At 47.5% G+C, this 65700-nt stretch overlaps 3 protein-coding genes and 1 long non-coding RNA gene across 7 annotated transcripts; 1 reads left to right on the plus strand and 3 right to left on the minus strand.

The window, feature by feature from the left end:
- Positions 1–7026: 7026 nt before the first annotated feature.
- Positions 7027–11907, minus strand: CD24 (CD24 molecule). The gene is made up of 2 exons (XM_064170027.1): positions 11750–11907; positions 7027–9129 (listed from the first exon to the last, which is right to left on the minus strand). Exons 1-2 carry the CDS (start codon positions 11822–11824, stop codon positions 8950–8952), a joined length of 255 nt encoding a protein of 84 aa, XP_064026097.1. The 5' UTR covers positions 11825–11907; the 3' UTR covers positions 7027–8949.
- A 6166-nt stretch (positions 11908–18073) lies between these two features.
- Positions 18074–24566, minus strand: LOC135189525 (uncharacterized). The gene is made up of 3 exons (XR_010308126.1): positions 23207–24566; positions 19393–19589; positions 18074–18434 (listed from the first exon to the last, which is right to left on the minus strand). It is a non-coding gene; the product is annotated as an uncharacterized LOC135189525 (long non-coding RNA).
- MTRES1 (mitochondrial transcription rescue factor 1) lies at positions 24282–29408 on the plus strand. The gene is made up of 4 exons (XM_064170026.1): positions 24282–24390; positions 26623–27052; positions 27879–27951; positions 28927–29408. The coding sequence occupies exons 2-4, from the start codon at positions 26631–26633 to the stop codon at positions 29101–29103; spliced, it is 672 nt and encodes a 223-aa protein (XP_064026096.1). The 5' UTR covers positions 24282–24390; positions 26623–26630; the 3' UTR covers positions 29104–29408.
- Positions 29409–32605: 3197 nt separating this feature from the next.
- Positions 32606–56581, minus strand: BEND3 (BEN domain containing 3). Of its 4 annotated transcripts, none has more exons than XR_010308152.1 (4): positions 56369–56581; positions 45088–45311; positions 36834–39775; positions 32606–32780 (listed from the first exon to the last, which is right to left on the minus strand). XR_010308152.1 is itself a non-coding variant. In XM_064170106.1 (4 exons), exons 2-4 carry the CDS (start codon positions 45760–45762, stop codon positions 37523–37525), a joined length of 2511 nt encoding a protein of 836 aa, XP_064026176.1. In that variant the 5' UTR covers positions 45763–45773; positions 56369–56457; the 3' UTR covers positions 35888–37522. The 4 variants fall into 4 exon arrangements, 3 of the variants coding, with proteins under 3 accessions (XP_064026176.1, XP_064026177.1, XP_064026174.1); XM_064170106.1 differs by lacking the exon at positions 32606–32780 and adding an exon at positions 45729–45773 and having other exon boundaries at positions 35888–39775; positions 56369–56457; XM_064170107.1 differs by lacking the exons at positions 32606–32780; positions 56369–56581 and adding exons at positions 45729–45773; positions 54255–55099 and having other exon boundaries at positions 35888–39775.
- Between the last annotated feature and the right edge of the window lie 9119 nt (positions 56582–65700).

Genomic DNA, 65700 nt, shown 5'->3' on the forward strand with positions numbered 1-65700 from the left:
TGGGCAGGGACACCTTACCCTGGATCAATCATAGAATGGTTTAGGTTGAAGTGACCTCAAAGATCATCCAGTTCCAACCCCCTGCCATAGGCAGGGACACCTCCCGCTGGGTGCTCAAGGCCTCACCCATTTTACTGCCCCTTTTCCTCAGAAAAAGAGTAAAGTAAGATAATGTCAGTCTGTCATGCTCTCAAACAAAAACCACTAGGACACCAAGGCTGACTCTTCCTCAGGAGCAAGTTATCCTGTGCCTTCGTCACAAGAACTCATCCGAAAGAGGGAGTCACAGCCCCAGCAACAGGCAGAGCAGTCACGCCCCAGGCGCCTGCCTGTCTGAACCAAGACATACCTGTCCTTCCTCCAACAGATGCTTTGGGGCACCAATTGGTGACCACAGTAGGTGCCTGGGACGTTTTGAAGTGAAGTATTTAAGCTCTTTGCAGAGCAAGCAGCAGACAGACTTGGTTATGGTCTGAGCCTCAGGCTTTGGGCAGCTAAGTCTTGACTTAAGCAGGCTGGATCCTGCACAGAGAACTTATTAAGTGCTCATGTTCCTTTTCCAGGCCTTTCATAACTCCTCATCATCAGCTCTCCTCCCTTAAGTTCCTTTCCTCCTAGCGCAGTGCACCAAAAACACAGACCTGATTAGAACACCTTCAAAGTGGCAGTTAGTCAAACATCTCCCTGCAGCAAAGATGAAACATGTCAGAGGGACATCAGCATCTCAGCAGAGTTTCTCCTGTGACCAACATGAAACCCCCCCAACAGGTCTTTGATCTCAAACCAGGCACTCCAACACAGCTTCCTCTCACAAAGACATCTGCAAGGGCCTGCTTTCTATTTTGTGTCTACAAACGATACAGAGAGACTTTCAAACCCTTGAGGCATTCCCATGAGATGGAATTGCTGTCCTCTATCCAGCTCTCTCCTAACACCTCGCAGGAGAGGTGCTCAGGTAGGTGTGTTCCTGTCAGCCACGGTGGGCATTCAAGAACAGAGAGAGTGGAAGTAGGATGCAGGTTCTTCTCCTTGCTTTCCTTCCAAAAAATTGCAATAAAATAAGTCAAGAATTCACTGAACATTTTGCCTAATTCTCCTGAAATTCTCTTGAAATATTCTCCTGATAAAAATTGCAATAAAATAAGTCAAGAATTCACTGAACATTTTGCCTAATTCTCCTGAAATTCTCTTGAAATATTCTCCTGATAAAAATTGCAATAAAATAAGTCAAGAATTCACTGAACATTTTGCCTAATTCTCCTGAAAAGCCAAAATATTAAGAAAAAAAAAAAAGAGAAGAAGAAATTCACTGCATTAAAACATATTCCATAATTGCAAAGTCTCCAGGAACCTCTTGTATCAGTTTCTCTTCTTACACATGTCCAATTAGTCTTAAAATAGTTTACTTCAAGCTGTTATGTAAGGAATTGTCTGGCTTGGCTTATGTCTTTTTAAAAGACACTTAGTAGACATTTTGTGCAAGTAATTACTGAGGTTGGGTAGAAGATTGCATAAAAAAGGGCATCTTCTAACTCCATTACTGTACATTAATTTATCTCTTCTGACATTTACCTTCAGGACTCAGTTTTACTTAGGCTCAAGCTACTTTGCACAATTTCGTCCCTTACCAGATGAGAACTTTTCAGACTATGAGACTGTTACTGCCATTCTGCCAGGCTGAGGGCTGGGCAGGAAGAAATGGAATGAAATTCATCAAGGGCAAGGGTAGAGTCTGGCACCTGGGAAAGAACAACTCCAGCCATCAGGATAGGTTGGGGACTGACCTGTTGGAAGGCAGCGAAGGGGAAAAGGATCTACGAGTCCTGGTGGATGGGAGGGGGACCATGAGCCAGCAATGTGCTCAGGAAAAAGAAAGAAGAGAGAGGAGCAACTCTTCTTTCCCTGAAAAATAAGCAGTGTTCTCACTATGCTGGCAAACCAATTTTGGGTGGGAGGCAGCAAGACTACAGCCCTCAAGGATACTGATTTCAATAGGAATTAGAAGTCAGGCACCAAATTACCTTTGAAGACTTGGGCTTTGATTATTGCTGTTCCACAAAACCACCTAAAACCTGCTGGCAAGCAGCTGATGCCTAGGAGGAGGCACTCAGCAGTGATTGCCTCTGCTCAACACCTGATATAAGACTGAAGGTTAAAAAAAAGAGTGAAGCAGAAGTTGAAGAGTGTCAGCCTGAATTGCTGAGTAACAACAGACCTGAGAAATGCAAACACATTGAAGTCACAGACCCCCCTCAGCTATCTAACCAGATCTATATACCACTAGCATAGCAGATCACACATTTGAGGTTCAAAGCTGACACCTACACTACAGGCTGGGGACAGAGTGGCTGAGAGCAGCCAGGCACCCAGCAACAGAACAAGGGGACACAGTCTCAAGCTGTGCCAGGGCAGATCTAGGCTGGATGTGAGGAGGAAGTTGTTGGCAGAGAGAGTGGTTGGCATTGGAATGGGCTGCCCAGGGAGGTGGTGGAGTCGCTGTGCCTGGAGGTGTTCAAGCCAAGCCTGGCTGGGGCACTTAGTGCCATGGTCTGGTTGATTGTGTAGGGCTGGGTGCTAGGTTGGACTGGATGAGCTTGGAGGTCTCTTCCAGCCTGGTTCATTCTATGATTCCAACCTCAGGTCACAGGAATTTGTGTAGATGGCTTTTACCTCCCATCCATTTTCTCCACCACATCAGCAATGTGCTTTTGCTCAGCATGAAGCTGTGGCAGAAGGCTTAGCTCAGTGCCAGGCTAGCAGGGCTAAATCAGCTCCGTGTTTGCAATGCAGCCTGAAAATGCCTGAGTGCTGTTTTGATATTTTCACTTCAGTAAAAACACAGACTGGTAGGGGGGAAAAAAAGCCAACTCTGTCATCCCAGTGGTGCTTCACATTGGCTCACTGGCTGGTAGCACTTTGCAAGAGGGCACGACTTAGAGAAGCCTGTGAATTTCAGAATGGAGGCAATGACTAATTCCAAGGGGAACCAATCTGCTGGGTTGCATGTGGGGTTTGGTTAGTTTCCTGAGCCAGGGAAGATGACAAAATCAGAGTAGTGAGAACAGCCTTTTTTAAAAAGGGATTTGAAGAAGCTTATAAAAAGAAACTAAATTCCAGGGAGGCTTTAAAAACGTAGACAAAAAATAGTAGCTAAATACATGACAAGAGATATCTCTCTTCATCAGCAGATATGTATCTCTTGATGATACAGGAGACACATGACAGCAAATGTCATCAGCATGTCTCAGGATAATAAAGCTGTCACAGCTTTGCATTATTCTCACAGTCCTGCCAAAGGATTTTTCTTGCTCATTACTCAAAAACTTCTTTATGCTTCAGCATTAGACCTCTGAAACTGCCACATTTCAGCCAAGACTCCATTGAGTCTCTTTTCATGCCATTAACATGTCCCAGACTAGCTTCTGGGAAGGTAATCTTGCAGAGGAAATTCTCCCTCGCTCCTAAAGACAATTAAAGTCTTCACAACATGGTTCTGTACATTAAAAATGTGGGGGTGTGTGGATCCTGTGAATGCTATAATTAGCTGCATGTACCAAATCAGCTTTGAATCCTATTGAATTAATCAGATGCACATTTCTAGTGGGAGGTGCCCCTGCCTGTAGCAGGGGGTTGGAACTGGATAATCTTTGAAGTCCCTTCCAACCTAAACCATTCTATGATTTGTTGTAGTCTAGTGTATCTATATCTCCACCCTCCAAGCTCAGTTTTGCCCCTCAAACAATATTTGCTTTTTATATAATTCAGTAGAAGAAAATATAGAGAGGTTTTGTCACATCAAATTCCCACATTTCAGTATAATGAGCCCAGACTTTGAGTCCAAATTCTGTACTCTAAGTGATCTGGGGAAAAAAAATAAAATATCCATGCTGTGTTTTCAATGAGACCTGTTGGCAAAAGGGAAACAGAACAATTGCCTTACAGAGGCGTTGCTTCCTTCAGCAATTTGTGCCACATCAGGGATACTTTTCCCACTAGGCCACTCAAGAGAGCTTTTGGTGATCACTCCGTTTCTGCAGCAAAGCCTAAGCTGCCACGATTCAGCTCTGCTGCCTGCTTTGTTTTGGTGCCGTACACCCATCAGGTGTTAAAGCACAGCTGGAAACAGAAAAGAAAGAGCCTCTGGTCGGTTCTGAAAAGCTTGGAAGTGTTTCATTCATGTCTTTGTAGTAGGGGTACGGCTGGATTCGAGAGAGAACTGAATGCCCCTTTGCAGGCTTTGTTAGCTCAGGGGCTTGTGCTGCGTAAAATTCATCACGTTGTGTTCTTCGGCTGCAGGTCATTCATTCTGGACCTTTTGATGAAGACTAAACCAGAGAAATTATGCATTCATGAGGAGGATGCTGAGGGCTTCACTTGGAAAACGGAAGGCTGATAACCAAGGTGAGGATCGAGTATCTTTCCCAAGGCTACTGCATAATGATGACAGCACCACGATTTAAAGCAGGTTGCAGAAAGCCTGGTCCTGCTCTTTAGACTGCTGCAGGTAAATGGATGGATTTGAAGTAAGAGCCAACCCACCTGCTGGGGAGGGTAAACCCGGGCAGGGCACAAAATGTAAGGTGTGCTCTGTAATGAAGAGCTTTGTGCTGCTAACAGGCAGAGCTGACAGATCCTATTTCAAAGTTATCTTTAATGCAAAACCAAGAAACGTTCCCAACTGTATCCATTACAGGTAAGTTGCTGGATGATAAAGCTGCCACCTAAATAATTGCAGTCGTGTATGGGAACTCAAATCCCAGTGATGCCTGAATGCACACAAAATGCAAATGGCCCTGAGCTGCCTCTGATACTTCCCTGTACACATCCTGCCTTTCGGATAGAAGGTGTCACTGTGAGCGCTGCTCTGGAGCCCGCTGTAACCTGAGCGCAGGGAAACGCTGACTTGGAGAGATAGGTGATAAAAGAGCCCAGCCTTGCAAGTGTTCGTTCTCATGAGCCCTTCCACTCGTCACGGGGCTGTGTAAGAACAACTCTCAAGAGGAACGACTCCGAGTGAAACGCTGCGCTAATGACATCAGGGAGTCCCTACCGACTTCAGCCGCCTTGAGAGTGTCTAATCCAAAGCGCTTGGGGGCTTCGGCTAAAAGCTGGCCGTGGTTTGCCAAAATAGTCCTAAGCTCATCTGAAAAGTCGTTTATTGCCGTGAATAATGTCAGCTCCCCACAGGCAGCAAGGCTATCCTCAGCACAAGGCAGCAGCACCATGCTCTCTGCTTTTCACACCCTTCCCTCTTGCTGAAAACAAGGAAGCCACTGGCAGAAGCTGATGGATATAACAGCGCTGGATCTGGCCCAAGCTACTTCACCTCCCAGAGATTTTTGCTGAATGGAGCAGCGTTCTAAACCAGCTGAAAAGTGCAATTTGTGGGGGGAGGGGGAAATAAATGGGGAAAAAAAAAAAAAAGTAAGGGCTATTCAGAACGTGAAGTTGTGAGGCAAGGAACAGTGGGCTGCACACAAACTCTAAGTGCTCATTTTAGGTTATTCCATTCAAAGAACACCACTGTGGTTTATTCAGGGCATGTGTGGCTAGCAGGGTGTTTACAGTGCAAGCAATGCCATGCATCAGACAGAAGCAGAATTGTTTCTGAGTCCTTGCAACATACATTATCCAGACACACTCCAGCTGGACAAGCCCACGAAAGCCAGAGGCAGAGGTGAGAGCCGTTCCAGTCATTCTAAGTGTCATTAAAAAAATTAAGTAGTGGTGAAGTGTGTAGGCTCCATCCCCCTCCCTCCTTCCCATCTCCTTGAAGAAATCCATCACGTCCTCCTTCCCTGGGTGGATTTCTTCATCACTGATTCCATTGTTCTGTGATGCAATGGCATAGAACAAAGGTTACCAGATCCCTTTTCTAAATCTAGTCGAGTTGCAAACTCCAAACTCAAGAGCCTGAAGATGCTTGGGTGTTATTTAAAAGCAACCTTAAATAAAAGGAGGAAGAAAAAAAACCCACTACAGCAAAACAGCACATGCCTGATGAAGGCAAACAGCTCATCTCATCTGCCTATTTAGCAAAGAATGAGCTTCATTTGCTTTACTGGTACACCATAGAATGAAGGGGCCCAATTCTTGCAGCCCTTCTTGTTCTCTTTGGAGAGAGTTTGTTTTCAGTTCTCTGCCTTTTCCAGCCACACAGCCAGGTAATGGTTGGTGTATTTCAGCTCCACACTTTTCTGCCGGAGCATTCAGAGAGCAGCTGAACAAGGGAACAATGTGCTCCCATACTCCCTGCGGATTCCACGATTGAGTCAATTGATGAGCTTTGATAAACTCATCCCGCTCCTTGGGTTTGTTGAGCCTACTGGAAGCAGCAAAGGAACGGCATCAAAGGCTTGCCGTGCTGCGCTCCCTCCGGAGCCCTCTGCGGGGGCCTCTTTCCTGCTGAAAACCAGAGCAACAAGCTAAGCAGCCAGGCGCTTGCAAATGCCTCTCCCCGCGTCCAGGCAGTGAAGAGAATCACTCAGAATATCTGTGGCCCTCGAAGAACTGTTAGAAAGGAGAGTGCCTGCAACAAGGATTGGATGATCTTAGAGGGCTCTTCCAAGCTGGTTGAGTTCTAAGGAAGGCACAACCTGGGAATAGTTATGTGCTTTGAATTCTCACACAGTTAAATCTTCTGCTTATTGCTGAAATTCCTACCTCGTTCACCTTCTGTCCTTCAGCAAGCATGGTGAAACTTGTTTTGTTAGGATATTATCATATTAACATAGTCTGTGGGAGTCAGAAACCTGAAGCATTCTTGATAACCAGAAGCTGAAAAGCAGCTTTAGCTGTTGTAAGGAAAGTAACCCACAGCCAGAGCTAAGCAACAAAGGGAAACTCTGTTCAAGCACTGCTTGAAATGGAAGCACAACAGCACTTGCAGAGGGAAGAGGCTGTAAAAGGACAGAAAACTTAGTACAGTTGCTAAAGATGTTGAGCAGCTCTCACTGATTTGAGTGGAATCCAAACCCCCAGTGCCACTACACCTTCCACAGAAAGAAAACCGATTACACTTGAGCATTTCTAGGCCTTGAGGTTTTTAATCACATACACTGTCTCGCTTAACAGTTCATTCACTTTATGCAGGCAAGTTACAAGTTGTCTGGAGAAGTGGCTGGAAGTGCATCTAAAATGCATTGCCTGTCCACTGCTTTATTTACAGGTCAGTTGTTTCTCTTCTCTTCCAATGAAAATCAGTAGCTAACAAATCAAAGCATAATTACACCAAACACAAAAATACAATCATTAACATTTCGACTGGATACAAATCAGAAGCAGAAAGGAAACGTCCATGTACACCCACTGACAGCAGTTTGTTAGTTTGCTAGTAAGGATACTCTGGATTGGTGGTAATGGAACTGAAAGTCAGATGTGGACCTTAAAAAAAAAAAGAGTAATTAGAGAGCCACTCATGTTTGACATTTATACTCACAGGTGATCATATTAACATTAATTAGTCTTGGTTGTGGGGTTTGGGTTTTGTTCTGGTTTGGGTTTGTTTTTTTTTTGGACAAGGTATTATCATCAAGGTGGTTAAACCTCCTCAAAGCTTGCGTTGATCAAGTACCAGATACTATTTACCTAAAATATTTGGATGATACAGAAACAAATCTGTGCAAGTGCAGCAATTTTGATTCAAAAAAGAACCCCCAAAAAAGGAAAAAAAATTGTAAAACGGAGTATTTACAAAGGTAACTTAAATTGAGTGATTCTATCAAGACCCCAGGTTTCAGATTTCAAACTTGTCTCTTAATTTTTTTGGCTTTTTTTGCTCTCCTCTCCCCCATTTCTTCTCCCCACCACAAACAGTAGCTCATATTTAAGCTGCCAATTAAAACTCTTCAAAATAAAACAAAGAATTTCATGCAAAAAGGAAGTTTTCACTTTGTGCCAATAAAAGAAAACAAAACAGGGAAAGAAAAAAAACAGCACTAGAACAGTACTCAAAAGATTCCATAAATCCTTCATACTTAAGCAAAGTTCCAGGAGCTAAAAAACAACTTGAGAGGGGAACTAGGGGAAAGAGGAGACATCCACTGACTTTATTTTCCTTCTGATTTTTAGGCTGAACTTTATTTACAAGAAGCTCCTGGTACTTTTCCCAATGTTTCCACACCTCCTTTTTCTCTGGCACATGTGGCTTAATAAACAAACAACTCCAATAAAACCTCAAATTCAAATTCCCACCATAAATAATTCAAACTGGTGGGGATTAGCCATTTGGAAAAAAAAAAAAAAGAATATCAGCCCTGCCCAGATAGCCCAGTTGGTTAGGACTCAGAAATTAAGTAAGAGGAGTCTTACAAAAATTTTGGGGATTCTAGTTGAGCCTTGGAACAATTTCATACAAAGGAAATCTAGAAGCAACTTTTCACTTGTAGATTTGTTTCTTTCACATACATCCTACTACCCATAGGTTATAATCATATATGCTGTGCAAGAAACAGAACCATTTGAGCTCTTTCTTTTCCTAGTGGTTCTATGAGCCTGCTGACTTTAATGAATTTAAATGGAAAAGCTCTTCAAGTCCTTATTTTAAAGGGTAGATAAACCCTCTAGCCTTTTTTTTCCCCTCAGTGGAGTGTTATTATCCATATTACAAGATACTGCATTTCTTCTCAGCATTAAATCAGGGGTTCTCAATAACGTCTCTTTTCTTCTCACTTCCATCTTGTTTTTCAAACTCCAGCTCACTTGGTGAAAGAGCTCATTGAGTAACCTCCTTGCTGAAGTTGGTCTTTTCACACTGGTCAGCTTTGGGAAGTCAGAATACTAAGTGCTTCTCTAGGTCAAACTGGTACTAATTTGAGTATGGAGTGAAACCAAGCTGGTTTGATGCAGAGCTTGGACTGGTTTCTTTTCATGCTGGGTCAGAGATCTAGCCATCTCGGATGGTTCAGGAAACTGGGTGGGTAGTGGTAGCCATTTCCATGCCAGAGTCTCTTAACAGCACAAATACAGAAGAGAAACTGAAAGAATGAAAAGAAGACTTGTGGTCGAGTGAAGGGAATTTCCATGTCCCTGAGTGGTGGTATTGTTCAGTGAATTTGTGACAGCTGACAGAGAAGTGGAACTTGAATTGTTTGAAGGTGTTGGACTTGTTCCATTGGAATCGCAGTAGATCTAGAACACAGAGGGGGGAGAGAAAGGTAACAAAGAGCCTTCTTTTGTTGGGCTGTTGGTTTGGTGGTTTTCAAGTGGTGTTTTGTTTAAGTCAGAAGTCAAATTAAGCGCGCAGTGTGTAGCACCACTCGGTCACAGCACTCAGCTACGCCACGCACAACTGCTCGCGCCTCTCCTCAAGCAGTTAAGGACAAAGAGATTTTGAACTGCCTGCACTGGATTTGTTAAAGAAATAAAGCTCACTTCCCCCCCCCCCCCCCCCCCGCCGTGTGTTTTCCTGCCGTTACAAACATATCTCTTCATCAAAACCTTGCACTAAGCCAAAAGACTGAGAAGCAGAGTTTGAAGGAAAAGGACGCTAAAAAAAGACAGTGCAAATGTAAAGCTGCACAAAGACAAATCTTGGGGTGTGTGTGTGTGTGTATATGTATATAAGCTTCTGCACAACTGCATCACAGAATCATCCAGGTTGGAAAAGACCCTCAGGATCACCATGTCCAGCCTGTATCAATTAGCTTCCTTTGCAGACAAAGCCATGAACAAAAATATGAACAAGCAACTGAGATGCATCTGTTGATACTGTTTCTGGGGCTGCTTTGAAGATTCCTTTCAAGCAATGTTGGAGATTGTAAGAGTGGATTGAATATTTCAGCCCCTCTCATCTCCTCTGTTTTGCAGCGGTAGTAAAGGACTGCAAAACTCAACAGAACTAATGCCGATTAAATCATTAACTGCCAGCATGCCAGAGCATACAAATAGAAAGCATAGTGGAAGGGCCATCTAATAGTAGCAAATATTAAAAACGCTGAAAAAAAATAATACATATGAATTTTCCTCCCCCTAACTTAGCATTCTAGGAGCAGAACATAAAATCTTGCACCCTAGATAACTTCAGTATCAGGCTGAATTCCTATGAGCTCCTATGCATGCACAGGAAAGCAAAAAGCTAAACACATTCTTTCGTTCCAGTGAAAGAAAAAGGCTCTAGGATGAAGGAAAAAAAAAAAGTCAGATAACTGCTCCCCCAAAACGAGCAGAGAGCAGCAAGCTCGGCTTCAGCTCTGTAGAGCAGCAAACTTGTATTATACCAGAGCCTCCTGGTAAGCTGTGGCAGTTAAAGCTGCAGTAAAACCATACATCTTCTTTTAAACAAGAGCAGTGAGCTTAATAAATAATACTCTTTCTAAACGGTGTCCTTCTTGTCTCATGTTTCTAGTACTGGTGAGAAAGTTTCCTTTAGCAAAAAAAAAAATCATAGTCCCTCAATGCCATGAAGTCAGGGTTAAATTGACTAGAAAAATATATGAGTATTTGCTTTGTTCAGTATTTTCTACTGGAAAAAAACACCCCACAACCCTCCAGCATACAATGGAAAAGTATCAGGATGGTGTAAAGCTCCTGGCATTTCGGGGCGTTGGCAGCCAGAAACGTACTGGAAGCGATTTAAGGGCAGCAGAATAAAAATCGGTGTGTGAAAGTTTCTGTTGAAGCCAGTCTGAAGGTGATCACTAATGAATTGCAGAGTTAATAACCTGCAAGCAGGATACAAGCCAAGTCCTAACCTGCCCTTGAATTTTTTTCAGTCTTCACACAAAGTCTTTGCTGCTGTTTCGCACTCGGTTACATAGTTAAGTTTTCTTAAACAGAAAGCCTACTTTCTGGATTATTTTTAAGTGTGTGTGGAAGAGAAAGGGCTTAGGGCCAAATTCCACAACCTCAGGGTAGATGGGACCCCAGAAAGATCTTAATGAGCATGTGACAAGGAGCCGCAACCAAAGGCTCCGATCCTGCTCCACCGCCGCGCTGAGCGCAATGGAGAAGGAATAGGATGCCCCTCCTTGAGAACAAAGAGGTAGGGAAGGAGAATCAATAAGACAGTATTTAAAACAGTCCCCAGCAACCTCTTTGCTGCTTATTTTCACGCTGGTGTTATTGCTCCTTCTCAAAAGGGGGGGTCTCTAGAGTGGGTCCGGCACCTGAGAGCCCCTCTGGGCGCAGCTGTTACAGGATCCCTGCTGCATTCGGTGCCTTTGCGCCAAGGGTGAGGCTCGGCCAGCACAGCAGCGAGAGCACACAGCACATCTCTGCTTCTCGCTCAGAGCTGCCACTCCTGCCGTGCCCCGAGCTCCGGGGACGGACCCACAGCCCCACTGGCTCCGGGGAGAGTCTCGCTGCCCCTCCAGCCACGACACTGCTGCCTTCCCGGCGCTGTCTCGGCTTTGGAGGGATTGTTCCCCCTCTTTGCAGCGCGGAACGAAGGCTCCGCCGCCGCTCTCTCTCGGGGACCACAGGAGAACAAAAGCGCCGTACTCCTCCCATCCTGCTTTTAACGGGAGCAGGGTGACCCACGGCGCCGCCATCCCGGGGTCCGGCCCCCTGCCTGCCCCCCATTCCTCGTCCCCGGGAGGGCTGCGGGCTGAGCCCACCGGCATGCTGCGCGGCCCCTCCCCAGCTGAGGCTGCCCGGGGAGGCTTCACGGAGAGCTCCCGAGTGGCGGCAGCCACGCTAAGGGCCCTGAGACGAGTGGCAGGGAGGCTGAGGGAGGTCTCGGCGAGGCTGCTCTCCCGTCCCTCCCACTTGGGCCGGCGGCGGAGAAGCGCCGAGCCGCTCCGGGGCTCACCTGCGTGGGTAGGAGGAGGGCCAGGAGCAGGAGCCCCAGGCCGAGCCGCGCCGCGAGCGCCGTCCCCATGCCCATCTGCTGCTGCTGCTGTCCCGCCGCGGTCCGCGCTGCTCCGCCTGCTCCTGCCGCTGGGACTGCGGACGACAGGGATACGCCGTGCAGCCGCGCCCGGCCTTTTATACGGCAGCGCGGGCTCCGACACGCCCTGCCGCCGCCTTCCCCCTCCTCCTCCTCCTCCTCCTCCTCTTCCCCACACCTCTGCTCCCGCCCTCCCGTGCCCGCCGCCCCGCAAAGTCACCGCCTCTCTGCCCCTCGCCCGCGGCCCGCGCAGGGCTCCGCTGCTCTCCTTGGGGCAGCTCCTGCGCGCCCCGGGCCTTCTGGACCTCTCCTCAGCAGCTCCGTTCCCCTTCGTGCAGGTCCTACACGTGGGGAGGTTTGTGCAGTGCCTGCGTCGCGCCCTGGTACGGAGGGACTTGCACGGGGCTGCTAGGGGTGAGCTGCAGTTACCCTAGAGCAACGCCTGTGTGTGCATGGCGACTGACGTGTGTACAACAACGGCAGGCTTTGCTATTAAATACAAATGCAAATCAAATTATCAGAGGAGAAAGGGTAACGAAGGCTGTGTTTTCAAACGGCGGCAACACAGGCTGAGGAGTTAAAACCCCATCCTGTGCAGAGCCCTCTGTTTGTTCGTGCTCAGGCATCAGACCACAGGTTGCAATTTCAAGCACTCTTGGGACCTATTTCATTAATACCATTATTTCTTAAGTAGTAGGAAACCTGTGTAATAAGTGGAACAGATGGTTCTTCCAGCTGCAGCCTGTACATAAGGTTCTGGCTTCTGGCACAGTAAATACTGTAGTTGTTATATCTCCTCCTGTAATAGACTTGAAGAGAGATCGTGCCAGTGGCTCGCCGAAGCAGCCAGCTGTCTCAGTGCACAGCCAACCTAGCAAAAATAATCTCTGTCCACTACATAAACTACAAAGAGACACTGCTGTGGTGGTTTTGTTCTGAAAAGTGAGTTACTTCTATCTGCAAGAAGAGGAGGATGTCCTGTGAGCTCAGAGGCGATTTTTAAACTGCAGGCATTCACGCTTCCCTCAAACAAAGCATGAGGAGATAGCCACGGTCAGCACTACGTAACTCATTTACCATCCCCAGGGGCAGAACTGCTCCTTAGGAGTTTCTGAAGCCACTGCTAGAAGTCAGTCCTGAAGCTCAGGAGATGTGGAGGTGTGCTGCAGAGCTGGCTGCAGGGTCTTGTTTTAGGTGAAATACAGAATTGTGGCCCCCATCTCACCCTAATTGCTTCAGAATGTCTGGCAAAGCTATAGCTGTTTTCTTTTCCCACAAATGCCACCAAGACCCCAGTCCTTACTCTATACGAAGATCTAAGAGGTACAGTAAGCCTGAGGCACCCATGAAGTAACATTTCCCTACTTCTTATGCACCCCTGATCACAGCCAGAGTCCAGTTCCTGAGTATTAGAGGTGTAGTCTGTCTGTAAAGTAGCAATGGGAATGGTCTCGAACTGAGGGTCTTATATCTCTGAATATTCACTGTTGGTTTGCTGAAAGGTGGTGACCAGAAGATGGGGTTTGGTTATCACAGAGATAGGAGACACAAAAGAAACTGGCCATCTTACTGACAAAGCTGAGAAGTTTCCTGCTACTACTTTTCTTTTGCTTTAGTTGTCACAGTTAAATGAAATCACAGACGAGAAGGAAGGTCACCTTTTTCACTCACTAGACAGTGAAATTCCCTGTGAGAGAAGTCATAGGAATCACAGCACTAAAGGGAGGGCTCTCACTGTCCTGATGGCAGATCCTCTGGAGGAGATGCAAAAGGAAGAGAATCCAGTTTCTGGCTATCTCTGATAGCCCAAGTGAAGAAAACTGGTGTAAAGCTGACAGAGTTATCTGTTAGAATCTCTCTCACCTTCTTTGGGAGAAAAGGAAGTGATACAGCTGTTGGTGCGATAATGTCCAGATCAGAAATGGTAGTTGCAAGCTAAAAGAGCAGCTGAGACACTGATGTCAAAGCTTGGCCAGAGAAGAACGAGGGGATAACTACCGGAGGGTCTTTCCCATTCTTTCTACCCACTGCACCTCAGTTGACACGTGGAACTTCATCTGTGAAAAATGAGGATGATGCATGGTTCTTGTAAGGTAACATGGACCAGTGCCAGCATTACACAGCTGCTAATTGTTGTTACAGCATGCAGTGCCCTGCTGGCATTTTAACAAGCTTCAGTCAAAACAGAGATCTTTCTTTTTGCTAAAAATATTAGCAACTCCATTCCTTTAAGAATAAAGACAAATCCAGAGCTTGCAAAACATTTGTCAGAAGTGAGGAATTGCTGAAATAATAAAACAACATTAAGTTTACATTCTGAGGCAAAAAACTTCCTGAAACAGTCCTGCAATACTAACGCAGGTAAGGGAATGTGCTGGCAGCAAGGGAGAAGCACTAAAAATATCCTGAGCCCAAGGTGTGCGTTGAAACTTTCGTCATTGGAAACTGCAATGCCTGTGCTCCATTAGATTTCTTCAACCACATCTCTCCATTCAGCAGAGCTGTACCGTCCTTGATTCATCCTGCAAACATAAATCACTTGTGCTCCTTAATTCTAAAACCTTCATTTCTTTTTCATCTGAAGTCTATCGTGAAGTCTTGATAAAGATATACCTGAGCAAGAGACCAGGACTCGATGTATGGATTTTCCTAGGAGGCAAGAAACACTGCCATCGAGTCGAGAACGGTACAAAGTGAAGCACTGCTATCTGGTGGCCAAAAGGCACTTGTGGTTTTTTTTTTTGCTGTCAGAACACACAATATACTTTCAGCCAAACGTCCTTTGATAACAGTGAGCTCCAAGAGCTTTCACGATGCTGAGATAGAGCGTCCAATGTTGTTATTAAATCCCCATTGTTCTGCTTCTTTTATTTTTTTTCTAGGTCAGGATAGCACTCAGCACCTCACCCAGTTAAGTACATAATAGCTGATGAGAAAGCTTAACAAAGAGACAGGAGAAAACTGCTTTGATCTCCTGGGTTAAATATAAAATCATCTGTATATTCCACCATAATCAACTTAAGTTGATTGAATTTTGCAACAGGCATAACTTTCAGTCCAGTGATCAGAAGCAGAGCTTTTGCTGCTTTGTATCATGCCATAGCAAACAAGATCAGCTAAAATGAGTGGCAGAGAAAAATAATTTGGTTGGCTATTAAAGGAAGCAGAGGAATAGTCTCTGGGGTGAAGAAGTAATGTATTTGAATGTGATAGGCATTAGCAAACTAAGTGTAGCCAGAGCATTGAGTGGGATTCACAGTACTTTTACTTATCCATTCATTTACTCTTGCCTTTTAGCTGCCAGTGTTGATCCATCTAAACTTAAATAGTTCAGAGCATCAGTTTCCAGTGAGAATCACTGGATCCTGTGCTCCTATCTAGCTCTTCACTTTCCTTGGCTGTGCATAGATTAGAGCTCACTGTGCCTCATCTCAGGGTGTTCATCAGTTCTGAGCTCATGTTAGCATGCACTGCAGCTCTCAGTACTCACCTGCATCGTGATATGGGTTGTTTTAGCTAACCTGTGAACATGTTATGCATTTATGCATTAGAATCTGATCTCTTTTTTTTCAAAGGACAACTTTGAAGAGAGAAATCCAGCTTTGCAGGGTATTTCAACTAGCCTGTATACTCTGATCTGTGCTGGCATCGTTTGGTGATAACATTCTTTGATGTCCATCTCTGCCATATGGGTTTTGCCTTGAGGAACTCACAGGTCAGTGTTTTCTATATATAGGGACAGTATTTTTTCATGAGCTAGGCTGGCCCTTCTTTTGCTACCTTGTTAGCAGCATCATCAAAGCTCCAGCCACATAATTAACATTTGCCAGCTTGTTTGAAGCATCTTTCCTTACAGATGCACATTCAGTGTTACTGTAGAATAAGACTGGAATGCCAGTGGGAGCTAACTGGTCAAAACTGACTTCAGACAGCTGGACAAAGCATTTGGCACGTGTCTTGGGTAAGAATTTGGGGTATATATTGAGCACTGCATTCCCTCTTCCAGTGGAGGGTTTATATTAAATTTAGCCAACAGGGCTTTTAATGGAAGGCATGGTTGGTGCTACTGTAAATCTCCACTTGGTAGTAAGTGTTGATTGGATTAAACTACATATGTCCTCTGATATGGGTCATGCTGCCATGATCTAGACCCTTGTTACACCAGGATTCCAGCAGTGCCACTGTTACCCTTCTGAGGCAAAAAAGGCTGATTAATTAAACAAAGCCAAGATTTCCAACCCCAGAATCATAAGCTTGGAGGTTTGAGCAGAAATGAAATTGTGATTCCAGAAATAGACTCAAGAAGAAGTGCTTAAGAGCACTGTCACCCTAACAACCATGGATCTTTTGACTTCTGGGCAGACTTCAAGGGATGGTGTCAGCTTACACAATTAGGCGTGGTTTTAAGTCAAACTCTTGGGTGACATCAGTACAAACAAATTAAACCATAGCAGAGCCTGTTCTTTGGCCTTGAGGGCAACTGACATGTTTAGCCACATCCATACTATTAATCTCTTCTAGCCTCCAGAGAGTGGAGGCTGAACCTAAACTGCCTATTGGTAGGTAGTTGTTCCTGGCCTGAGCCAACCCCTGAATCACGCTGAGGAGTTGTTTGGGGTCCTGCTGCTTGGTATGAGACAAAACCAATACAAGGCTTTCCTTCAGCTCCTGAGGTATAGGGTCAGACAGCAGTTCTGCAGATATGAAGAAGCAAAATTGAACAAAAGTCATTTTCTCCATCCTCTGATTTGAGGCAGGTTTAAAGTGTCACAGCCCACACAGGCCTCCTGCTTCTTTGCCCAGCTGCCCTTTGAGAGTATGTCCCTTGCTACAAAGTCTTCTTTGCTGCTAGTTTAAAGTAATGATTTATTACAGCACCACAGCAAAGCTACCGATAGTGATGGCCAGATTTGTAACAAATCAGTGTTTACCAGCTGAAATCATGGCAAGTTCCCCCTTGAAAGGAGGAAGGAGTGGTTGTGTGGGAGCAGCCATCTACAGCTGAGTGTCCCTGGAAACCCTTGATAGATGATGAAGGGAAACAAGTTTTGCTGTGATGTAATTCATCTCATTTCAACATGGACACTTGAAACAGATGAATCACATCCTGGAGAACCTTCTGAAGAAATGTAGGCATAACACAGACATTTGCCACTCTATTTTCTCTTGAGGAACAGGTTCAGTTCCTTCAATGCTTCTTCACAGAATTTCTGTGCATTTTAGTCACTTTCCTTCGCTCTTTTCCAAATCTGTCTTCCTGAGACCAGGTTGTCCACAGCAGCACATTCTACTCAAGCTGAGAGTTCAGCACTTAACAACTCTGTGGCTGCAGCTTAGAAGGACATCTGTCTTTTTGCAGCAGCAGCTCCCTAATGATTGTTGTCTGATGCAACTTTGACGTCTTGTATGACAGTGCAATGCCAGCATTTTTACCAGCTCCATCTGTGATAAGATTTATTACTAATTGCAGTTAGTGCAACCAAGTTCTTCTCACCATTAGCTTGAGCACTAGCTCTGCAAGTCTCTGATTTCTCCCACTGGAGTTAACATTGTGCTTTACCTCTCCTGCCAGTAAATGAAAATTATCCTGATGCTAGGCTACCTCGTTCTGCTTCTTTCCAAACAAATGAAGAAGTGTTCATTAAAAGTCTCTGTATCCTTATTAACCATTTTAACTATCACCACTTGTTTATGACTGTTGGAATTTCTTCTGTTCTAGTGGGAGGTGTCCCTGCCTATGGTGGGGGGCTGGAAGTAGATGATCTTTGAGTTCACTTCCAACCTAAACCATTCTATGATTCTATGACAGATTTCAAAATCTATGTTTTTAGCCCCTGCCTACCAAACTTTTTTTCTTATAACACTGGGAGTCTTTATCTTCTCTTGAGAAGTGTTCAGAGTCCATATCTTGTCACTTGAACCCAGCATTCTCCCATTTCCTCTTTTTTATTTGTTATTGTTTGTTTATTTTTTAATCTTTACTTACTGCCTTCTCTCTGCTGTTAGGTAGAGAAGACTTTTACCTGCAGTTATCACTGTCTATCTCAAATGGGAGCTGCCTTACAGAGTGCCCAGTTTCAGAATTCATTCCTAGTTATGACTGTGACAAAGCATCCTCACTGGCTTCTTCTTTTGTAAGTTTTTTTCTGAGTCATTTCTGCTTTGAGAATGGGACAGGCAGAGATAACAAGGTAATGAGAACGAACTGTGGAGCAATCTCATAAACAGGAAGAGAGAAAGCTGGAACTGTTTATTTTAGAAGACAAAGTAAGAACAGACATGACTAAAAGGTGTGTAAATGGACCAGCTCTGGAAGGTAGATCAACTCTTCTTTCCATTTGATAATAAAAATAGGGACCAGCCTAGGATTTGAAAAGATAGACACATATCATGTGTCACTAAGGAGGTTGAAGATTCATGTATCTTTCAGATGGTGAACTCTTTGTCACAGGGTATTATTAGGCAAGGCGCAGAGAAGGAGTGGTCACACAGTGATGAGAACATCCAGAGTTTGAAGAGCAAGTGTTGCAAGGACACACTTTCCTGGGGGACAGATCATTCCAGATCTTCTTACTAAGTGACTTACACACCTCGTGCAGCTCTTGAGCTGGGCACAATGAAAAGATGAGACATGAAGCAATATGATTATTCTGACATTCTGTCCCCTCCCTGTTGCACTTTAGATTATTTCTTTTATATCAAGGGTGTATTGAAACCCACAGATAAATTTTCTTTCCTAAAGCAGGAATGTTTGATACTGTTAATCAAGGCACTTTTGTCCCTTAGCCACAATGGCAGCTGAAGTACTTTGCACATCCCTTTTTCTTCTCTGTCTTTAAAAGCACACCTTACACAAAAGACAATAATGAAACCCAAACCCAAACCAAGCAAACAAAATCCTCAAACCAAAACAAGCCAAACTTTAATTATACACAGATGGAGAAACAATCTAAATTTCCTCATTGGAAACTAATTATGCTAGACTTGCATGCATTATCTTGAATTAGTTGCCATTAATTAGAGAAGAGGACATTATATTCTAACTAGTAAAGCCATTAATCTGAGGAGAATAGAGAGGAAACACAGAGGTAAACAAATAATTCAAACTAATTAACATTTGCTCATGGAATGTGTAGTTTTATGGCTAACAAGTAAGCTTCAAATAACAAATGCTTAATTGATTGCTTTTCCTTTTTATTGCATTTGCCACCCACTGTTAGTAGTAGCTAGACAAATCCTAGAGCAGCAACTAATCTCAGCAGGACCTGAACTTGTTCATTACAGAATGAATGAAAGGCTGAAAACCTGTCTTAGAAACATCAACATCTCCCACCAAAAAAACCCAATTTATCGTGTTTTAGACAATTAACAAACATGAAAGGGGAGGGGGAACAACCAACAAAACAAACAACAGCAAAACACCACAATCCAAAACCCAATCAACCAAATCTCATTGGAAACCTCTCACCAAATTGAGGCACTGAAGAATTAGCAGTGAAACTGCAGAGCCTTTAATCTCTGAGCAGCTGGATGGGATATGAGGGTGACTGAAGCAAGTTACTCACTGTTTTCCTCCCACTTGCTTGGCCACTGATGTAACACTGATTTTCTCTGGCAAGGCAGATATGTATTTCTAGTTTAGGTGGGTCTCCATGCTCTGACTTGTTAGGGTGGCTTCTATTAGCTTCTCCAGCACTGGCCAGAGCAGTCTGCACTGCCCACCTCTATTTCCTTTTGCATTATGGCTCAATGTGGCCTTCTACTGTAAATGAGAATAGGCAAAGAAAAGCCAAATCAGCCAGGTAGTGAAAAGGATGAGGGGGAGAAAATTATTTTAGCATGTGCCTGTATGTCCATTACTTAAAGAAATCTAAAGCAATGCCTCAAATTCATCCACTTTACTGTACTCAGCTAATTGTCTGTAATGTCTAGGATGAGTTTCCAAGGAATCAGGAGTTTGCAAGCAAAGGTGCTTGGTAAGAGCTCACTCATTTCTGGAAAGGCATTCTCTGTGCAGGATGCAGCAAAAAGCAGACAGAAGTTTTACATGCAGTTGTTATTGCAAGAAATGAAATGGCAGCAGCAGGAGCTGGTAAGCAGAGTGAGACAGAGACAAGTTTTGGTGTATCTGGTGGCTGGAGACATTAAAGACATCCTAAAGAGAATAAAACCAATGTTGTATAGTAAAAATGGCACAGTTGTTGATATGAATCAATGTGTGGAAAAGGGAAATCAGTTTAGAGCAGCATGCTGAGTGAAAAGGCAGCACTCAATGGGCCAGAGAAAAGAGCTTCTGCTGCATGAAAGATTAGTTTTCAGAGACAAGATTTAGAGAAAGAGAGGGTAGAATTATTTGCTCCAGTAACAAGCTATAGGAACTGCCTCCAGACTAGGGACTGAGAAAAAAGAACTTCTAATCAGTTACAACACTGCAAGAGGTGAATTAGCATTCAGGGAGCTTTAGCTCATTATTCAAATGAATATGGACAGACCTACAGGTGATGCTCACAAGGGGACATGGTGTTTTCCCAGGCTGCATAAATATGCATAGAACACTTTGCCCGGTCATCTTCTCAGCACACCTTGAAATAAGCAGTGTAATTGAGAAGGCACACGGTTCCAACAAGGAATGCCAAAGCTAAATCTGCAGTGACAAGTAATCTGGTGAGATGTGTATTGCAGAATGTTAGTCAGAGCTGCTTACAAGACTAGAACAGCAACATGGTGCTCTTGGCTTTATTCTGAGATGTAGCATGTGTCAGCACGTCTACTGCTGTCATTTGACTGGCCTTGCAGAAAAACAAAGGTAACAAACCATCTAGGTTGTGGGGAGGGAATTCCCAGTTATGAATTCCAACATACACCTCAGAAGATATGAAGAATTTTCTCCCTAAGCTATCGAAACTAAAAGACTGATCTGCCTGTGAGTGGATATATTGAAAGACACACAATGAAAATTGCAATGAAGAGAAGAATTACTCTTTCTAGACAAGATATGACTCCATGAAAGGAAAAGAAGAAAAGGGAAAGGAGGGAAAGGGGAAGAGGGAAAAAGGAAAAAAAGAAAAAGAGAAAAAAATTAAAAAGGCAATTCTATGAGAACAGCTATTGGAAGAAGGATACCTCTGAGACTAATTTCTCACCCAAACTTCAAGACCACTGCAAAAGCCCTGCCAGAGACGAATGATCTCTGTTAGCAAAGTCGAAGCTTTCAACTGCATGTTGCTGAAGTGTCATAGGGTTAAAAAAATCAAACCCAAACCAACAAAAGTTCAAAGCACCAGAAAGCAGCTTAAAGCACCTCCTGGTCCAGCCTGCGTTTGCGCAGCACCTCTTGAGAGCGCAGCCTGAGCTTCGCCGGAGCTGCTTACTGCCATCTAGTGGCAAACTGGAAGAAGATCAAAGCCGCACTCCAGTCTTCACCCTGTCAGAGCTTTTGGGTTGTAATTACAGTCTGATAGCATTATAGCAGAAGAAATAAATATTAATTGCATTTTTGCCCTTTTTTTTGGCCACTAAAAGACGCCTTTAATGACCCAGGGGCAGTTAATATTAACTTAATTTTTGCTTTTTTATTTGTCACTAAAATATGCACTTAATGACTCAGAAGCAATGAATATTAGCTTCCTTTTTGTCTTCCTTTGGCCATTAAAACACGCACTTAACGACCCAGGCTGGGAGTTGCCCAGACCTCACACAACTGGTGTACAGGCCTCAAAAACGAGGGCTGTCCTGGGCCTTCTTACTCTGTGGTGTGGAAGGAATCTGATAACAAGGAGAGATGTGTGACACTGAAGCTCCTCTCCAGTCCAGGGCTGAATGAATCTGGACAAAACTCTTGGTAAGGCTTTGCTTTTGTGACTGAGATGTGATGTACTTTCTAAGTAGCACAACAAGAACAGTCACTTCAAGGGTGATGTCTCAGGGCTTGCTCCAAGATGAGCTAAATCAGATGCATGATGGCTCTGTGGCTGTGGAAGGACCTGTGTGAGTGCCACAGTATTAACTTTCTGCAGACTGTAAGGTCTGCCAGGAAAGGATAACAAATGGTAAGCTGATAAACTTCTGCTTTTGTAAGATGCCACTGAATCACCATATTTGAAGAATACAGAAGGCAGAGTGACTTTAGACACATCCTTTACCTTGCCTCTCGCCTTCAAGATGCAGTGAAAATGCATAATGCCAGACTAATGTAGTAGAGCACTAATACTTACCAACTTTCTAAGTTGGTAACTTACTTAACTTACTAGGAGTAAGTTCATAGAATCATAGAATCAACCAGGTTGGAAGAGACCTCCAAGCTCAGCCAGTCCAATCTAGCACCCAGCCCTAGACAATCAACCAGACCATGGCACTAAGTGCCCCAGCCAGGCTTGGCTTCAACACCTCCAGGCACAGAGACTGCACCACCTCCCTGGGCAGCCCATTTCAATGCCAATCACTCTCTCTGACAACAACTTCCTCCTAACATCCAGCCTAGACCTGCCCTGCCACAGCTTGAGACTGTGTCCCCTTGTTCTGTTGCTGCTTGCCTGGCAGCAGAGCCCAACCCCACCTGGCTACAGCCTCCCTGCAGGGAGCTGCAGGCAGCAATGAGCTCTGCCCTGAGCCTCCTCTGCTGCAGGCTGCACACCCCCAGCTCCCTCAGCCTCTCCTCACAGGGCTGTGCTCCAGGCCCCTCACAGCTTTGGCGCCCTCCTGTGGACATGTTCAGTACTGCAACATCTCTCTTGAATTGAGCAGCCCAGAACTGAACACAGCACTCAAGGTGTGGCCTGAGCAGCTCTGAGCACAGGGGCAGAAGAACCTCCCTTGTGCTGCTGCCCACACTCTTCCTGATACAAAGTAATTTATCTTCACCCTTAGCAAAGTCAGAGCATGACTTTAATCCCGTTTAAGACAAATCAAATTCAAAGAGCCCTGAAAATAATGGGGTGCATAAAAAGCTATGTTTAGGGGGGGTCCTGCTGGCTTTTAGGTGACGTTTTCCCCCATTAAGGAGGTATCATTTCTGCTCAGGGAATCCCCACTCTTCAGACATTCAATTCTGTTCTGACTCACAAGTGCCACTAGGAAGGCAAGAAAGTCACTCTCACCAACTCTTTTTTTTCTTCAGTAAGGATGTATGTGTGTTTTGAGACACAGGGGTTGTGAAAAGCTAACAGCTATATTCCCAACTGGAACTGGACAAAATCTCGCTGAACTGGGCACAGGAACATTCAGAATACATCAAGATGTTAGCAGCTTCCTTCCCATTGAGGTCTCTAAGCAGCTTTGCCAAGGAGTTGCTCCATTACAAAATATCCCTGGCATAAACCCCTCTCACCCAAGTGTTTTATGTTCACGTTTACACAGGTGTAAAATTAAGCAATCACTTACCATGCTCCACGCTAACTGCACAGCTGCCATGCAATAGAAGCTCCCTGGTTAGATCTCTTGCTGTATTTGCTGATAACACTCCAAGGAAGGATTGGTCTGTGTCAGGTGAGGTGAGGAGCAGAACTTTAAAGCTGAGGAGCTCTTCTGACTGCCAGAATTACCCTGAGCCTTGTACAGATTTAGATCAGGGCAAGATGCTGCCAATCTGGTGGGGTTGCGTTTTGTACAGAGGTGTGTTCAGAAGCACCCCCAGGGGCATGGTTGGTGCACTGCAGAACGCAAGCAGGGAGAAGGCAGAAGGAAGGGTGGAATTCCCTTAGTTTCTGAGCTCCAAAGAGAAGCCGTTAGGGATTACCACCAGCAGTGGAGACGTAGAGCAAAAGGGAGACGTAATGTGAAGGGAAGTAAGAAAGATAAGGACAAGGGAAACCCAGACCACAATGGGATTTGGATTAGACTGTCTTGGTGGTCAAGCTTTCGAGTTAATCTGCGGTCAGGAAGCTTCGCTGATCTGCTGCGCCCATACCCCAGGGAGCCTGTTTCCTGCCTTGGCCGTGTGGGCAGAGCCTGAGCAGCCCTCGGCACCGAGGTCTGAGACTGGCTCGCAGAGGCAAAATACCTCAGCGAGTGTTGCAAAGGTAGTGTCAGAGGTGTCTAAAATCGTAAGGGGATGAGCAGTAGGAACGCACTGACTCCCGAGCTCTTCCACCCCGGGACCTGGAGGGCAGCATGGGTGGTGAGGGAGGCAAACACCTGCCCAGCGGTGCTCATGGTTGGACTCGATGATCTTAGAAGGTCTTTTCCAAACGAAACGATTCTGTGACTCGATAACGGAAAACAAACACCACGGACAAACCCGAGGTGGGGGCGGCAGGATAGATCTGTTCGCTGTGGAGGGGGCAGAGGTCGGTGCCGAGGCGCAGGCGGCTCCAGCAGGGCACCCGCACCAGCCTGCCGCCTGTCCCTCCGTCCGCCGTCCCGGCCCTGACGGGCACGGGGTGAAGGGCAAAGGCAGCTCCGCTTCCCGCCCGCTGCAGCCCTCCTCCCGCAGCCGCTCCGCTGGGCCCCGGCCCCGGCAGAGGGCGCCGAGACCGGGCTGAGGCGGCTCCGCCTACGGCCTACAAGCGGCGGCGCGGCGGTGGCGGCAGCGGCAGGCCCGGGCCCGAGGCGCCGGCAGGACGCAGGTAACCGCAGCTCGGCCGCGGCCCGCTGCACCCCGAGCCCTGCCTGGACTCCGCTCCGGCAGCGGCGGCTCCGCCGTGGCCTCAGGGTCACGGGCCAGGAACCCGCAGGAGCCAGCGTGGCCCCCCGGCGGCCAGGCCTGCTCGCCGCGGCCTCTGCTGGAGCAGCGGCCAGGGGAGCCGAGGCTGCCCGGCCCCGCAGCTCGCCCCGGCGGCCCCAGCCGCGGCTCAGGCACCGGCCCCGCGGCGCGGCCGTGCCAGCGGGCGCCCAGCGCTCGCCGCAGGGGCTGGCTTTGCCTTGCCTGCCTGCGTTTGGGACGGGCTGCGAGCCTTCGGCATCGGCCTGGGGTTTCCCCGAGTGGGCGGGCGGCGGTGGGTAGGTGTCGCCTGCCCGCCCGCCCGGAGCTCGCACTTGGGGTCTGCGGCGGGAGTGTGCCTTAGCAGCGACGGTGCGAGCGGGAGGCTCACTGTGACCGAGCACTAAAGCAGTAGTAACTGTTTACACCTTCAACTAAGTGCTTTGGGAATTCATGTCATCATAGAATCATTTCATTAGCAAAAGGCCTTCATCAGTGCCAACCCTTCTCTGACTCCATGCTAAACCATGGCCCTCAGCACCACATCCCCTGCAGGCATGGGGACTGAACTGGTCCCCACGCTGAGGAGAGCTGCAAGCTTACCGTGCGGATTGCACACCCTGCAGTTCAAGCTCTTGAGTCATACATTTCAACGTTCGCACGTTTAAATAGAGAAAACCTTGGGAGGTGTGGCTGGTTTTATTTGGCCTCGTTTAATTGCCCTCACTGGTCAGGGCTTTTTCCCAACCACAAAAATACCTTGCTCAGATTTGGGCAGAGTTCACTGGGATGTGGGGAAAACACACTCCAGTCTCATGAAGAAACATGTTTCTGCACAAAGCCATAACACAAACCTGTGCTCCACCCAGCCAGGAAGGACCTAAAATCAATTCTAAGAGTGCTGAAAGACAATTGAGGGGGTTAGGGATGTTTACACTTACTTGTCCCAGGCTAGAGGTGGCTGCAGAAAGGAGCAGTGCTGGGAAGCTTGCACACCAGGCTCTTCTTGTTGGTGTCAGTCCTGTTGCACTTCCTGAACTCAGCCATGATGCTAATTCCCATCTGGAGAAATGAGGGAACATTGTGCAGCATTCTGCCATGTAGGAGTGTTGTGATCCAAACAGAAAATGAAGTTAGGCAGCTGTGGAGGGGTTTCTTTGCTTGCAGGATTGAACAAGTTGTGCCAGGGGAGGCTGGATGTTAGGAGGAAGTTGTTGGCAGAGAGAGTGATTGGCATTGGAATGGGCTGCCCAGGGAGGTGCTGGAGTCACCATCCCTGGAGGTGTTGAAGAAAAGCCTGGCTGAGGCACTTAGTGCCATGGTCTGGTTGATTGTCTAGGGCTGGGTGCTAGGTTGACCTGGCTGAGCTTGGAGGTCTCTTCCGACCTGCTTGATTCTATGATTCGAAGATGTCTTTATTGAGAGTGAGTCATGATAGCTGTAGGTCTTGCGCTCGATGACCCTAAGAGGTCTTTTCCAGCCTGGTTGATTCTGTGGTGCTGGTCTCTTGTCACAGGTACTTAGTGATAGAACAAGAGGGAATGGCCTCAAGCTGCTACTAGGTAGGTTTAGACTGGATATTAGGAAAATACTTTTCCCAGCAAGAGTGGTCAGGCACTGGAATGGGCTGCTCAGAGAGGTGAAGTGATGAACCCTGCTTGTGTTTAAAATTGGTTTGGGTGTGGTGCATAAGGATATGGTTTAGGGTGAACCTTACAGAGATATTAGTTGGACTTAGTGATCCTGAGTGGCTTTTCCAACCTGAATCTTTCTGTGATTCTGTCTCCCCATGCTTTTTATGACACGGTTAACTTCATTTCTGTTTCTTATGTGGATTGTATTTCAGAGGTAGGGAGGAAAATGCTACAGATGTGTTTGGACAGTGTATATTAAACACCAGAAAAGGAATTATAAACAAGAGTATTCCACTGGGGGATTTAGTATTTGTTTTTCATCTGGTGTTTTAGTTCTTTGTGGTGGCCAGGGTAGGAGAAAGGCAACTCATAAAGCTAGTGTAGGCTTCAGCTTTTACATGCTGCATTACTCCATGGGGAACAAGATAATGATGTTTTTGTAGTAACTATGAGGCAGTACTCGAAGAAACCCTTCCAGTAATCAAAGCAGTTGGTCATTTTTACATATAAATGTTTTGTTCTAGGCTATGCTATGACTGGCTTCAGACTCCCCATCACTGCTTTCAGAAAACTAAATATCTGGTTTGGATTGTGGGAGAAATTCCCCTCTAATAAACTGTATCCCTCTTGGAGGAGAAGTTTATTCTGTGGCTGCCAAGCAAGCACAGTAAACTACAGAAGATGTTTCAGCTTTTCCCCAGTAAAACTCTCTGCACTAAGACTCTTTCCAGAGCACATCTCAGTACTTCCTCTGCGGAATAAAAGCAACAAGAGCTGTAAAAGGAGCAGGCAAAGTGTACAAGAAGAGGAAGAAGAGGATGAAGAGGAAGATGATTTGGAAGAAGAAATTGAAGATGACCCCAATGTAGTAAAAGATTACAAGGATCTTGAAAAAGTAGTGCAGTCGCTTCGCTATGATGTGATCATGAAGGCTGGGCTAGACGTTGCAAGAAAGTAAGTATGGAAGAAACAACCTGCTGGGGAGAAAGATGTCAGGGTTTGAGGTTTGATACCCTCTTAGTGCTGGAATAACTCAAGATTTAGGAAGTTGGTTTGTTGTGGGTTTTGCTTGGTTGTTTTTTTTTTTATGTAGCTGTGTAAAAATACATCTTGTATGTTCTTGTTTCACTTTACCTCCCTTCAAACAGCCTGTCCTCTGCTTTTCACTGCCTGCACTATTCCTAAGATAGCTAAGGAGGCATTTTCTATGAGTTGCCTTTATTTAAAGTGAAGAAAATGCAAAATACTGTGCCAAGTAAGACAGAAAGATCTAATTTGAGCTCGAGGGAGCAATATAATGCACTGCAGAAATGAGTGATGTTAAGTATGAACCTAATGTAGCAGCTCGACCAGGTGAATGTGCAGTCTGTAAATGCAGCACAATGTTTGATCTAATGCAACCTGCTGAAGCTTTATATTGCAGTGTTGTCAGAGGATTTGTGTAGCTTAATCACTTTCAAATCACTAAACTGGCTGGTGCAGGAAAGGGGAGGTTGATTTGTTGGATATTCAGGAGAGGGGGGTCTTTAGAAACAGCTTTTTATGGCTTGCAGCTGTGGCACAGAGCAGCTGCACTTTGTTATTTTGTTTAGTATCTGTAAAAGACTTTTTCTTCCAGTTGAAGTCTGTCCTGACCTTACATAAAGGTGTCCTTTATGTGCAAATGAGAGTGGTGGAAATGTGCGTGGACATGAATGGTGTTCTTGTGTGTCTGCAAAGAAACAATTGCCATGTGGTCTGCTGCACACTGTAAATGCAATAAACCCTTGTTTTCCTTCAGTAAAGTAGAAGATGCATTCTACAATAATGAACTCAGGCTGAATGGAGAAAAGCTGTGGAAGAAAAGCAGAGCTGTAAGACTCTTTACAATTTAAATCTTTTCATACCATGCAAGAAAATAAGGTGTGACCCTCTGCTCCCTCTAAACTGCCCTGCAAAGGTGCATTGCTAACACCACTTCCAGCTCTGTGTGGCTGTGATTCCCTGGCTAAGGCATTGTTCTCCAGGCAGAGAGGAGACTCGGGCTGTTGGAAAGTAAAATCTAAGGATGAAAGTTAGAAGACAGAGGGCAGCACTTTGTAAGCTGCTGAAGGAAGTGATGACAGATGCAAGACTGATGGAGCAGGAATGACTAGAGCCAATATACTGGTGGAGAAGGCACATGATTAAAGAGAGTTTGATGATAGAAAGGGATTGAGGCTGAGGTAGCTCAGGAGAGGCTCCTGTGTCTGCAGTACAGAACACGGGACACAGCTGGGAGAAGAGGCAGAAGCTTGCAGGCTTTTTCAACAGGACTCATCAAAATGGTGACAACATACTTCTATCTGGTGGTTACTGTCACCAGAGGGCAATAAGAAGAGAAGGTTTAAGCTCCGATCCCCTAAAGTTAAGGGTAGTTTTTGAGAGGCATACTGTTTGTGTGACCTCTGAAAGGAGCACAGTTGAGCAACACTCTGCTCCTCAGAACACTTTCAGCTGTTTTAAAGCAGGAGGGGAACCTTGCCTTTTGCTGTTCTGTCTGGGTTGATAGATTGGCAGGAAACACCCTCAGGACAAAAACAAAGCAAACCACATGACACCTTTTGCAGAGGTAGGTGCCAGTTGTGAAACAGGAAGGGCAAAGCTCTTGGCAAGAGAATGTGGTGAGATATTTGTTGCCAGGGCTTTCCTAGAAGTTGGTATCTGGAAGTTCTATAATGGGTCTACTATTGCCTGCCCTCCTCACTTAAACGGAAGGACAGGAACAGAAATTAACATTAGAGATAAACTGTGGGGATTTGTTTTCCCCAGGGAATGTTTAGTCACTCGTGTTCTCTTTTTGTTTCCAGGTGAAAGCTGGGGACACGCTGGATCTCCTAATAGGTGAAGATAAAGAAACAGGAACTGCTGTAGTGATGAGGGTAGTCTTAAAAAAAGTATCTAACAAATCTGAAAGTGACAAATACAAAATAATTGTGAGGCGCTGGAAAAACTTAAAGGTGCCCAAGCAGGATGTACTGAAGTAACAGGGGGGTTGCATGTGGCAGCAGATTGATTCTTGCTGGGAACTGGACTTGTTACATGGGAATTTTGGTTAAACAAAACTACAGTACCCTTTTTTTTAAGGGCTCCTGTCAGAGTGTTACCTCCTTCTGCTGTGTACATCAATATCCACGCCATAAGCCTGTCACCTTTATGGGGTTTTTTTTGCTGTTGGTTTTGTTTCATGGTACTGTGGCTACAGAAGATGCAACCCCTTACATTTCCTGGCAGTTTCCTTACAGGTGTAATAAATAACAAGCCAATAAAGACTCCTTGGATCACTGTTTAACTGCTATCTAATTCTGTTGATCAGAAAGGTTCTGTTACAACTGACACCACAACAGCAGAACTGCTTGCTTGGGTTTATCTCTAGATTGGAGAAATAGTTAAGGGTAATAGGGATAACCCCCCCCCAATTATGTGAAATTGTTGCCATTTTCATGATTGGTTTGACCTCGGTTACCAGTCCCAGCTCCTTGCTTATCTACCCTGCTGCTGTACCTGCAGAAGGATATTGATTGCAGCTGCCTGTTTCAGGGCAGGAAACCTCTCAGTGACAGAGGGAATCACTGCAGCCATGCTCTGCTCTCAGGAGGAAGGCAGAGCCCTGAGGGGAGGGTGTGCAGCACTGCTCAGGTAACTCTGCAAAGGAAAAGGAGATCTCAGTTTGCCACATTCATTTCAGCGTGGCATTTAAGAGAATATTCAGTACTTGGGTGGTGTGAAGAGATGAGCAAAGGTCAGCCCACACTGGGTGAAAAGTACTTGTCTGTGCTGCTGCAGAATACTGGGATGCACCTCAGGAACAACTACTCACACTTATACCTTTGAGCATATAGCTACTCTCAACACAGGCAACTTGTTGACTGCACTGTGGTGCAGACAGGAGTTTTACTGTGTTTATGGAGTTTGTTTCCTGGAAAAGGGAGCAAGAGACAAGGGACAGCAGCACAGAACATAAAGCTGACCTCCTAGCATGTGACCCTGAACTAGGTTTCACAGACAGGATCAAATCTCAACTGCAGGATGCGATCCCACTGAGCAACTGCTCCCAGCTATCTTGAGGTTTTCTTTGCACAGGGAAGATTTCTGGCCCTTGCTAACATTTCCTTAGGAGCTAACCAAAGTGGTACTACAACGGAATGACAGAATGGTTTGGGCTGAAAGGGACCTTTAAAGGTCATCTAGTCAAACCTCCCCTGCAAGGAGCAGGGCCATCTGCAGCTAGATCAGGTTGCTCAGAGCCCAAAACAAGCTGACCTGAAATAGTTCCAGGAATGGGGTTTCTACCAATTAAAGGAACATTTTTGCCTCCCAAAGAAGTGAACACTAACACATGAGAGCACAGAATGCCTCTGGGAACAGTGACAAACAGTTGTTCTGCCATAACAAGATTTGTGAAGGTAAATGGGATGCTTAACCAGCTGATCTTCCTCCGATCTTCAGGAATCACAATTTGTTTCCATTTATTAACACAATTTTTAGTGTGATTGGACATGCAAACCAATGCAAACCAGGTTCATTCTATTCTGGTTTGTCTTTGGAGGAGGAGGAGGAAGAGGAGAAGTGAGCAGATGCTGTGTTCTCCAGAAGAGCTTCATTTCCCTGCCATTGCACTCTCCCGTGAGAATGAAAACTTCTCTCTGAATGGTTAATGAAAGAAAAATGCTCAGTGGAGACCACAGCCCCATCATGGAACAGACCAGGAGATGGAGTGAGCAGCTGAGCGGCCCATGCCACAGGCCTTTGTGGCCACTGACTAGAGAAGTCAGCATCTAGAAAATGACAAATACTAAGAGGAATATGCTGGGCACAAATACTAGAGTGCAAGGGCTCCTCTCCTGCAAGTCAGATGGGTAGAAGGAAAATGTGAAGATGATGGAGGCTTGATTTTGAGTTGTCTGCTTCCACTGCTGGGACTCGTCAACCCAGGGCAGCTCCTTCATCCAGCACACTGCTGGCAGCAGTCACAGCCTCTCAGGGCAGGATTTCTGTGAGCAGTGGCATAGCTAAGCATGAGTATTATGTATCCTGTGATCAAATTTCTGTAAGAAATTAAGATGATCACTACCAGTGAGGAGCTGAGATGGCCAACATCTAACAGAAGGCTGAAAGAGGATTTTGACAGCAGTTACTGCTAGAAATGTATCTAATTATTTACTAGGACAAGAAGATAGGAAAGACTGAAGACAAACAAATGCAGATTTCTTCCCTTTTCTTCCTCAGCAAAGACAATGGCCAGAGAGAATTAATAGAGGGAACTAAGCCATCACTCCTATTCGTTTTACATAACTTCAAGCACATTTGAAAAGCTGTTCCTGAGGGAAAACTCAAAACTGCTGGTGCTGAGTTGCAGTAACAATGGGAAAGCTTGGGCTGAGAAGTGAAGAAATGCTGGCAGTGACAGTGCAGGAGCTTGCTTCATTTACTCAAAAAATCATAGCCTGGAACCAGCTGTTCTTATTCTCCCCAAAACTTGAAGTGCAATTGACTCAACTGTGCATGGTTGAGGCACAGCACTTGTCAATTCCTGCCCCATCCTCAGTACAGGCAAGGTTAAGACCTCGACTTTTCAAGCTGCTTCACATCCCTTTAATGAGTGAACAAAACCTGAATACAGATAAATTATGAATAAACCCTGCAGATTATTTCCTGTGCTCCTTGGGGCTGTAGAATTCACATTAACCTCTTCCAGCATGAAATCAGACCTGGTGTACCTTTGTAGAGTGTCAAGGATACATTGTCTGATTCTTGCTGCTGTAACAGAAGTATCAGACAATGACTGAAAAGAGATATACGAGGAATTTAAATACACTTACCTAGAAATAAATCGAAGAGGAGGAAAACCAGTCACAAACAGTTCCTGGAGCATGAAAGGCTTTGGTGGCTGTAATACATCAGCATAACAAAGTGGCCGACTTCAAGTAAAAGTCTCTCCCTTTTGTCATTTTGTTGTTGAGTCTGCCAGCTGAACACAGTAAGGATCCATCTCCCTTTTGATCTGCTGGTTTACATCTCCAGCAGCTTCTGAAGGAGTTTTTAGTAAGCTTTAAGTTTTAAGAGAGTTTTAAGACACAGAGATAGTTGGGACATGTTTCTTTCAGACGACTGCTGGAAAGGGCTATTCAATGCTCCTCCAAGCTGATCTATTTCAGTTGCAAACAGAGAGAGGAACTTGATATTCACCTTAGCAGAGTTGAGCAGGTAGAAAGTAATGCTCCTCCCCAGAAAAGTCAGTGTTCCATGTAACAATTTCCCAGCTAGCAATCTTCCTATCCTAGCAAATGACAAGTTTATCCTTTTAAATAACAAAAGAAGACTGAAAGACAGGGGCAAAGCCCCTTAATGGAGGGCTGCAGCCAAGCAGGCTATCTTCATTCATTCATGCGCTGCTCAAGCTAGTGAAGGTTAGCTCAGACCTCAGTAACAGACTTCACAGCAAAAGGAACCCCTGCTCATGCTCAAGCAATCACCAGACAACATTCCTCTTGTATGAAAATAGTAGACCTTTAATTTATTTACAAGACTGACCAACTGGGTGAAGTGGCTGTGCTTCGGATGCACTGCCAGAGCTCTCATCAGTGAACTGTGTCACCAGTCCTACGTCTGCATTGCCTCCGTGTCAGTTCTCCAACATACAATCAAACGCATCGCCAAAGGGCTGTGAAGAGCGAGATAAAAGGAATGTATGCAGCAATTAGGCAGGAGACAAAACCCAATGAAAACCTTTCTATACCCACTGTCAGAAAAAAAAAGAGTTTTAGAAGGTGAAATTTGTTTCTTTCGCTCCTTGGTTAAGCATCAGGAGCACAAAGTAAGTTTTGGACTGTCAGCATCTGCAGTATGCCTCAAATCTGCATGCTAGCTAGCTACAACATCTGTCAGGTGCAGAGAAGTTCATCACAGACCAGATTCTGCTGGGAACTTGAATGTCACCAAGTGGTTAACCGTGCATGGCTGCAAGATAAGAAAACAGAACTGCACTTCTTACCTTCTGGCCAGCCACTCACAGCAACCAGCAGCTGTTAACATTTCTCTGTCGCTTATCTCCCGTAAAAGTGCATGGTAAAAAGAAAAAAGTCAATCACAGAAGTGCCAGGTGGCAAGAGAAAGTTTCTGATACATTCAATTTGCTAACTTGATGCCCTGGAATGAAGATGCAGCCATTGTGGTATCAGGGTTAGAGTTGTGTTTTCTCCTCTTTGGTAAAACGTTTGTTTTGTTTTACTACAGGCAGATTTGCTTTGATAGTCCATCTTTGTGCACGGCCTGCTACTATTTAAACCAACAGGAAAACATTTAAGTGGATATAAAACAGTTCTCAGTGTGTTCTTTAGTACATTCATTCCTTTCTTCATACATTCTTTGAGGATGTTGCTAGCAGGTGGGGAGGGATAATGAGCAAATGCTACCATCTATGACGAGTTACTCCCAATTTAACCTAATACTTTTACTAGTTCTTGCCATCAGGAAAAAAAAACAAAACAAAAGAGGCTTTGCTTTCAAAAGGATCAACAGGACTCTAAGAATAAATTCTAAACATCTGCAGTAAAAATATCTCAAGTATTTCATCATTTCTTACAAATGCTAAAATAGAAAATGACACTGGAACCGACTTCAAATTTGATGCTATGACCCAGCTAAGTAAACAACGACCACGAAAAAGAAAGGACCACAGAGAAAGAACATCAGCAACTGCTCCAAGGTGTTCCAGTGAAGGTCAGTAAGTGACCTTTCACTGTCCTAAAAATCCATGTTTGACTCTTTCTCACCGTTTCCATCAGTATCACAAGTTTTAAAGCAGCACTCTCCAGTGACGAGTCAGACAGCAAATTCACATTGGCTTCTGGGTGGGCTTTGTTACACTCAACCATGATGCAAGCTTGACTGTATGAACCTAAGTTACACACACACAGAGTTATGCCTCCAGATAGCTACTAATTACACTAAATCAATTTGGCAAAGGGAGGGAGGAGTTCTTATCCCTGCACCCAAAACATCCAGCTGCTGCTGCATTCACACAAAGAATGGGTGATGTTAGCACAGCTCAGCCACGGGGACCCTGGAACACTCAGCTCCAGCAGGAGCTCAGTCTTTGCACACACTTTTTGTCTACAAGACTCAAAGTGCACACTGGAAACCTTTGGAATCATCATTTTCATCAAGAGTAGTTTTATTATGAGTTCTGGTTTTAGGTCTTCCTTGTTGTCATTGTTAGTTCTAGAAATGAGCAGCCAGCAAGTGATGGCAAAGCACTCCAAGGGGGTAGGGTCTGTCCTGCTGGCTTTACTCTGCCATCCTGACAGGGGAGCAAATGTGACACCTATCTACAAGAAAGGAAGGAGGATCCAGGAACTACAGATGGGCCAGTGTGCCCTCAGTGCCAGGGAAGGCAATGGAGCAGAGCATCTCAAGGACTATTCCATGCCATATGGAGAACAACCAGGGGAGCAGGCCCAGTTAGCAGGGGTTCATGAAGGGCAGGTCCTGCCTGACCAACCTGATCTCCTTCTATGACAAGATGACCCAGCTGCTGGGTGAGGGAACAGCTGTGGGTATTGCCTGCCTAGACATCCAAAAAGACTTTGACACTGCTCCCCACAGAATTCTTGGGGCCAAACTCATGGCTTGGACAGGCACAGCTCTGCTGGATAAAGCACTGCTGGACAAAAGGGCCCAAAGGGTGGTGAGTGGAGTTAAATCCAGCTGGTGGCCAGGCACAAGCGGTGTCCCCCAGGGCTCAGCGTTGGGACCACTTCTGATTAACATCTTTATTGATGACCTTGATGAAGACACAAAGTGTTTGCAGATGGCACCAAGTTGGGTGGCAGTGCTGATCTGCAGGAGGGTAGGGAGGCTCTAAAGAGGGACTTGGATAGGTTGGATCCATGGCCAATGTCAATGGCATGAGCTTCAATAAGGCCAAATGCCAGGTCCTGCACTTGGGTCACAACAACCCCAAGCAATGCTACAGGCCTGGGGCAGTGTGACCAGAGAGCTGACTGGCAGAAATGGACCTGGGGGTTGTAACTCAATATGAGCAAGCAGTGTGCCCAGGTGGCAAAGAAAGCCAATGGCATCCTGGCTGGGATCAGAAATGCTGTGTCCAGCAGGGACAGGGAGGTGATTGTCCTCTTGTACTCTGCTCTGGTGAGGCCACATCTCCAGTGCTGTGTTCATTCTGGGGCACCTCAGTACAGGAGGGACACTGAGGTGCTGGAGCAGGTCCAGATGAGGGCAAGGCAGCTGGAGAAGGGCCTGGAGAATGAATCTTACAAGGGAGCTGGGGCTGGTTAGTTTGAAAAAGAGAAGGCTGAGGGGAGACCTCATGGCTGCCTACAGCTACATGAAGGGACACTGAGCAGAGGCTGCTGCTGGTCTCTTCTCACAGGTGAGTAGTGACAGAAGAAGAGGCAATGGCCTCAAGCTGAGACTGGGCAGGAGGATTTTTTTTCCAAGCAAGGGTGGTCAGGCACTGGAAGGAGCTGCTCAGGGAGGTGGTGGAGTCACCCACCCTGGATGTGTTTGGATGTGGTGCTTGGGGATGTGGTTTAAGGTTGATCTTTGTAGAACAGGGATCTCGGTTGGACCTGGTGATCCTGAGGGGCTTTTCCAACCAGAATGTTTCTCTGATTCTGTGACCCTCAGGCACAGCAGCAGCAACACTGGACAAAGAAAAAGAGAACCCAGAGGGGCAGAAGGAGGCTTGTGAGGCCAGTAAGGAAAATAAAAACCCAAACTAACCAAAAACCAAACATTCACAGTGTCTATGTTCACATCTCAATTCTTCAACAGTTAATTCTGGGGGGTTAAAATAAACCCAGGGTAACAGTCAACAATGCCAACGACCCCATTCAGCCCCCATCCTTGCCACAGTGTTGTTATTTTCAGTACCTCAACATCATCAACGACAAAACAAACGTTGAAGCTGCAGGGAACTGCAAAAGTCAAGGCTGGCATTCCAAGGATTTCCAATGTACATGGCACTTTCAAACAGAAGTCAAGTTTAAATCTCAAGCTCCAAATTAACTAACAAGATTGCTCCTAAGGGTCTAACACAGAACTGACCCTGAAGAGCACAATGATTTAAAAAACCCCACACTTCTTCATTAGAAAGGGATAAAAAAGGGAAGCTGCAGAAAGAGGGAGCTGAGGAAGAGAGTTTCAGCACTGGTGTTTGCACCAGCGACAACCCTGCTCAGAGCCACTGACAGCTCCATCGCTGCTGGCTTCAGCACTTCCACACTTTCTGGGTTTGTGTGGTGGGGATTTGATAGAGAGGGAAGGGCTACAGAGGTGGCTCCTGTCATCTTCTAGAAGCTTCTTCAGCTCCAAGTCAGGCTGGCCTCTGGCCGAGGACAAGCCCATCAGTGCATCTGCAGTAACATATCTAAAGGGGCAAAAAGCCTGGTGGGCAAAGTTTTTGAGAGAGCTGAGGAAAGGAGTGGGGTGTGAGAGGAACAACTATGCCTACAGCAGTGTCAGTGAAGGACAGGGAGAAGGGCCTGTGGAGAGATGGCTGCAGCCCAGGGAGGTTAACGCGGCAGCAGATGCATGCCTGCAGCCCACGGAGGATCCCAGGCCGGGGGCAGGTGACTGCACCCAAAGGACATGACTCTGAGGGAAGCCCATCCTGGAGCAGTCCATCACTGGGAGGACTGCAGCCCACAGAAGGGACCCAAGGTGGAGCTGCAGTCCCGTGGGAAGTACTCACATTGGAGAAGGTTGTGGAGGACTGTCTCCTGTGAGAGGGACCCACACTGGAGCAGGGGAAGAGCATGAGGAGTCCTCTTCCTGAGGAAGAAGTAGAGTCAGAGATAATGTGTGACAAACTGACCACAACCTCATTCCCTGTCCCCTTGTGCCACTGTGCGGGGAGGAGGTAGAGACGTGTGGGGTGAAGCTGAGCCTGGGAGAAGGCAGGAGCAGGGGAAAGCTGTTTTTTTCAGATCTGGGGTTATTTCTCACCATCCTGCTCAGATCTGCTGGGTAAACTGGTGGCAGCAATACTATTTCAATGAAATTGATGCTGCTTCCCTCAGCTGAATCTGCTTTTTGCCCACCACCGTAACTGCTGAGTGTGCCCTCCCTGTCCTTGCCTCCACCCTCCAGCCTTTTCTTGCCTCTTCTCCTCCCAGTCTCATTCGGGTCGGGAGGAGCGAGCTGCTGCCTGGCACTTTGCTGGCCCAAACCAGGACACCACGTCCAAAAGCAGCAAAGCCACTTCCCACTGCTGTGGTGCCCACACGGATGCAACAGACACATTAAACCACGACAAACTCGGCGCCTGACCGTCCCAGGCGCTCAACAGCCTCAGCTCTCAACAGGCTCTTCGGCCTAACCCAAAGCACAATCCTGACAATAACTTAGTGGTCAAAGTCTCTCGGGGACTGGAGGAGCCTGTCACTTTTTGGCTTTCTTTGCCTTTTTCAGTATGTCACACTTTTTCCTGTTGGGCCGCCGGCACCTCTCGTCGATGCTGGGGATACATTCGTAATGCCACACTTCCTCCATCTTCTCCACAGGGTAAACCGCCTCCACGTAGTGACGGATCAGTCTCAGCCTGATGGGGTCCAGCTGTTTTTTGTTACAAGCACCTGAATGGTTGTACTGCAGCCTGAGGTTCTCCGGAGTGAAGAGCTCGGGGAAGAGTCTGACCAGGAGCCTGGCGGCGAAGTTGCCGACCGACAGGCTCTGCTGCACTATCTCTCTTACCTCCTTATCAGACAGCAAATACAGCGAAGGCACAGGGAAGTCTGGATTGGGCACGACGAGCTCGTCCAGCGGGATCTTGCAGAAGTCCTTGCTGCTCCTCTCCGGCGGCAGCGGCGGGCCCTCGAACTCCTCTCGGAACCGCTCCGGGTTGATGACGTAGCTGAGGAACTCCCTGCGCTCCGGCCCCGGCACGTGGATCTTGCGCTGCTGCTGGTACGAGCGCCGCTGCTCCGTGTCCCTTCGCCGGCACCGCTCGTCCAGCTTCCCAACGAACTCCAACGTCCACACCCTGTCGTTTTTTGCCCTGGGGTACAGTATCTGCACGTAATGGCGAATTAACTTAATCCTAGTGGGGTCGAGCTGCTTCTTGCCCAAAGAGCCGCTACAGTTGTACTGCTTCCGCAAGTTCTCGTGAGTGAACAGTTCGGGAAACAAGAGAACCAGCAGTCGAGAGGCAAAGTTGCCTATGGACAGGCTGCTTTCATAGATACTTTTGATCTGTTCTTTGTTCAACAGGTAGTCTGGGACAGGGACATCAAAATCAGGAGGGGGAAAGTCGAGTTTGTCAAAGTCTATGGGCACCAGCCAAATTTTTTTTGAGCGCCTGCCGGGTTTTTCATATTCAAAGCTGTCTTCCACTTTGATGATAGATACATCATCTGGAAGGCTGGAGGAGTCGTAGCAGTCATCTCTCATCTGGTCACATTCACTTCCATCCATGTAGGCGTTTTCCAGCTCGTCGTTTATCCTCTGGACGCACTGCTGCAACCAAGCTTCTTCCTCCTGCACGTCCGGGAAGTAAATCTCAGTGTACCTGCGGATTATTTGCAGCCGATGCGGATCCAGCAGCTGCCTCCCCGAGTCTCCGAAGCAGCTGTACCTTTCAGCTAACTTCCTGTGGTCAAAGAGTTCTGGAAACAACTTGTGTAACAAAAATACACAGAACTCCCCCGGAGTGGTAGCTTCGTCTAAGAATTCATTGAGATCCTGAGCATCCAGCATGTAATCCGAGGCGATGGCGCTGCTCCTGTCCAGGGACAAAGCTTCCTCCTGCTCTTTGTCCTCCATGAAATGAGAGGACTCGACCTGCTCGGTCTCGTAGAAACTGGACGACTGCATGTTCTGCTGACTGTTTTCCATCTCCCTCTGAGCCCAAAACCTGTTGAAAAAATCGTTGACTTGAGGCAAACACTCCACCTGCCACACCGCCGTGTTCTTCACGGAAGGGTAGCAAACTTCCACGTAGTTCCGGATGAGCTGCAGGTGAAGAGACTCCAGCTTCCTTTTGCTGAGGAAGCCGCAGGCGCTGCAGCTTCTGCTGAACTCGTCGTCGCTGAAGAGCTCCGGGAAGAGCTGCACCAGCAAGCGGCAAGCCAAGTCCCCTCCCGACGTGCTCTGATCCATGATTTGTTTGAGCTCCGTGGACGTCAGCTGGTACTCCGGGGGAGGCTTGAAGTCTGCAACTGACTCCACTGGACTGATTTGCTTCTTAATTCTGCTAACCTCCAGAGACAAGAGGTCGACTTTACTGTGCAGCTGGGTCATGTTGGTGTTGAGGGTGTTGAGCGTGTAGAACATCTTCTGGATCAAAGAGTAGATGTTGGGGTCAGAATCCGCGGCGGCCGCTGTTAGGGCGATGGCTGCCGCCGAGTCCCTTTTGCGTTGGTCGTTCAAAGTGCGGAGAGGTGAGGGACTGCTGGGGTTGACTTTTTCAAACAGCTCGTAAGAAGCAAACTGCTCAGCTCCTGCTGGGTTCTTCTTCTCTGTGATTTTGTGCGAGATGCCATAGAGAGGCTTTTTGTAGGATGGAGTGGTGACGTCGCTGAAGGGTTCTTCTTCCAAGAGCCAGGCGGCGTTGGGGTTCTTGTTCTTGCCTGCCTGCTCGCCGTTTCCCTGAGTGGGTGAGCCAGCGTCTCTGTTCTTCATGTTTGAAAGGGGGCCCTTGGAATGAATAAATACTGCATTAGTAAGGCTGCCTTAAAAACATCAGCTCTAAGGATGTGCCCCTCAAGCAGGCATCGGCACATAAATATGCAGAGGCAAATCTGCTCCAGAGGACTTTGGTATGCTAAGTACATCAAAATTAATAAATTCCCTAGGAATAAAGGAATTAAAATGCAGTAAAGTATCATTTAAGATTTGATTTCCACCACCCCCCCCCCATTTTCTGCATGGGAATAGAAATTCAATCATAATCCTTAGTACTCTTTACCCACAGGGTTCACTCTCCCAGATTAAGTATCGTTATGCTGCACCTTGCACACGAGGACTGTGGGCTGTGGAGAATTTGGGTGGCAACAAGTCAGCGACAGAGCCAAGAATAGAACCTAAGTTTTCTGACTCCTAGTCCTGTGACCTTGCCACTGCTTCCAGCAGCGTTCCAATGCTCTTTTCGGTTAGCTTCCGAGAGCACCACAAAGGCTGTAAGGCACCAAAATCCTGCTTAGTTTCTCCTTTCTGATGTGAGAGGTTTCCACAGGGGTTGCTTCATATCGGTGTACAACTCCTGCATGAAATCCCAAGGACGGCTGCAACTTCTCAGAAGCATTCTATTTAAATGATACAAACTTCCAAGCAAACTGCAGGGTAGCTTAGGGTTGTCTTTTTCCAAAGAGAAGCCTCAGACTTCTTCATTTCTGGGAGGCAGGGAAGCTCAGACTCATGGCTTTCTAATTGTCTAAATCATTGGTATAAAAAGGCAGTAATGAGCTCTTAAGGAATTAATGTTCTCGGTAATTTCTAACTGTTCCTCACTGCTTGAAACTGGAAGCGAAGCATTTTCATTAACTCACAGCACAGATTCAGGGCTTGGGTGGGCTGGGGGTTGTTTTTTTTCCAATTCCATGGGTATTGCAAACGATTCTTTGCAAGTAGATGCAACAGGATCAGAATCCAACCCAGAGAATCCAAACATGAGGAAACATGGAGAGATTTGAGGCGAGCAGAGTTTGCTTGGCTTGTTCCACAGAACGTTCATTAGATAAAACCCATGGAATTTGCATTGAATCATTAAAGCAAATGGAGCAGAGACTTGAAGTCTGAGCTGAGAGTTTGAACTCTAGCAAAGCCCTCACTGTGTCCTGCAGTGAGGAATTTGGATTAAGGTTCCTCTCTGAAATAAAAGCCAAACCAGAACTGCCCCACTTGTGAAACTAATCTGGTCCCAACGTGTACTCACGCTTGGCATCAGCTTACTGCCGTGACAAAATGAATCTAATTACTTTTCAATTTCTAATGTAATATATATTCAACTCAAAAAAAGGCTCAGAAAGAATAAGTTGGTTCCCACTCCAACTTTGGAAGGAAGCAGACTTAATGAAACTGAAGCTGTGTTTCCAAGTTCTGCTCTTATTCGCACCATACGACCCTGCAGATGTAACTTTGTGTTTTCCCATCCAAAGATGTGCAGATGAAGAGATGATAAAATGAAAGCTGAAGGCAAAGGCAACACATTTTTCAGTCTGCAGAGTCCCTAACTGTGGTGGTGCCCAGGACACCTCTCTCCCAGGTCTCATCTAGAGGACTGCCCCTCTGGTGCCAATTACATTAAAGCACGTTTGCTATGAGGACAGCAAGGAAGCAGAGTCCAGTAACACCATCAGCTGTTACAGGGTGACTTTTACCCCAGCGAGCGGCACGATTAAATCATACCAAATCAGCTAACCCTAACTGAATCAGCTCTTTGTGACCTGTGAAACGTCAGAACAAAAGAGACCAAACTGCGAGCAGACCAAGAGCCACATTGTTCCCACCTAGCTGTAGGGACTGGAGTTGTCACACACCACCTAAAATTGCCAGTGGAGGAGCAGGGGAGCTCTCCTAAATAGACATGACCTGAAAACAGGTCATGAAAAGCTCCCCTGACAATAAATGCAGCTCTGCTCTCCAGGCAGAGACCCAGACTGAATCACGAATTTCTGTCACCAGGTTAGACGAGGAGAACAGAGCACAGGTGCAATTCTGGACAATCCACTTCCTAGGCATACAAGGATACCTGCTAAGGGAAGCACCCAGCTCCTCGCTAACACTCAGCGCAGAGAACAGCCCAGATAGTCCTTCCTGTGCAGACTTCAATTCCTGCTCTGCTAAACAGCTTGCCGTGGGCCACCAGTCATCTGTCAGCTCCTGCCAGAGCTCCTGCTGGACCTTTGCCCTAATTAACTGTATAATCAACCCTGGCAATGTTGAGGGGGTGGAACTTCTATTAGTGCACACCTCCCACGCAGAGCCAGGGCAGAGCACTTTGTGTATTAAAGCAGCATCAGTTCATTGTCAGTAAGCCCTGTGAAAGTTTGCATGCTCAGTCTCGGAGGCAGTGTCTGGAGGAGAAGCCTTTGCCTCAGGAGCTGCAGCAGACCTCTGCTGTGATGGCAGCAGAAGTTCTGCTCTCTCACAGGGCTTGGTCTGGTTGTAGGATACATTCAGTCACCTGCATTTCAGAAACACCACAGTGAGTGCTCAGCTAAGGGATGACAATCCTTGGGGGCCGATATTTAAGGGTTTTCTGTTTCAGATGTGTTCTCCTTGTCTTACCTCCTGCTTTTAATTACCTCTTCTTTGCACAGTTTCCATCTGGGAACAGCACCAACACATGGCTTTCCATAAATTCTCCAACTAAACTAGTATTTAATCTCTTTTAACAGCTTTCCTGCACCACTGAATCTCTGACCACCAAAGCACTGTAGGTAACACCACCCCCATTTATGATGCTCAGTTTTAATGCACCATCCAAAACCAAGCCAAAATGTTGTTCTGGGAGACTCAGCGTAGCCTCAGGCTTTACACTACCTTTGCACAGCAGCTTTTCCTGCCACCTGCATCCTTGCAAAATGCTCTATTTTGGTAAACATCCACCAACAGAAGGAATTGTGTAATAGTCTCTCACTTTATCTCCTGGAGTTCGAAGCCAACTTTTAAAAGCTGTTTAGTTATTGCTCTGTTCAGGGCTGAAGTCCACCTAATTTAACAGGCTGGATGTTAGGAGGAAGTTCTTCACAGAGAGAGTGATTTGCCACTGGAATTGACTGTCCAGGGAGGTGGTGGAGTCACCATCCCTGGGGGTGTTCAAGAAAAGCCTGGATGAGGCACTTGGTGCCACAGTCTAGTTGACTGGATAGGGCTGGGTGCTAGGTCGGCCTGGATGATCTTGGAGGTCTCTTCCAACCTGGTTAATTCTATGATTCTGCTTAATAAACAAGGACTAAATATCTGTCAGAATACAGAGCATAATGTTCTGGCATAGGAGTAAAGAAGGATAAATATATGAGCAAAAAGCATTTAAAACTACTTTCTACATCTACAATCTACATTTTGGGTATCTGGGTGGAGTTTTTTTTAAGACTACTAGGGGAAATGGATTTCTGGTTATGAAGTGAATTAAAAGGGAAAGAAAATAGAAAGAGAACTATTTTCTGATAGGAATTAACTTAGTAATACAATCACCAGCCCAAGAGTTAGATTAAAAGTACAGTTCTGCTTAGACCTATGGGATGTGCAGTAAAAATACACTTAGAAGGACAATGTTCTCAGAAGTGAATTAATGCAAGTGTGTCCCCCTGTTTAAACAGAGTTAGTGAAGCCATCGACTAAAACAAAATATTGGTGCTAGGAAAAGTAATTAACTTCCCAAAAATGTTGTTAGGATTGAGGACTATTTCTGGCTGGATATTTAACTAACCACACTGGCTCACTGGAGTCAGCCAGCAATGAATTTTCATCATTGTTACTGGGCCACCTCTGATAGTCTCAGTCCAAAGTTGTTATTTATTTCAATTTAAATTGAAGAAATCATTCAATGGCAAAGAGTAAAACCCAAAGCAAGCACACTTCAGAGACAGTTATGAAGCTCTTTTAAGAACTTGAATGCAAATAAAACAACTGTTAAAAAAGAGAAAAAGCAAAGGAGTGGAAATAAACTGTGTCATAAGATTGAAATCTACCTACTGCAGGCAATCAGGTCCAAAAAAGCAGCCTGGAGAAGTCAGAGAACTGACAGGCGAGGAAAAGAAGTGTGAAGAAAGCTATGACTTGGAAGGAGAAATGAAATGCACAAACACAACGTGGAGTAACTGGCTAGGTAGCAGAAGAGCAGAAAAGGATATGTGTGTTAGAGTAGGTCATAAACTAAATATAACCCAGGGTCTGAAGTTATTCAAAAGAGGATGAATTTGAATCTAGGTTATTTTAATAAAGTGCTGAGTGAGAAAAACAGGAGGTCATTATACTGCTCCAGAGGGGGTCAGAAGAGATGGGACTATCCAGCACTGAACACTACCCTCTCAGGAATCTGAAACCAAAACCAAGGTGACTCCTGAAAAAGAGCAAGGAAAAGAGAGGTTCAGTCTTGGAAAGGAAGGGCTGAGGGTGGACAACATCACACCAATTTTCCTGTGTGCAGAAGAGGAGGCAATGCTCACTGCTCTCCCTGCTGCAAAGAACAAAGGCAAAAAGAAGCTTGCTCAGTTTCAGCAATGACTCATTAAAAATCTCCAGCTGCTACAGAGGTGAAACACTTCTCTAACAAGGCAACAGAAGAGACTGGGCTGGGCAAACATCTGGATTGTTAAAAGTGGGATGCAGCTGCAGAAGCTGTAATAGGTTCTGCTCTATATGCTTAAGACTCCTGCATCCTCAGTTTTCTCTTTCAAACAATGCAGAATTTTTTTCTCTGTCTCACTGACATCAAAATCTGTGCCACAGAACTACAGCCCTGGTTCTAGCACTGAGGATCCAGCTGAAGGACTGCATGACCTAAAAGGGACTGTAGCCAGAGCCATACTCAGTATATCATAGAATGGTTTAGGTTGGAAGACACCTCAAAGCTCACCCCATTCCAACACCCTGCCATAGGCAGGGACACCTCCCACTAGAACAGGTTGCTCAAGGCCTCATCCAACCTGGCCTTGAACATCTCCAAGGAAGGAGCATCCACAACCTCCCTGGGCAGCCTGTTCCAGTGTCTCACCACCTTCACTGTCAAGAACTCCTTCCTAACATCTAGATCCAAACCACTCCCTGCTCTTACACTCTCTGACAAAGCCCAAACCCAGGCTTCACCTACAGCTGCATTTCACATCTATGATTGCTCCCCTGTTGTGTAAAGACAAGTAATGCCTACAAACTGGGTTCAGAATAGCTGTGTTTGCCTCAAAACTCGTTGCTACTGCAAACCTAGTCGAAGGACTTGCACTTTGCTTGCAGCAGCCTGCGAAACACCGACAGCCAAACCCCAGAGTCAGGCGTAGAGGAGTCACCTCTTGTGCAAAGCGTCTTTTCTTCACGCTGGGTAAGACATCTTGCTGGCTCCCTGAGCCATCACAGCCAAGAGAGGTCTGTTTCCTTTTGCTGGAATCCTGTAGGCAAGTCACTGTGCCATCCAGTGAGTGCTTCTCAGCAGATCTGGATGTCACTGAGCAGTCCAGGGCTTCATCTTCATTTTCCGTTTCTACTTTCACAGTAGTTTTCGTAGTGGATTTTACTGGGAAAAGAGAAGGTTGAGAAGGATCAAGCACTCTCTCCAGCAAACCATGACACCCTTCAAGCACATCTTTTGTGGTTTAATTAGCTCCATGACAATGCGTTTCAAAGAACACAGTTGGAGGTTTTATGACTTGTATGCTAACTGGGTGCTGATGCCACCCCAAAGTCAAGTTTTCACAACGCTAGAACCATTCAGTAAATGAGAGCTGCTCCCCCAAACAAGAGCCTAAAGTGAAACAATTACAGTAGGAGGATTTTTTTTTTGACAGGGAGGAAGGATGTAGAGCAGGAACTATAATGAATAACAAAGATAATGGTGTATTTTAGATAGCTGTTTAAAAACCATCCATGGAACTTGACTTGATTCTGTATCAGGTTACAAAGGCTTTCATTCAACAAAGTATAACATCTTTACCTTCATCATCATCAGTGATTTCAGCTGAATTCATCTTCTATCTCACTAAGGAACAAAAGAAAACCACAAAAGTAAGTATCAGTGTGTTCTGGAATCAGGAAATACCTACATCTGCTTTTATAATTACTTCTTATCTAGAGCCAGTGGGCACTAAAAGCTCACAGATAATTTCCACTCTGAACACTTGGCAATATTTAGCTTTTTCCAGTACACTTCATGGCCATCTACAGACCTGGCAACATGCAAACTCTACTGCAGACAAATACAGGACAGCTAGACAGGTGTTTGGAGCTCTGAGTCTTTTTCTGGTATGGAGAAGAGTAAAATTTATTCTAAACTTGCATCTTGGAAATGTTAAACTCTCCATCCTCTACCAAGTCACTCATTCTTGTTAGTGACAAATGTTTTTCTCTTGTCACTGGGGGGGACCTGAAGCCACCACAGAAGAAAAACCAATCATGATGCACAATACACATGCTGGAGTCAGCTTTGATTTGAAAATCCTTGCTCTTTTGATATCAAGCAGCAATCTGCTTGATCTTTTGATATCAGAGCAATCTGCAGACGGACAGAAAGTGCTTTTTCTGCCAGTGTCTGAAGAATGCAGGACTACTTTTCTGGAAAGAACCCCAAATCTATGCATTATTCTAGCAGGACTTTAGTTAGCATCACTTCTCCAGCAAAAAGGCTCAGCTGTGTTTCTGTTTCCTTGCAAACTAAATTTGCAGGTTACTTGTGGGCAGGAGCAAGTGAGCAAAACCAATTATTTGATGATGTACCTACAGCCCAGGAGCAGGAACTGTAATGAAAACGAAGAGAGATGAGGAGAGAAAGAGACAGAGATTGTGTTTTGGAGGAAAACATAAGTCTCTACCTCTCTTCTGCATAATGTTAAATAGTCTTGTAATTTTTTTTATCCCAAAATACTCTTAAAAACCTCCAAACATTTGGATGTTGTGTAGCTATGAAGTTTTCTTCACCAGCAACTAATAGCTGTTGATGTCAAACCTGAGATCCCACTCTGGGCGGGATGCTGTATGATTACACTGGAATTGGTAGCACACAAGGACCAAAAAATGCTTGGAGTTATAAAAGCAGCTCATTCTGGGCCTCTCCAGCAGCCAAAATACCCTTCCCCTGGACAGTCTTAAGGCTCAGCTTGACAGAGTGCTGGGCCAAGCTCGTTTCAACTACGCTATCACCTACAAAGGTTGGTCCAGATGATCCTTGGGGTCCCTGCCAAGCTGGCAACCTGTGCTTCTGTGTGATCTTCAGCATGCCCCCCTATGCACAGCCTTATAATGGGCATCTTCAGGAGGATAATGTGAGATTGTCTTAAGCACCGTGTCACCAGAAGAAGCCTCTCTCAGCTGCTCAGGAGCTGCTACAAACCCTCAGCTATCTACTCCTTCTACCCGTCATAATTCCCTGTTTCAAGACGTGCACCTGTGAGCTGACCCATATACAGACAATGCCAGTTTAGCAGTACTCTCATCACTTAAACTTCCACCAACTCTGCAGGGAAATAACAGCATGAAACTAAGTGGCCCACAGCAGCTTCCAAACCAGCTGATGAGCACTGGTGAGGGTGACTACTACACCTTCCTAACCCAACAGCAATTATGGATGCAGGCACAGTCACTACAGCTCTTCAGCAAAAATCCTAGGACAGAGTACTCCATGCAGCATCCTCACAAAGCTCCCTTGGGGCTTAACAAACACAGCCAGTACTAAATGCTGGTGTTTTGCCCTCACTATCCCAGAGACACTGAAGATCTTTCTTACACTACACCACACTTAGGGATGTGGTGCAAGGTCAATGTATGCCAGTGCTCAAGAAAGGTGCCACAGAGGCTTCGTCTGTTTGCTTGAGGTGACAGCAGGAAAATCGACCAATGTCACAACAGAATGTTCTGTAATGGGAATCAAAGTGGTTTTCCAGAAAATCCCAGACTGCTCCATCACAGCACAACACAGTGTGGCCAGCAGCACAAGGGAAGTTATTCTGCCCCTGTACTCAGCACTGCTCAGGCCACACCTTGAGTGCTGTGTCCAGTTCTGGGCTCCTCAATTCAAGAGAGATGTTGAGATGCTGGAAGGTGTCCACAGGAGGGCGCCAAAGCTGGGGAGGGGCCTGGAGCACAGCCCTGTGAGGAGAGGCTGAGGGAGCTGGAGGTGTGCAGCCTGCAGCAGAGGAGGCTCAGGGCAGACCTCATTGCTGTCTGCAGCTACCTGAAGGGAGGTTGTAGCCAGGTGGGGTTGGTCTCTTCTGCCAGGCACCCAGCAGCAGCAGAAGGGGACAGAGGCTCAAGCTGTGCCAGGGCAGGTCTAGGGTGGATGTGAGGAGGAAGTTCCTGGCAGAGAGAGTGATTGGCATTGGAATGGGCTGCCCAGGGAGGTGGTGGAGTGGCCATGCCTGGAGGTGCTGAAGCCAAGCCTGGCTGGGGCACTTAGTGCCATGGTCTGGTTGATTGGCCAGGGCTGGGTGCTAGGTTGGACTGGATGATCTTGGAGGTCTCTTCCAACCTGGTTAATTCTATGATTGTATGAACACTAAAAGATGCTAAACAAAGAGCCAGAAAGGTCTATAAAGGTGGCACAAAATACTTGAGGAGGGATACAGGGAGATATATTCTCTTTCTAGCTCTTGCTGTTCCTGCTATTCCAATAGGAAAAATGCCTTAGGAGAATTCCTCTGACAGAAGAGAAGCACACTGGAAGGAGAAGATAAATGAGGATCTGAACAGCCACACTTTAAAACTGGGGGTGGGAAAACAAGTGAAGAATAGAGCAAAGCACATGCCCTGGTTGACAATTAATTTCCTAAAGGAGGTAACACCAGGAACACCAAAGCTATGCCAAACTCAGGTCAAACAACATTAAAATCTACACTCATCACAGACCTGAAACAAAATGTTACCATTTGGATTATTTTTAAGCTGCCAGAATACAATTAAAATCAAAGAGTCCAACCCAGCATGGGAACCAAGGAGGCCATGGAAGAGTGGGTTTCACATCTGAATTCTCTGGTGGCCAACAAAGCATGAGCTTCAAGCTTTTCCTTTTTGGGAGCTCCAGTAAGCTGTCTCCTTATCTGGTTTTGTCTTTGTGAGATGTGTAAGAACTGAGGTACTAAGTGAGCCTGAAGCAGCTACAACAGCTCTTGTCTGTAGACAGGATTTGACTGTCCCTCTGATTTCTTGCCTCCTAGTCCCACCTGCTCCCCCAGTCAAGCATGGGTGCCCACCTTACCCTTCAGTGAGCTTCTCCAGCTTGCTAAGCTGACAGAAAACAATTCACTTCTTTCTTTGCTGGGTTACTTTCCCTCTAATTCAGTGGCACAAAGGGCAAGGCATGCAACTGTGCCCAGCTCTGCAGCACACACAAGGTTTGAGGTGGGAAGGAGGAATTAAAATCTCTCTCTCACACCAGCAAGACATTTCCTTGGTTCAACCAGTGCATGGAATTTATCATTGACCATCCTGCTCTGAGACTGAGTAGCAGTGGACTCAAAAGCAAGCAGTGAGCAGACACAGCACAGTTTTATCATTGCTTCCATAGGAAATCAGGGGCTATAGGAAGGGGGAAAGGCTGTGTGGGTGAGCATGTCCTTGCATGCTGATGCAAGGTTAACTGTCAGGGGCTTCTTTTGTTCAAAGTCTGCTATAGATCAACCATTTCAGGTTCTTTAAAATGCTGCTTTCAGTATATCAGTACTTAGGGAATAACAATCGTTGCCCCTGCAGAAGAGGCAGCAGAGCCCAAATCTGGTTTGAGGGAGCATTCTGGCCCAGATTGTGAGAGCAAACAAAGCTGGAGTGAAAAAAAAAACCACCTGGAAGAACTTGGGATGAAACAGTGCAAAAAGCAACTGAGCAAGAAATGCATTCAGTAAAGCACACAACTTGGCAGTTGTTCCTCTTCATGCTGAGCACACAAACACATTCAATTCCTACCTTACAGGCCTGCTTCCAAACACAAGATACATACATTTATCACCCTCAGCCCAACACCGAGGCAATGCTATCTATAGGACAGCATTTGGCTAGTTCTAGGAAGGAGTGAACACCCTGTGCTGGAGCTGGGAGCCCAGGGCTGCCGGCGTGACTGGCAGAGCCACCAGCCTTGGCAGACCTGCCCTGCTGGGCTACAGGTGGACACGGCAGTAAATGATATTTTCTGGCAAAGAGGAGATCTGCATGGAGGATCCCAAACTGCACCAACCACCTACAACAGCAGCTATGAGCAAGGGCCAGATCCTGATCCTAACTGATTTGATTGAGGCTGTAGCCTAAGCACCTGGAGGTCTGCATTTTACCTGAAACATTTTGTATTTCCACCTGGACTGGCATACTAATAATAGTAATAACAAGAATAGTAGTAGTAATAATATCAATAGCAATAATAGCTATATCAATAACAGAATACTAAATATAACTAATTAATTATCATCAGTGGGGACTGGAGCACTGCCTGATGAGGAGAGGCTGAGGGACCTGGGGCTGCTTAGTCTGGACAGGAGAAGACTGAGAGGGGATTGAATCAATGTTTATAAACATCTGAGGGCTGGGGGTCAGGAGGGGGGGACAGGCTCTGCTCACTGCTGCCTGAGGAGCAATGGATGGAAGCTGCAGCACAGGAGGTTCCACCTCAACACAAGGGGAGACTTCTTTACTGTAAGAGTCCCAGAGCACTGGCACAGGCTCTCCAGGGAGGTTGTGGAGCCTCCTTCCCTGGAGCTTTTCAAGGCCTGTCTGGATGTGTTCCTGTGTGACCTGAGCTAGATTCTATGGTCCTGCTGTGGCAGGGGGGCTGGACTGGATGATCTCTGGATCCCCTCTAAACCCTGACATCCTGTGATCAATATCAACAATAACAACATTAATAATATCAATAATAACAACAATAACACTCTACAAAAATACAAATAGAAACAAACTGTTGTTTTGCTGCTCAAAAGTTAAAAAAACCCTCTTGTTTTGTCGTTCATCACTAAAAAATCAGCTCTTTACTCTTCTAACTCTCTATGTTCCAACAACTGAAGGAAAACAATCACCTGAAAACCATGTAGAAAAGTATAAGTGTATGCATGCTGGATGTGGAAATCCACACTGATTTCATAATGCTAATGATAATTATGCCTGTAAATGAATCATTATCTCAACTAATATCCTCTCATACAATACGAATGCCTGATAGCAGTTATAGAGAGGTTTGCTACTTCTAATTTAATTGCTTGCACAACACTGCACTGCTCAGGTCATGAATGGATGCTAAATACATAGATGCTGCTTCTCGAATGCACATCAGCCCAACAGATGTTTTAGCACCTTCTTGAACACTGGAAGGAGACTTCACAGTATCTCAATATCAGAGTATCACCAAGTTTGGAAGAGACCTCACAGATCATCAAGTCCAACCCTTTACCACAGACCTCAAGGCCAGACCATGGCACCAAGTGCCACGTCCAATCCTGCCTTGAACAGCTCCAGGGACGGCAACTCCACCACCTCCCCAGGCAGCCCATTCCAGTGTCCAATGACTCTCTCAGTGAAGAACTTTCTCCTGACCTCCAGCCTAAATTTCCCCTGGCGTAGCTTGAGGCTGTGTCCTCTCATTCTGGTGCTGGCTACCTGAGAGAAGAAAGCAACCTCCTCCTGGCCACAACCACCCCTCAGGTAGTTGTAGACAGCAGACTTCTCCTTCTCTGGAGCCTTTCAAGGCCTGTCTGGATGTGTTCCTCTGTGACCTGTGTTAGATAGGATTGTCCTGCTCTGGCAGGGAGGTTGGACTCAATGGTCTCCTTGGGTCCCTCCCAACCTCTAACATCCTGTGAGCCTGTGAGGGAATGTCCCCAGTCGCCCAGTACTGACTCTAAGAACATGAAAAACACAGAAGGTAGACACTGTGGATTAAATGGATTCCTTCTGAAGCCTCAGGATGATACATTGCTTCATACACAAAACTCTGAGGCTTCGAGGAGAAGGATTCTGCTCAAGTGCTGTTGGCTTCTGAAGAATTGATCTGTGCTTTACATTTTGGTCAAAAATATGACACCTGTTTGCTGGGAACATTAAATATGTTTAACAGGTGTGGAATAAACTGGTCAATTCCCTTGCCTTCAGTGGAAGATACAGCACTGCTCTTAGAGCACTGGTAACCCAATAAAGCCAAATAAATAAGGCAACCTAATGCAGTCAAATAAGTAAGGGGCATACCTAAAAAGATGATGTTCTAATGAGAGCAAAGTGGCTCAATCTGACAAGATTCATCCCTTGAGCTGCTGTTGAACAGCTGAAAGCAGCACCTCCTCTCACACATGCCTTCATGCAACAGGACTTGTGCACACAACTTCAGTCCATTATGCCACAGACCTAGCGTGGACTACCCCGAGCCAGCCAAAACTGCTGTGTGTCTGCTCACCCTCAGCAAGTGATGTGATTAATCAGTCCAGTGGTTAAGACACTCCCCAGACAGTCCAGTGTCTGGCGCCCTGCTCCCCGTTCCTGGGTCTCTATTTCCTTAGAAACACAGAGTGGATAAACACAGCAAGCAGCAGATGCTTCCCAAGGGATGCCCATGTCCTAAAAGCAGGTGTGGGTGGAAGCAGTCCTGTCACGCAGTGCTTTAACTGCCCACCGATGGCACAAAATACCGTCCCTCATCATGCTTTAGAAAAACAATTCCTGCATAATGCTTCACAAGAGGGAGAGCAAACAGCCGTTCTGCAGTCCCGGGAGGAGACAGGGCTGGAAGCAGGCTCAGGCTGCCCGGGAGCCGCCTCCTACTCAGGGTGCAATGCTGCTTCCCAAGCGCTCTCCTGCTGGGCTGCAGAAGCCAGCCCTGAGAACTCCGAGTTCTGGGCTCCGCTCTAGGAGCCAAGGAATCTGCAGCTTTTCCTCCCTAGCCGTGGCACTGGGTTCAATAATCCCAGTATTGCAATTATCCTCAGGGCACATTTGATTCCTTCAATTTGTAAGAAAACAATGCAACTCCAATTCAGTTCGACTGAACTGCACACAAGCCCCACTCCCAAAACCGAGCCTTGAAATGTATTCCTTACAGGCAACGTCTGCCCTCTGCTCAGCTCCATGGGCCACTGATCTGACTCGAAATACTACACAGTTTTAACAAGGCTGCCTCAATAAAACAAATTAATCCATGCCTCCCCCCCCCCCCCCCGTTTCTGTTTGGTTTGGGTTTTTTTTACATTAATATTTTTACTTTCTACTTATGTATCCCTCTACTGCTGACAAACTCATCACCACGCTCATTGCTACGACGTTCAGAGCAAGAAGTAACTCAAAAGCATCACTGTCAGGATGCTGCCTGAAACAGTAATTACTAATGGTAGAGATACACCTGGAAGAGACAGAAAGTGGGGAGGGAGGGGGGAAATTTGTGCTGTGGGGGTGGCCTCTTCTCCCAGGCAACCAGCAATAGAACAAGGGGACATAGTCTCAAGTTGTGCTGGGGAAAGTATAGGCTGGATGTTAGGAGGAAGTCTTCACAGTGATTTCCCATTGGAATGGGCTGCCTGGGGAGGTGGTGGAGTCACCATCCCTGGAGGTCTTCAAGAAAAGACTGGATGAGGCACTTGGTGCCATGGTCTGGTTGACTGGATAGGGCTGGGGGATAGGTTGGACTGGATGAGCTTGGAGGTGTCTTCCAACCTGGTTGATTCTATGATTCTATGATTTGATCTGTGCACCTGCCTAGTTTGGACATCTTCACTCAAGTTTCCTTCCAACTTGTGAGTTCCACGAGGAGAATTTTGAAGAGGCTTGGGAAGTAACTCAAAAAAGCAGCAGGTTGGGGAAGTCTGATAACTGAAAGCACCTAAATTGAAAGACCCAAAGATAACTGACCTCATATTGACTCTCCCCATCTTAAAGCAACTGTGAAAGAAGAATTTTGCCCCAGTTAACCAAACATTATAAAGACTACTAAAAGCAGATGCTTTCTGTTCTACCAGTTTTGCAAGCAGACTGCTGCTGCTGCCAGCAACACGAGTGGAGTTTGGGAGTCAAATTTATTCCTGACATGCAACGCTGACATTTGAAACATTAAATACCTCAGAAAACAGTACTCCAAGGTTACAATCATGTTCCAACTATAAATGCATGTTAAACAAGTTCTAAAATGATGACAGGGGGAAGAGAAGTCTTTTTAAAAGCACCAGCAGATGTAGTTGGAAGCATTGCCCTTTATGGACAATAAAATCCCTATACTTAACATAGTTTGAAAACCTCCTTTGCTGCCATGTGGAGGAGGACAGGAAGCCTCAAGCCTTCACTGTAGAGAGCCTGCAAAGAAGGCATGTTGCCAATAGGACTTTTTCAGGGCATGTTCTCAATTTGGGTCCTTCTTTTCATTTCATTTTAGTTACATCTGCAGATGCAGTTTCAGTTGTAAAAAAAACCTAACTAAATAAAATCACTCTTCTCAGTTTTCCCACAAGTTGCTGAACTTTTCTAAAGCTACCTCTCCCCCCAGTCCATCTGAAGCAGTCGGTAAAATACTAACCCAGTTTATTGCCAGCATTAATGTGTCAATTCCGTTTTGCTTCAGTTAGGTGTCTTCCCCTGGTCCATTAGGAACACTTTGCCTTCCTCAATGCTTCCTTCTCTCTCTCCTCATTCTTTTGAAATGAGGAAACGGACAATTAAAAACCTCCTCCAAACTGCAATCGACTCCCCTTCATTTTTATCCTCTGGGCTCACCTAAGCTAGGAAAACACTTAGCAAAAATACAAAGTGACATTGGTCCAGGGCTGGGTTCGATTTAAAGGGAGAGAAAAGGAAAACGCACCAACGTATATTGGCAACTCTTTGTTTTACACAGCTGCAGTCAGCCACATAAACTCATCATCTGATGACTAGGTATCAGCCAGACGCAGAGAAAAGGTTGTTCTTTCCCTGCTTAAATGTCTCTGCCCTAGGGGCTGGGCATACCCTGGTTTTTAATAGGTGGCAGCAACAAACTCTACCTCCCAACTTCAATCCAAAAAGCTCCGGGACTGCGTCAAGGCTCTGTGGAAGCTGTCACATGGCTGCTGGCCCGCCGCCGGCTCGCATTCTGCTGGTTCAGAGTTTGTTCCCTTCTATTTACAAAAGGTTGTGTGGACACAGCGCAGGGAAAAGTAGGGTAGAGGCAGCGGGCAAACCGGGCACAGGCAGCGGGCAAACCGGGCACGGGCAGCGGGCGAGCTGGGCAGAGGGCAGCGGGCAAACCAGGCGGAGGGTGAACTGGGCAGAGGCGGTGGGTGGATTGGGCAGAGGACGAGCTGGGCAGAGGCAGAAGGCAAAATGAGAGGAGGCAGTGGGTGAACTGGGCAGAGGCAGTGGTTGAACTGAGAGGAGGCAGTGGGTGAACTGAGAGGAGGCGGTGGGTGAACTGTGCAGAGGCAGAACAGCGCAGAAGGCGAACTGAGAGGAGGCAGTGGGTGAACTGTGCAGAGGCAGAACAGCGCAGAAGGCAAACAGAGAGGAGGCAGTGGGCAAACCAGGCGGAGGGTGAACTGGGCAGAGGCGGTGGGTGGATTGGGCAGAGGACGAGCTGGGCAGAGGCAGAAGGCAAAATGAGAGGAGGCAGTGGGTGAACTGGGCAGAGGCAGAACAGCGCAGAAGGCAAACAGAGAGGAGGCAGTGGGCAAACCGGGCAGAGGCGGCCGTCCCCCCGTGCTGGTCTTCTCCAGTCCCCTCAGCACACGACCCCTCCAGAACCCCAGCATCACCACTCGAGCTACTGCCAACACTTGTACCAAGCCGGAGCTTGCCCCCAGCCCCGCTGTGGCCCCACGCTGCCCCACCGCGCGGCGCCTCGGCGTGAGGGCGGGGGCGGAGCTGCAGCACAGAGGGTCACGAGGAAGACGGTACCGGCTGCCGGGGTACTGCCCGCACCGCACCGCACCGCACCGCACCGCACCGCCGAGGCTGCCCTTCCGCCCCCTGCAGCTCCACGGCTCCCCGCGGCGGGGCGGCGGCAGCGGCGGCCGCCACGTGTGAGCGCGGCGCGGCGGCGAGGCCCCGCCCGGGGGGGGCGGAGGCTGCGGCGAGGACGCCCCGCGCGCCCCGCACGCGGCGGCCGGGGCCGCTTCCGCGGTCAGACCCACGAGCCCGAGGCGGCGGCGGCGGCGGTTGGTGCTTCCGGTCCGAACCCTGCCCGGGCGGATCTATGTGGCCGGCGCGGGGGGAGGCGGGGAGGGGGAGGGGATAAGGTGAGGCTGGAGGTGACGGCGGCGTGACCGTTCCACTCTCCCCTCTCCTCCTCCGCCTCTTCCTTCCGCCCCCCCACCTCGCCCCGCAGATGGAGGCAGCCGGTCCGGGCGCGCCCCGCGCCATAGCAACGTTCCACGCAACGAACAAAGAGTCCCCCGTCCTCGGCAGCCCGCGCCCCGCGGCGGCGTGGGGAGGCGGGGGGAAACGCGAAGGAGAGCGGTGGCGATGGCGGGGGGGCCCCCAAGCCGCCGGCGGGAGGAGGGGCTGGGCCCGCGCCTCCCGCTCCCCAGCGCTCTCGCTGGTGCGCCCCCAGCTCCGCCGTCCCCATTCCTCCCCTACCCACCGGGGCGGCGCTCCCCGCCGAGGGCTGTCTGAAAGCGGCACCCCTCCCGCCGACGAGCGGCGAGCAGCGGGACTTACCTCGGCTGAGCGCGGGGGCGCGGGAGCCCCGGGCCGGCGGGGGGGGCGGCTGGAGCGGCCGAGGCTGGTGCCCGCGTTCCCCCCCCCCCCCGCTCTTTGTGTGCGAGGGTCCGCGCGCTGCGCTCTCGCGTGACGTGACGGGACCGTGTGTCATTTCCGCACAAGGACACTGAGCCCCGAGCCGCCGCGGCCAGCGCCACCCGCCGCCCCGGGGCAGGGGCAGAGGCGGGAGGGGAGGGGGGAGGAGCAGGCCGCTCTCCCCCCTCCCCCTCCTTCCCCACCCCTCGCCCTCTCCGGCGCTGCCACTGGGGACGCGCGGTTCCCACTGGAGACCCCTCCGCCCCCGCCGCCCACTCGGCGCCGCGCTGCCAGCCCTTCCCCCCCCCCCTACGGCTGGGCACCGCCTGCGCTGCGATGTCCCTTTTCTGTCCCCCGACACCCGCGGGCAGCGCGGCGGCCACGGCCGCACGTGGGGACACACAGCTCGGGGACGCGAGCGGGGGGCGACGGGGACCGGCTCCGAGCCGGAGATGGCGGCACGTTCGCCGCGGGCGGCCGCCGCGTGGAATCGTTCCCTCGGCCTGGCAGGGGCCAAGGTGGCAGCGGCGGCCGCGGTCTCGCGTGGCCGCGGCTCCGGTTCCCGCAAGCCGCGCACGTGCACGCGGGGCACAGCGGGAGCAGGTGTGCGCGTGCGCTGCCCTCCCCGGCAGCCGGGCACCGAGCGGCCACCGGGCGGGAAGCGGGGGCGGCAGAAGGGGCACACCGTGCCCGGTGGCGGGAGGCGGCGCGCACGTGGCCGCGCAGCCCCCGCAGCGCCTTTCGAAACCGCCGCTGCCCACGGCTCCGCTCCTGTCTCGCCGCCGCTCGGGGCAGTGGGCAGCCAGGCCCGCCCGGTCAGCTCAGCCGGCTCTTCCCGAGGCGGCCGGGGCAGCGGAGGGGGCAGCCCGGCGACTCCCCAGCCCCTGGTAGAGCACTGGCCGTGGAGCCTGTAAATACATCCCCACGCCCGTGATCTAGCCTCGGGGCAGTCGCACCGCCGGTGCGTGGGGAAAGGCGAAGACAGTCACGCAAATCGGTGGCGACAGTCGCACGTAGCTACCGCGGGCCACTTGCTCGCCCACGTAGAGTTGTGCCCGCGGCTGCCGCTGCTTCCAGCAACGCCGCGACTGGCTGGAGGCACCCGTGGAAGTGCTGCCTGCCTCTCACACCATCCCAGCCTGGTGGGGGTGGGAAGGGACCTCTGGAGATCACCTAATCCAACCTCCCTGCTAGAGTAGGATCACTGAGTAAATCACACAGAACACGTCCAGGTGGGTCTGGAATCTCCAGAGAAGGAGACTCCATAGCCTCTCTGGGCAGCCTGGTGCAATCTCTGCCAGCCTCCAAGTGGAGATGCTTTTCCTTATGTTGAGGTGGAATCTCCTGTGTTCATCTGTGTCCACTGCCCCTTGCCCTGTCACCGGACACCACGAAGAAGAGCCTGGCTCCATCCTCCTGACGCTCACCCTTTAGCTACTCAGCGTTAATGAGATGCCCCCCCCAGCTCTCTCAGCTTCTCTGGGTAAGGCAGACCTAGTTCCAGTCCCCTATTCAGGACCTCTTCACCGGACTCTCCCTAGTGTTTCCTTGTCCTTGAGCTGAGGGGCCCACAGCTGGTGCATCTAACGGTGGATTTCTGCGTGTATTGCCAAGCAGAAACCCTGGCGTTTGGTGCCCATTTCAGGCTTATGCCTGTACTTGCTCCCCCCCAAAAAAAGTGAACTCGGTCAGTTGGTCTAATGCACATCCAAGCTTAAAGAGTTGATGCTCTTTTCCCGCACCGATTTAACGAGAGACTTTCCGCTCTCCGCGTGTGGGGAGCGGGGGGGGCAGCGGTGATTTATAAAGGAGAGATCCCTTTCTTCTTTTAATGAACTACCCTTGTAGATTTTATCTCCCCTTGAATTTGACGGGAGCACAGTAGACGCCGTGTTACATTAGGCTGGCAAATCGTAGGTGCCCTTTCTGCTAACAGCTTGTGGAAAAACAAACAGTTCCCCAGAGGTTAACCAATATATAGAACTGTGGGAGAGGGAAGTCTGCTTTTGTAACCCGTGGCCAGCAGTGGCAATTCTGGGTTTTGGGCTATATGTAATGGCTCTTAAATTAGCAACATATCAAAAGTTGACAGCTTCTCGTGAAATGTTTTACTTACACAATCAGCTCAGCTGCCATTCCTGCCGAACAGATTCGTTTTGCCTCTTAATAAAAGCACACAGCCAAGTGCTTTAATTATATTGTAACTGTTTCATCATTCTTTTTTTTTTTTATCCAGAGCGAAAGGAGTCGTCTAAAGGTGTTTATAAAAGCAGTTTGTTGTAAAATAAATAGGTGAAGATGCATCTTGCCACAAAGGGTGAGGGATTCCAGCACGTATCCTATAGGAGTAGCAAGGAAAGTACACACCAGGCAAGTCAACGTGCAGGTGGAACACAAGAGCTCTGAGAACTGCTCTGAATTTAACAGCCTGGAGATTGTTAACAGTCTAAAGGCTCTCAAGACCCATCTGGATGTGTTTCTGTGTGACCTGCCCTAGGTGATCCTGCTTGGGCAGAAGGGCTGGACTGGATGATCTCCAGAGGTCCCTTCCAACCCCTAACATTCTGTGATTCTCCAATACACAGAATCAACCAGGTTGGAAGAGACCTCCAAGCTCAGCCAGTCCAACCTAGCACCCAGCCCTAGACAATCAACCAGACCATGGCACTAAGTGCCCCAGCCAGGCTTTGCTTGAACACCCCCAGGGACAGCGACTCCACCACCTCCCTGGGCAGCCCATTCCAATGCCAATCACTCTCTCTGTGAAGAACATCTTCTGTTTCTTGCCTTTGCAACTGAATTGCACTAGAAGAAGCTTACGGAGTTTTTTGGGTTGTTTTTGTTTGGTTGGGTTTTGTTTGTCTTTTGTTGTTGTTGTTTTATTTTGGTTTGGGTTTTTTGTTGTTGTTGCTGTTGTGTTTTATTTTTGTTCCTTTGGGGTGGGTTTTGTTTGCTTGTGGTTTATTAAAGCAAATATAATACCCATGCAAATCAATTAGGAAGAAAAAATCAGATCAATCTTCTGCCCCATAAATAACTCAGCACTTTCCTAGATACTTCCTATTTCCTTAGAACTGAACAATACAAAGAATTGGCTATTTAAATAAAATAAATAAATAACTCCTCACTGTTTCAGATTTTTCAGTGCTTCCTGCAGAAGCAGGTCTCTAAAGTTTTGTTCTTAGGTTGCTTTTTCTACATTTGGCACTCGGGGTTTTCAGCAGGTTCGCAGTGAGCAACCCTAACAGGTAATAGTTTGTTGATTTTAACTCTGACTGCTCTTTTTATTATCGTTATTAATAGCCAGCTGCTTAAAGGAGCCCTTAAAAACAGGAACTCCCAGCATTGTAACTCCTGCATGAATCACTTGAGCGAAGGATTCATTTCATTAGCAAGACAAGTGTTCTGCAGTTAGCAATTCCTTTAGTCTGCAGAGATCAGGATCACCTCCCTGGAACTTTTCTGAGTCTGTTAGCACTAGGAAGATTTGCCCTCTGCCTTTATTGTGAGGCTAATTGAAGGTTTACTTAAAGGGTACCACGTTTTAACACCTGGCCCAGCTGCTAAGTAGTGCTAGATCTCAGTTGGGTTTTACTTGAACGCTCTACTTAGTGGGATTAAGGAAAAGCAACCATAAGGCAAAAGCAACTCAGTGGAATCCCAAACTCAATTTCAGAGCCCTTGAGAAAATACTTGCCAGTTTGAACTCCACCTCATTTCTGCTCTATAGTGCTGGCCCGAGGCATTGTAGCTACTAGGGACCCAAGCCCAGGAGGAGACCTGAAGGGCCTCAGCTAAGCATAAAGAAGCACGAGCATATTGTTGCAGTAACAGCATCCACTGGAAAGGGAGCGAGCCAAGTTGTCTCCAGGCAATGCAGGTAGCAAGCTTAGATTGGCTTCCCAGTCAGACAAGTCCCATTTTTTTTTTCACCATTTGAACTTGTGCTCCACAAGTCATTTATTCAAATGTTCATTTTTTTCCCCCCTCTCCATGCCTTTGGCTCAAAAACCACTCAGTGACACTGCGGCAATCTCTGGAAAATTCCAGGTCAGCGGGGAGGGGAGTTATGGTGCTCCAGCAAAAGAACTCTTGAGGTAAAAACCACTGCTGCTCTCGAGTACAGTGGGTGAGCACAATGACTCACCCGACTAAACTCCAACTAGACTTGGGCAAAATAATGTGTTCTGAGCCCCTGCAAAGCTGAAAGCACTGTTTGCAGCTGTATGGAGCTTTACAAGGGTGGCCTATGGAGGGTGCTTAGACATTTAACCATAGAATCTGCAAGGCCCTCCCCTTGGACAATGCCCTCTCTGTGTCAGTTCAAAGGATGTAGTCAGCTAAAGATTCCTCTGGACAGCGGTGAGGAACCACAGTGGCTGCCAGGGAGGTGGCAGAGCTGGCAGTGCTCATCACTGCGGCAGGCTGGAGCTGGGAGTCAGAGCAGCTCAGTGTGCTGAAGGCTGGTACACAGAGCAGAAAATGAGCCTAAATGGAGAGGCCTTTTTGCTTCCTGTGGCACATAAATTTGGAACAAGCATGAGTCTAATGCAAGACTTCTCCTTGATCCTTGCAGTAGCCTACAGCACTCAGTAGGCAGAGTCGTGGCATGAGATGTTGAGAGTCCTTTCAGCACCAAAGGATTGTGGCAGCTTGATTGTGAGAAAAGTATTGCTTTGGTACCAGGACATTGTCTATCATTTTGCCACACATCTTGAAACTAGGCCACCTTACTGCCAGACACGAGTGTCACTGAGACTGGAAGGAAAGCCGATGAGAAACAGCCTCAGTGGTGAGCACAGTCTGGTGTCCTGAGCAACTCTCACGCTTTGACACTAAGACCCTACTCGGAAAACAAGCCCCTTGCCCGAAAGACAACCTCCCCACCAGCAACCAGGCTTCCTTCTGCCTGCTCTCAGAATGAATTGTGGTCATTCCCATGTTGCTGGCCACAACAGGCAGAGGTGGGTGCCCACACTGGCAGGGCAACCCAGAGCCCAGCAGTTGTCTGGTGGAGCACAGCATGATTCCTTTACCCACATGTGGTTGGGAAGCTGCCACTAGAAGGGTGCTTCACCCTGGGCACTGCCTAGTGGAGGGAGGCTAATACTGGCCGCGGGTTCCTGGGTGCCAGCCAGGGTGCAGATGGGCTGGGTTGCCCTTTCCAGGGAAGTCAGGGAGGTATCCAGCTGAACTCCTTTGCACCGTGAGTGCATTGTCAGGAGTCAAGCACTGACTCACTAAAATTAGGCAGGTACTTAAATGAGGGAGCTTAGAATTCACCTGAAATTATTTAGGTGTGTATTTGATATAAATAAACTTCAAAGAGCCTGAAGAGCCAACCAACAGCACACAGGTTATGAAATCTTCTGCCTTGGATTAAGATTAAAAACCAAAGTGATTTTTAGGGCTTCCAGGGAATCTGAATCATAGACCCACAGAATGAGAGCCATGGAATCATAGAGTTGTTTTGGCTGGAAAAGAACTCTTAAGATCACTGAGTCCAACAGCTGACCTAAAGCCACCATGACCACTAAGCCATGTCCTGAAGTGCCATTCAAAATTAGAACAGATCAGCCCAGTGGGTGACTGAATCTGCTTCGCAGCGCAACGTGGTCTGCACTCTGAGGGTTACAGACCCAGAAGCATTTGATGGCAAAGAAGGCAAGCATGACAACCAGGTTCACACACTGGCAGCCAGACTATAGAAGGACATGCATGGACATACTGCACAGGAATATTTGGAAGTTCTGTTGGCCCACAGGCTACAATACTGAATATCCATACAGTGCTATAGCCCAGGCAGAGACCAGCAGTGGCAGACACCTGAGTTTCATTTATGCATTTAAACTTCTAAGGCCACATAGATCATAGAATCATAGAATCAACCAGGCTGGAAGAGACCTCCAAGCTCACCCAGTCCAACCTAGCACCCAGCCCTAGCCAATCAACCAGACCACGGCACTAAGTGCCTCATCCAGGCTTGGCTTCAACACCTCCAGGCACGGTGACTCCACCACCTCCCTGGGCAGCCCATTCCAATGCCAGTCACTCTCTCTGGCAACAACTTCCTCCTAACATCCAGCCTAGACCTGCCCTGGCACAGCTTGAGACTGTGTCCCCTTGTTCTGTTGCTGCTTGCCTGGCAGAAGAGACCAATCCCAGCTGGCTCAAGTATTGTTGGATGGTTCTGCCTGCAACGGGTTGGGAAACACTGGCTCAGATGCCAGGTAATATAATTGCTTTTTTCTCCCTCTCTGAGAAAAAAAAGTGTTACATGATCCTCTCGTCCTTCTCTTTTTGCTTTTACTTTTTTTTTCCCAATTATTTTTTCAGTTTTATGGCAACACTACATAGAATCACAGAATCACTGGGGCTGGAAAAGACCTCTGAGATCATCAAGCCCAGCTATGACCCAACACCACCGCATCAGCTAAACCGTGCCACCAAGTGCCACATCCAGTCTTTTCTTACAGACCTCCAGGGATGTTGACTCCCCCTCCCTGGGCAGTCCATTCCAGTGCCCAATCACCCTTTCTGTGAGGAAGTGCTTCCTAGTGTCTAACCTAGACCTCCCCTGGCACAGCCTCTTGTCCTGTCATAAGTTGCCTGGGAGAAGAGCCTGACTACAACTTCATTTGAGACAGTTGTAGAGAGTGATAAGGTCCCCTCTAAACCTCCTCTTCTCCAGGCTGACCACCCCAGCTCTCTCAGCCTCTCCTCATACATCTTCTTCAGGACAACAATAGACGGTGCTGGAAACGTTTCAGATGTGCTGCTTAGGCAGACTTTACAGAGAAGGAAACATCCTAACTGGATTTCTTTCTGAACCAAGGGGATCAAAACAGAGCATCCATGAGGCATCTCTGGATCTGGAGAACAAAGCAGTTCATCTCAAGTGCACTTGGGTTGGCAGTCTTACACTTCAGTTTACAGTAAAAAAGTTTTGAAGACATGAACATTCATCATAAAAATTCCTTTTCCCAGCTGGAAGTAGCACCAGAGGACAGCAGATCTGTAACAGTCCAGCACCAAAGGAAGGAGAACTTGAAACAGAGAAGGCTGAGGGGAGAACTCATTGCTCTCTCCAGCTACCTGAAAGGACTTTGTGGAGAGGCTGCTGCTGGTCTCTTCTCACAGGTCATTAGTGATAGAACAAGAAGGAATGACCTGAAGCAGCAGCTGGGTAGGTTTAGACTAGACATTAGGAAGCATTTTTTTCATGGCAAGAGTGGGCAGGCACTGGAATGAGCTGCCCACGGAGGCAGTGGAGTCACCAACCCTGGATGTGTTTGAAGGCTGTTTGGATGTTGTGCTTGGGGATCTGGTTTAGGGGTGAACCCTGCAGAGCAGGGTTATCTGTTGGACCTGGTGATCTCCAGGGGCTTTTCCAACCTGAATGTTTCTTTGATTCTGTGTGATATATATAAGCTTAAAATAAAAAAAATCAGATCACAGCTGCAGCAGAAGATGGAATAGAACAGAACTGTAAAGGAGCTTCAAGAATACAGTGACTAACCCAGTGAGCAACCAAAAAACCTCCTTCTGTGCTGCAGCAGTTTATTATGCATCAGTTGCATCCCTGACTGTTTAAAAACTGACAAATCTGAGCAATTTCACTCTTGGAAACATAAGCCTCTTTTAATCTCTTGGCAATGAAATCGCAGTTCTTCACTCCAGCTAGTTCAGCCAAGAACTGTGCCATTGTATGCCATCTCCCAGCTTTGCATTTAAAAAGGGAGGAACGCTCACTTAACGCACAGCCTTTGTACCATCCACACCGTAACCAACTCTGAACCATCAAACATTTATCCCACAACAGGCTGCTTCTCAAATTTCTCCCTTATGTGCGTCCCCCTCCCCCCCCCCCCCCAGAAAAGGTAAACATAGCGTGGAAAGCCTTTTCACATCTCCACATCCCCCAGGCAAGTGCAAACAGCACACACTGCGCTGTGTGCTTAACAACCACTCGGTTCCATGTCCTGCCCCTTAGAGACAGAAGTCTTTTGGACCTGCTGCATAGCCTCATACCTCACTAAGACACCTAAGGTCAAATATTTACAAGATTAAAACAAAGTAAACCTGGTAAGCAATACAGGAAAATGGTTTCTTTGAGAACTTGGTGGCTTTGCTATTTCCCCCCCCCATGTAAAGCCTTCTCTTCTCTTATTTTTCTTTCTCCAGTAGCAGTTGCAGTATTCAGCTTGTAGAAATCTTTCTGGAAAGAATCCTCTTGGCTTCAGAACCTTGAAACTAAACAGCCTTGCTAGGTTTGTTTGAGTCCCAGCTGCTTCCCTCACGGCCATCAGGTTACCCAATGCCTTTCACAAGCACAGCATCTTAGCCGCAGCTACTGATCCTTTTGGGTCTTTAGCCTCACTGCTATTGGGAAGCTACTCCTGACACGAAGCCAAGGGCAGGTGTTAATCTGTTGGAAGGTAGGAGAGCCCTGCAGAGGGACCTGGCCAGGCTGGATGGGTGGGCAGAGGCCAATGGGATGAGACTGAACAAGGCCAAATGCAGGTCTCTACACTTTGGCCACAAGAACCCCAAGCAGCACTGCAGGCTGGGGATAGAGTGGCTGAGAGCAGCCAGGCAGAGAGGGACCTGGGGGTGCTGGTAGAGAGGAGCTGAAGATGAGCCAGCAGTGTGCCCAGGTGGGCAGGAGAGCCAATGGCATCCTGGGCTGGCTCAGGAGCAGTGTGGGCAGCAGGACAAGGGAGGTTCTTCTGCCCCTGTGCTCAGCACTGCTTAGGCCACACCTTGAGTGCTGTGTCCAGTTCTGGGCTCCTCAATTCAAGAGAGATGTTGCAGTACTGAACGTGTCCACAGGAGGGCGACAAAGCTGTGAGGGGCCTGGAGCACAGCCCTGTGAGGAGAGGCTGAGGGAGCTGGGGGTGTGCAGCCTGCAGAACAGGAGGCTCAGGGCAGAGCTCATTGCTGTCTGCAGCTCCCTGAAGGGAGGCTGTAACCAGGTGGGGTTGGGCTCTGCTGCCAGGCAAGCAGCAACTGAACAAGGGGACACAGCCTCAAGCTGTGCCAGGGCAGGTCTAGGCTGGATGTTAGGAGGAAGTTGTTGCCAGAGAGAGTGATTGGCATTGGAATGGGCTGCCCAGGGAGGTGGTGGAGTCTCTGTCCCCGGAAGTGTTCAAGCAAAGCCTGGCTGGGGCACTTAGTGCCAGGGTCTGGTTGATTGTCTAGGGCTGGGTGCTAGGTTGGACTGGATGAGCTTGGAGGTCTCTTAACCTGGTTGA

The sequence above is a fragment of the Pogoniulus pusillus genome, chromosome 33, assembly GCF_015220805.1.
Source record: "Pogoniulus pusillus isolate bPogPus1 chromosome 33, bPogPus1.pri, whole genome shotgun sequence".
Lineage (NCBI taxonomy): Eukaryota > Metazoa > Chordata > Aves > Piciformes > Lybiidae > Pogoniulus > Pogoniulus pusillus.

Coding starts and splice junctions, on each gene's coding strand:
- CD24 (XM_064170027.1), bottom strand. CDS start 11,824: ATGGGCATGGGGACGGCGCTCGCGGCGCGGCTCGGCCTGGGGCTCCTG. Junction 9,130..11,749: donor CCCTCCTCCTACCCACGCAG/GTGAGCCCCGGA, acceptor TCTGTGTTCTAG/ATCTACTGCGATTCCAATGG.
- MTRES1 (XM_064170026.1), top strand. CDS start 26,631: ATGACTGGCTTCAGACTCCCCATCACTGCTTTCAGAAAACTAAATATC. Junction 27,053..27,878: donor GGGCTAGACGTTGCAAGAAA/GTAAGTATGGAA, acceptor GTTTTCCTTCAG/TAAAGTAGAAGATGCATTCT. Junction 27,952..28,926: donor TGTGGAAGAAAAGCAGAGCT/GTAAGACTCTTT, acceptor TTTTGTTTCCAG/GTGAAAGCTGGGGACACGCT.
- BEND3 (XM_064170104.1), bottom strand. CDS start 56,522: ATGACACACGGTCCCGTCACGTCACGCGAGAGCGCAGCGCGCGGACCC. Junction 45,312..56,368: donor CGCCCCCGCGCTCAGCCGAG/GTAAGTCCCGCT, acceptor CTCTTTTCCCAG/TAAAATCCACTACGAAAACT. Junction 39,776..45,087: donor AAAGACGCTTTGCACAAGAG/GTGACTCCTCTA, acceptor ATTCATTCCAAG/GGCCCCCTTTCAAACATGAA.